This window comes from Hirundo rustica, chromosome 2, assembly GCF_015227805.2.
Source record: "Hirundo rustica isolate bHirRus1 chromosome 2, bHirRus1.pri.v3, whole genome shotgun sequence".
NCBI classification, from domain to species: domain Eukaryota; kingdom Metazoa; phylum Chordata; class Aves; order Passeriformes; family Hirundinidae; genus Hirundo; species Hirundo rustica.
Window position 1 is genome coordinate 44,384,742 of NC_053451.1, and position 72,089 is coordinate 44,456,830.

The 72,089-nt window shown below is 43.4% G+C and overlaps 1 protein-coding gene across 1 annotated transcript; it reads right to left on the reverse strand.

Annotated features, from left to right (window-relative positions):
* Nucleotides 1–1,776: 1,776 nt before the first annotated feature.
* Nucleotides 1,777–59,919, reverse strand: ARHGAP20 (Rho GTPase activating protein 20). Its single transcript, XM_040055454.2, is given in 16 exon segments — nt 1,777–3,663; nt 3,666–4,667; nt 6,132–6,243; nt 6,693–6,882; nt 7,124–7,233; nt 8,255–8,416; nt 11,395–11,573; nt 15,752–15,934; nt 17,862–17,928; nt 21,412–21,489; nt 24,161–24,245; nt 25,193–25,234; nt 27,095–27,244; nt 32,320–32,490; nt 49,676–49,761; nt 59,818–59,919. Coding segments are annotated over 16 exon segments (2,769 nt in total). The 5' UTR covers nt 59,917–59,919; the 3' UTR covers nt 1,777–3,610.
* Nucleotides 59,920–72,089: the final 12,170 nt, after the last annotated feature.

A 72,089-nucleotide genomic window follows, 5' to 3' on the forward strand; every position in this document is an offset into this window, starting at 1 on the left:
CCCCACCCCACCACCTTCTCACAGAACGTATTGCATTTACATGGCAGGGGTTTGGTAGCAGGGGGCTACAGAAGAATGTGAGAGTGTGTGAGTGTGTGTGCGTGTGTGTGTGAGTGTGTGTGTGTGTGTGTGTGTGTGTGTGTGTGTGTGTGTGTGTGTGTGTGAGTGTGTGTGTGTGTGTGTGTGTGTGTGTGTGTGTGTGTGTGTGAGTGTGTGTGTATGTGTGTGAAATGCTGCCAGAAGCCTCCCTGTGTCCAACACAGCCAATACCAGCCCGCCCCAAGGTGGCAAGGTGGTCCCACTGCTGGTCATGGCTGAGCCCAGCAGCTGGGATAACAGAGTTATGAAAGGTGAAAAAATGCAAAAAGGCAGTTGGAGAGAGGAGAGAGAACATGTGAGACAGCTCTGCAGACACCCAGCTCGGTGCAGGAAGGGCAGGAGGTGCTCCAGGCACCGGAGCTGAGATTCCCCTGCGGCCCCTGGTGCAGTCTGTGGTGGAGCAGCTGTGACCCTGCAGCCCATGGGCATCCACAGGGGTGCAGAGATCCACCCGGGGCCCTTGGAGGAGACGCACAGCAGAGCCAGGGGGATGCTCACTGCGGTGCTCAGAGTTGCCTCTGACATTCTAAAAAGGTTCAGTACAATCCATCTCGGATCTTACCAGCATTTAATTTCCTCACTGTGTGCTCAGAGCCCAGAGGTGTTGCAGGCAGTGATTTTCCCCCTTAGTGCTCTTTTTTGTGATTGTCACAGAACATGCCTTGTGCAGCAGCAGGGTGTACATCTTGTAAGACAGAAGTGCGTTTCAAATTGTACCAGGTCTACATCCAGCTTGTCTGCCATGCATTTAAAGCTGAAAGCACTCTAGCATTAGCTACAGCTCAAAAGCAGACACATAACTCACTTCACATCGAAGCACACTTTGATAAACTCTTTCTTCAGACCGCAGAGATAAACGACTTGTAGGAAGATACCATTCGTAGGACAGAAATTTATGTTGCAGAGACTAGAGATTTTCTAAAGCTTTATTATTGATGCAATGAATCAGTATTTGCTGCTTGATGTAATCTTGTCAATATGGTTTTTACTGTTTTGGAAAGAAATGGAAATGCAGAGTAGCTCTTTTATTTCAAAATAGCAACATGTCAATGAGTCTTTTTGTTAGTTTGTTTTGAAGGAGGTGTATATGTAGGGCTGTTCGATGACAGGTCTCAAAATGCATACAAAGTATTTTACTTTTGGAGGGTAACTGTTACAGATCAGATTCTGCATACTACTGTTTTCATTAAAATTGCTATTTTAATTTCATTAAAATTTCCTTAAAATAGAACCTGCTAATATCAAAGAATAAACCTTGCTCTCATTCATTGCTTTATTCCTTTCCTTCCAATCCTTCTGGGTTTTATCTCACAAAATCTCTCTTCACCTCCATATTGTTGACTGAATCCCATTAGCTGAAAACATCCTCCTACCACAAGATGAAGAGAAAAATGGTAGGAATTCTTGCTTCAGAATTACTAGAATTTACAAAAGTCAACAGGATGATGGCATGCTGTAGGAATGATGTCACCCAAAGTGGAACAAAAATGCTTCAGTCCTTTCTCACACATTTGCAGTGGTATCATTGGGACTTCTGCTGCAGCAATAGCTTGCAGAACTGACACATTAAAAAATTCCACAGAATATAAACTGAATTTTTGACATAACAAATAATATTTAATATATAGCATTGAATGCATACACATCAATACCAGTGCCATAACAACAAAACAGAACTTGTAAAATTAGCAGCAGTTTTTTGCAAGTACAAAAATACACATTTTTTTTTTCAGAACATATATAATAGCAAAATTTAACAGGATATATTATACAAACTCAAAGCATTTAGATAATGCATTACTTTAATATATTATATGATGTATGACACAGACAGTGAGCCCGAGTGTACCCTCGGCAGGTTGGTAGGTGCCAGGATGCTGAGAGGTGCACTTGACACAACAGAAGGATGGGATGCCACCCAGAGGGGCCTGGATAAACTTGAGAAGTGGGCCCATGAGAACCTCAGGAGGTTCAACAAGTCTAAGTGCAGGGTGTTGCACCTTGCCCCGGGTGGGGGCAGCCCAGATACAGGTACAGACTGGGAGAAGAACTCACTGAGAGCAGCCCTGCGGGAAGAACTTGGGGGTGCTGGTGGGTGAGAGGCTGGACACGAGCTGTCAGTGTGCACTCACAGCCCAGAGAGCCAAACGTGTCCTGGGCTGCATCCGATGGTGGGCAGCAGGGCCAGGGAGGGGATTCTGCCCCTCTGCTCTGCTCTGCTCTGCTCTGCTCTGCTGAGACCCCAGCTGCAGTGCTGCAGCCAGCCCTGGGCTCCCAGCACAGGAGGGACAGGGACCTGCTGGAGCGAGTCCAGAGAAGGACCATAAAGAACATGAGAGGAATGGAAAAACTCTTCTGTGAGGAAATGCTGAGAGAGTGGGGATTGTTAAGCCTGGAAAAGAGGAGGCTTCAGGAAGACTTGACTTAGGCCTTCCAGTACCTTAAGGGCGGTTATAAAAAGCATATAAAATGACTTTTTATATGGGCAGATAGTGGCAGGGCAAGGGGTAAGATTTTAAACTAAAAGAGAGCGGGATAAGATTAGGAAGAAATTCTACTCAGAGAGTGGTGAAGCACTAGAACGAGTTGCCCCAAGAACTTATGGATGCCCTAGGCCTGGAAGTGCTCACGGCTGGGTTGGATGCGGCTCTGAGCAACCTGGTCTAGTGGAAGGTGTCCCTGTCTCTATGGCAGGGGGCTGGAACTTGATGATCTCTAAGATCCTTTCCAACCCAATCCATTCTGTGGTTTTGTTTGGATGTTGCATAATAAAATTACATGTGTTCTGCTTGCAATAATACATAATGCCATTTACAGCAATGTTAAGAAACTATTCACAACTTAAACATGAACAGAACAGCCAACAAAGCACAATAAATGAAACACAGAGTTGCAGGATGTTAGTTACAAGATTCAGCATTTCCCTTTATGTATTTCTGGGCTTATTTTTTCTTTTTTTTGCAGTGTGAAAGGAATAACTACACCTATCGAACATACCGTATAAACATACAGAAAACAACACACTTACTCCCCGGAGGACAATGAAGGTAATATTTATCAGTTTCAAAACAGTAGTATAATACCACAGTTATGGAAGCTATGCTGACTTTGCACACTACATCAAAAGCACAAAGGACTGGGACTCACATCTGCAAGGTTTAACACTCGAGTGGTCAAGGAGAGAGGCCCAGCAGGCAGCCTGCTGCCCTGGCAGGGTCAGGGAACAGGACACTGGCCTTAGTTACCTCCTGGGTCCCTTCCAGATTTTCAGGAGATTTCTGTTTGCTTGCTTTTCAGCATTTTTTATTATTCCTACAATGTTCTTTCAAAGCTTTATATTGGAACATTACTCAGTTTCCTAAAAAAAAAGAAAACCCGTGAGTCCGGGGACCGCTCAATTCAATTTGAACAATCTGGATGTTAAACTTAAAATGAACACACATCAACACCAAAGGCATTTTCTTTATGGTGTTTATTTTAAGCATTAAGATTCCTCTGCAAAAAGCTTTGGTCAGTCTCTTCGAACTTTGGATTGCTGTAATGCTTTTCTAGACCTCCTCTTTGATCATGAAGTCTGTCTCTCCCGGTGACTTTCAGAGGCAAGGGCTGAAGGTCAGGCTTAATGAAACAGCCACCAACTCCACCAGCAGGTTTTAGGGGCGCTGACCTGCTGCTGGGCCCCACCAAGCCCCCCTCAGCCCCGGAGTCAGTAGGTTGTGGAGATGGTGGCACCGTGGTGGGTGGAAACAAACAGTCACCAGCCACAGCAGCAGCAGCAGCGTCTTCGTGTTTCTTTAGGGACTGGAAAGTGCTATCCAAAGGGCAGGAGGTTTCACTTAAGGTAAGCAGAGCCTGGTCTGAAAACTGGGAGAAAACACTGTCCAGGGAGCAAATTGACGACACAGATGGAGAAGTCCCAGAAGACGACTGGCTAAAAGAGCTAAATCCTGAGCAAATATTCAATCCCTCTGGTGTTGGAGGCAGGAGACAATGGGACAGGTCTTTCCTTTCAACGTTTTGGTTCGTGTTGTCACTTTTACCAACGTTAATCCCTATAAGCAAGCCCTGATTGCCGAGCTTTTGCCTTTCCACCTGCAACGACTGGCGCTGGCAGAGACACTCTTCATCTTCATGAGACAGGACAACGTCACAGCTGGCTTTGCGCGTTGCCTTCTCCCGCCCAGCACCGGCGCGGGCGGAGCCGGAGCTCTGGAGGCCAACCGCAGGCTCGGAGGAGCGCCGGTGCCTCCTCACAGTCTTGGGAGCACCCGAGGTAGCTGCTGAGGGAAAACCACTGGAGTAGGGAGACTTATTTGAGTTTTCTTGCGAGGAAAACTTCAGGTGCACGTCGGCAGAAATTGCCAACTGCTTCAGTTTGGTTTGGCTTTGGATTTCATCCACCTCCGTCTGCTCCGAATCGCCGTCGCTCAGAGTGAAGACAGACTCCCTGCTTCTGTTATCCTGATCGTGGGTTTTCATCCAGTCACTGGAGGAAGAGTCAGCCTCATCATTTGCCTCATTTTCCAGGCTGTCATAGGAAGAGTCGTTCTGATGGAGAGAAGCAACATCTGCAAGGACAAACCAAGTGTTAGCACATCAGTGATTGAACCGCCCTCTTGACAAGCAGCTTTTTTTTTTTTTTTTTTTTTTTTTTTTTTTTTTTCTGGCAAGTATCCTTTACTTTCAGGAGCATTTGCCCTTTAAATATTTTTCAAGCAAAAGTACTAATAATTTAATAAAAAATTAATGTCTTTATTTTGAACTGGAGAAGCTGAAGTGAGTACTAAGCTACAGTTCAGTCAAGAAATACAGGATAGTGGAACAAATAAGGGTTAGGGGGGTTTTGCTGTGGTTTTGCTTTGGTTTGATTTTTTAAAGTGGATAGTAGCTAAACCAGCTGTAAACAATAATTTACATACATACATATATTGAATTGGTAATTTATATATTTTTTTCTTTTCATTATTGGATACTGAGCATTAGCTGAATTACTGATAAATTAGCACTGAGCAATGCACACCTGGGCCCTATCCTGTATCTGCAGTAATTGGAATGACATTAAATCTCTTTTGCTCTGGGTTAGACTAAGCTGCCTTATCTCACATTTGCAGCAGACACAGTTCATGCATGGGCAGCCACCATGCCTCAGTGCCTGCCTGAAAGCTCATTCAGCTGCTGTACCCTGTTGAGACCCGAGCTCTCACTGCCAGCACATCCCAGCACAGCAGAGCCCATGTGCTTCACTCCTGGGGAGAGAGAGGGCAGCCAGATTTCACTCCATCTCGCTGGAGGCAGAGCATGAGGAGTTTGAAACAGCCACACTGTCAGACATGCTGACACAAATGACATTGCCACTTTCAGTACAGGCCATCTGTGATAAAATTTGTTTTACAAAAACACTGCTTTAGAAATACTTTAAGGAGAAATACAAAAGTCCAGTCAAAATCAGAGGGCTGAAGAGAAAAAAAGCATTAATGATATCTGGAAAGATCTGTCAACTAGTCTGCCATACACTTTCAGTGAACAGTTCCATGATTTTTCTGCGCTAGCAGCAAAATCTGGATGTCCCATGGAAACTCTGGAGATCTCTCTCTCTCTTGATAGTGAATAGACACTTTCAACCCTAATGTAATGGTGTGACAGCTGTATTATGACCATTGTTGATCACTGACTCTTGATATTTTGGGAAAACACAGGCTGATGCAAAAATTCTAGATTTGAGACGAAACCTTCTCCAGATTTTTTCTTTTTTATTTTCTTTGTTTCCCCTTCCTCCTTTTTTAACTAAAGTGGTTCAGATGACCGGTATAGGAGCAAGAGTACTTGTGAAAACATTTTGTGATACGATCCAGGTCTATGGTAAGTTGAATCAGTGATTATGACCAATTCTTTGGGGAATTGAATGGAAAGAGAACAGCAACATCTGGGAACACCACGTGAAGAAGGAACAGCATTCTTCCATGGAAGATACCAATCTTTTGCCTGGCTGAGTTTAGCTGTCTTAATGGGATCAAACCATCAATCTGCATTACCTGAGCTGTTCTCTCTCTTGCATGTCATCAGTATTTCTCCAAAGAGGGAGGTAATTTCATCTCCAAAAATCCTGCAGCAATTCTCAATGAGGAACTGTACCAGACTAGTAATCTGCAACAAAGCAATGGGAGAGAGATGCCATATCTTTTATTATTCAACTCAGGACAAGCTCACCATACAGATGAGGAACAGGAACAAACTGTCATCCATGAAGGCAGCCATTAACTACTCTCTCAGTCTCCTGGCCCAATAAATTGTCCTGGTATACATCCTTGTAAACATCTTTTCCATTCTACTCTGTCCTGTTTGGAGGTCACCACAACCAGAGATCCTCTTGATGAGACAAGCATTTTGCTGATACACTGAGCATTGCTTTATGACCTCTCTCCCCTTCTTCCAGGAAGATTATGAGAATGGATTGATGAATGTTGCTGGAGCCCTGATGAGAGGAAAAGTCCTGATCTGAAGAGGTGCTGGGTGTTCTCATGTCTGTAACCAACAGCCTGGTTGAACGGGATGAAGGCTGGTTTAGTTTTCTGCTACACCGAAGTGTTTCTTACCTTTTTGATAAATTCACTTTCTATATCAGGAGTGGAGGAAACAGGAGGCCAGAGCAGGCTAGGTGCAATGCAGACAGCCAGATTAAAGGCATTCATCTGGTTCTCTTCAGATCGCATTTCTATCCCATGCAGAACTCCAAAGATGTAACGTAAGAGAACAACATTAGCTCTGGGGAGATGCTCTATTAACCTGAAAACAGATTAAAAACAGTAGTCTTCACATTAGTGACCACTTTCTATAGATACACACAAGTCAAGGTAATGGAAATGCAGAAACAGGGTAACATGGTCCACTAATTAAACCAGGGAGGGTGTCAAAGAGATGTTCTTGTTCTTGTTAAAAACCCCATAATTGTAAGTTGAATATTTGTGATTCTGCATTCTGGGATACACATTTATAGGAAAAGAATGTAGAGAATATAAATAACTACCTTTGGATGCTTTTTATCTTCTCTTCATTATTTCCTTGATCCAGCACAGACACCCACTTATCACACAGCTGGGATGATAAAATGCTGTCTGGGATGTTGCGAAGAAAATCCTTATCAAGAGAAAAGCAGAACAAAACACGTGAGCAGCTGTTCTGCGGCATGTGAGGGAGCAGGAATAAGATACACAGATACAAGAGGATGCATCCATGGGACAGCACTCGCTGGCAAGTATACTGTTACACATAATCACCAAAACCAAAAGAAAATCATCTGAGATAGAGGCACTTTAGATTATGCTTGAAGTAAATATTTTCCAGCCTTTGCCTACCCCTTCCTGTCAAAGTAGAGGTATTTGAATGTTTCTTCTGATATTGCTGAACTAAAAAATCCGCAGCGAGACCAGTTATTTTGATGTTGCATAATGTCTGTCTTTACTTATCACTTAACTTCACCTGTAGTCCCTGTTTCTTCCCCTCAGCTGACAAGACTCAGCTCCAGACCATAAGCACTCCAAGGCATTTCTACCTTTCTTCCCCTAATCAATGGAGCTCTTAAACTAGTCATTGATAGTCTTGCTAGTCCTCTTTACTAACACCTCAACCACAGGCATGGACACTGCTGCAGTTTAGGAAGAAGGGCCAAATCCTAGCTTCCAAAAAAAGTTAGGGTGAGGGAAGCTGTGATGGTTTTTTTGCACAAGGAACTTTGGTTTTGACATATAAGACTGTAACAAAAGATAATGCATGGAAAAAATAATCCAAATATTTATGGCAACACTCTAAACCCACCAGGATCTGCAGTGTAGGGTATACTGAAGTGTAAGGAGACAGGTCTGCCAACATGCCTTTTAGTATTTCATATGCAGAGATAAAGAGAGTAACAGGACTAGCCTGTAGTAGAGAGCTCAGGAAAGCTGTCAGCAAAACAAGCTGGCTACTCCACTTCCTCATCCTAAGTCAGTGGTAGCATCCTTTGGAAATCCTCACAAGGTTAATGTGCCAGCCCATTCTTGTTGATTCAGTCCACCAATTCCTCTTTGGGCCTTTTCCCTGGAGAAAAGCTCTCCCTGGTTGGGCACAGGATCTGTGCTGCTCTCACCCAAAAAGGGAGAAAGGAACATTCTGCACATACCTTAAACAAAGATGCTGTTACAAATATGGATTCACGGGCCAGGTCCACTTCAGTGCCTGAATCAAGTTTCTCCTTTAGCTCTTTGAATGTTTTTGCACTTCCAGAACGTCTGAAAATACCCTTGGTGGAAGGCCCTTCTTGGTAAAGGAGGGAAAGCATGTCCTAAAAAAAATTAAAAAGGCAAAGACGATTTTTCATAAATATATTTTATTGTCCAGCACCACTACAATGTAGTTTTGTCGGTTTTGCCACAGCTGAAAACCTTTTAGTCCTAAAAAGTATGAGAAATCAAACACAAGTCAAGGCTCACCCTCCAAACCATGCCAAACTGCACAGCAAAGCTGTGATTTGGGGCTCTCATTTTGGAAAACATCCCCTCAGAATGTGCAGCCACTGCTGAGCACTTTCTGCATGACCTTCCAGGATCCGTGCAACTTTCAGCCAAGTCATTTAAATATATAAATGCCGTGGTATGGGAAAAGGAGAGTGGTCTATATAATTCTATATAATTATATATTCTATATAATGGGAAAAGGAGAGTGGTCTAAATAATTCAAAGCTTTGCATTTGACAGTGGCCTCAGCCACTTCTTGCAGGAAGATATGAGACGCTCACTGCTCATCATTGCAGTTAATATTATCACCAACCACAGACAGAATTCTGTTTCACTGTTGATATCCGAAAAAAAAGAGATTTTTTAATCTAAACTAGAAAGTGTTTTGTTTGTTAATATATATCTGCACTTCTACACCAGATCAGAGTCAGGTTTTTACCCCCTTTGCTGTTTGTGAGTGGTATCAGACTCTGCAAGCAGCTCAGGGCTGTCAGCAGGACCAACTCTGAGGCAAGGGTGCTCCTGCTTGGGAGGTCACTCCAAGGGGAATAAAGCTCAGCTTGTGGCTCCCCAAAGCCAGTGAGGCTGCACAGGATTAAACAAGTAGGCAGCTTATTACAGGGAAGGGAAAACAAGCAGATTCCTGCCTAGCTTGTAAAGTAACAGGAGGGACTGATTTTTGCCATTAAACAATAGAGGAAAACAAGGAGAAAAGGAAATGCTGAAACTTCTCCTAAGATAATATGTTCAGGATATTTGCCAGATGCTTAGTTCTCTGCAGTCTCCTCTGGGCCATCTCTCAGATATGCAGGTCAACTCTTGCAGACCTGCTCCAGGCAATGCAGAATTTGTCCTGCTTATCTCTTTGAAAGGGGAAACATGTGCAGACAGTCTGTGGGATTATGTGTATACACACAGTGGCCTGAGGACCAAGTTATCAAAAATGATGGCAAGAAAAGGGACATGGGGGCAGTCCTGGGACAGTGGTCCATCACTATTAAGCTGAATTAGTGAACAGTAATGGATAAGGAATTTGGGGACTTCCCTAGTCTGGGCTGTAAGGTAGGTCTTCCTGCCACACAGCGGTGCAGATAAGTGCAATAGAAGCTATTACTTTTGCATTTATTCTTTATTGTTTCTTTCTCGCTCTTGCAGAAGTCCAAGATCAAGAATCCATGTAAGTGCAGATGCTTTGGAGGAGCACCTTCGTGGCAGCAGGACTCATGTCAGCATTTTCATTCTCCTTGCAGAGATTTAGAGCTCTCCCATCAAAACAGGCTGAGTCCCACAGCACAGGATGTTAGCACATGAACAAACCCTCTGAAAACACATTTTGAACAAAATATTCACAAGATAAAAATAGGAAGCCCCTACTGAACTAACAAACCCAGATGAAATTACATGAATGAAGCTATGCTGCCAGACAGTGTGGCAATGGCTAAAAGAGAGCCCTTCAGCTGTGAAAGCAAGCTGGAAGCTCTGAAGCAGTTATCCAGCATGCCTGCAGCACTCATCCCTGATATTTTCTTTTCCTTGCAGATAAATCCCATTAAGTCCCCCAGTATTCTATTCTCTAGAGATGCTGCATGAATTCAGAAGTAAGTTGTATTTTGTGGCATAAACACAATGTTTAAAATTCAAAGCATGAATTCTACCAAGCTGTGATTCTATGCTTAGCAACTCTGGGGATTTTTTCAAATAAAAATTTACTAATATTTATGTTTTGGAGAAATTTCTGAAATGCAGCATTGGCTCATCTCTTAAACAGAGAAAAGGAGGGATCAGGTGATCACAGTCATACAGAGTCCATCTCTGGAGGGCTTATTTAAATAACCTAAATAATGAAAATGCACATTTCTCCTTCAAAAGAAAACATTACTAAAAGACCTGGAAAATCCTGGTATGATTCACTATTCAGGCAGCGATAAAGCAGCACATCAAGCACCAGCTTAGGAGACAATACATCTCTTCCTGTCAACTGGTGTGACCCCACTGATTGCAGTGGGGTTCTGGCAATTTCTTCCAGCCAGAAGTCAGGCTGTCAGGATGAAGGGCCCAATCCTGCAGGGCCCATTCCCACTCTGCAAATACTTCATCTGCTGTGCTGACAACAGGGCATTCCAATCACCAAAAATGCCACATACATGCCTAAACTATGCCGAGGAGTGGGCTCTACGACAACCTTTTTCATGGTCCTAAGCTGGTTTTGAGAGCATCCACAGCACCAGAGCTGCCTCAAGACAGGATGAAAAGATGCTAGTGTAGCCTCCACATTCCCACATTCCCTATTGCAGTGGTGCTGTTGGACCAAAAATGAGGACTCAAGAGTGTTTGCCTGCCCTGGAATAACTCCAAGAGAGGCTCTGAAATTGCCTAGCTATGGGCAGGTGGCATTTTTATGCGTGCGTGGGCTGCCTATATGGGACAGTAGATGAGACATTTATGGATGTGGGGATTTCACAGAGATCTTGGGAGTGGTTTAAAAAGTATGTGTGAAGGTGGCATTTATTTACACTGTGTAAGTGAGGATTAGGAAACCAGCCTCATAGCATGGGCTATAAAAGAGAACTAGCCCAGAGCAGCAGACTGATCACATACATTTCTCAAGCTGTTATTGACTGGGCCTGACCACAGTATATGTTAAATACCCAAGTTCTTGCTGGGAACCACAAATGAGGTTTCCCTATGGAAACCTTTCTGGTTCCTTTGCTTGGGTGATTTCAATGTCCCATTTACAAACATATCCTCATTTACTACACAGAGAAATTCCACCACTCTAAGACCCAACCCTGAGCCTGGGACTCACCAAGAGGGGTTTGGGCAGGTTGTCATCCTCACAGATGGTTGTTAGGAAGAGGCCAAAGAGCTTCCCAGGAGCAGCAGTTGTTGAGGAGAGGGGTGCATTGTCCAAGTGAGTGCCTGGGCCACGCCAAAAAGCCCAATTTATGATAGATCTTTTCCTTTTAAATGACTTTTGGCTTAAGTCTGGGGAAAGAGAAAGGTGTTTATTACGAGAAATGCATTTCAATTCTAGTTCCAGTATTTGGGTTGGTGGTTGCTATGGTTTCAAAGGAAAAAACGTCATGAACTCAACCAACTCCTTGCATCCAGCCAAGCCTAATCCACCATGTACATACCTCTGTGTGTGTGTGTAGAATGTGTTGCCTTACTCATGCCCTGAAGAGGAGTACCAGGATCTGCCCTGCACTGCTGGAGCAGTGTCAGCACTCTCCACCAAGCGCGGGATGCCAAACCTCAGCCTGCTGATTTCACACAGAGCTGCACTCTGCTAAATAACTCATCTTCTACCCACAGGTGCAAATCCACTGCCCTCACCTCAGCATGCTGTCCAGGGCCATCCTAGCTCTCCTGACAACGTGGGAGACCCTCCCCACAAGTAACACCACAGAATCAACTAATGGGGTGAGGCATTTCCAGACCAGGAAAAGCCACTGCCTTTGTTCTCTTCTCCACAACGCAGGAGTATCATCAGTGTCCTCACTCCAAGCATTTGCCAACCATGGCCCAGGGATGGTGCCTGCCCTTTAATCAAGGCCTTCCAGATGGCATTTCAGCATGCTGCCAGCACACTGATGGGCTCTGCTTGTCTGCATCGTAACATATTTCACCAGATATCAATGGAGGCACACCAACTGAAACTCTTGTTTGGAGTGTGGAGAAATGAAAATACTGCTATTGGGACACATAAAGGGTTTTTTTAATGACCTTTCTCAACATCAGCCAGTGCGAAGTCTTCTTAACAGCATGGATTACTGCTAAAGAGAAAAGGAGTGCGGACTGTTTATGACAGAATTGGTAACTGAGAAAAACTTACTCTGATATATTTTGCCCTTCTGAGGTGTTTTCAAAGCCAATCAGTATTGATTTAGTTGCTTGCCTACTCCATACACATTTTAATTAGCTGGTTCTTCCAAACATTTTACTTTCTGCTGTTGTGAAGGCAAGAAGCAAGGCTTGCAGAATTAAGGATTGTGGTACAATACCAGATTTTTCTCTCCAATACTTTATTCTCTCCTATACTTTATTAGAACTGGGTTTTAGCTCAGAGTGATTTTCATTATATGTCACTCCATTCCAGATCATGCTCCCTTAGGGAATGGGTGGAAGCCTTTTCATTAGATGCTTATAGGATGAAAAGTTACAGTTTAACTCAAAACGTGAACATACGAATGGAGAAGCCTGAAGAAAAATGCTTTTCATAAAAAATAATGGGGATATACATTTTAAGCAGTCCAAAGCTTCAAGAAATGTAAGTCTGGCAGCGTCTAAGGCTTTACTTGACACATCATGTTTTGGGAGAACATAACTAACCTGTAACTTTTAAAATTACTTTTTTTTTTTTTCCTTCAGATGAGCTGGATATTAGCACCTGGATGGGGTTTGCTTCACAAACTAAGGTTTGCCAGCGTTCTAGTGACACAACGGCGAAGACATACCAGTGTTTTTTTTCTGTAAACCCTGTAGATCCCAGTGGAAGCAAAAATTAAGATGCTATTTTGGAGAACAAGGAACAGCAGAAGTGAATAAAAAAAATAGTCTTAAAATAAGGAACTCTTCTCAGTCTCTTACTGATTGTTCCCCTCTTAACAGCCATGTCTCACACTGAAAATGTGAACAAGGAGTCATTGCAACTAACTGCAGTTCTCCCCTGGGACAGGAAGGAAATCTTAGCCAATGTCCTTCAGCACACCAGGGCAGAAACCAACAACTGGTGTGTGGCAATGAATGCCCTGTCACTCACAAACTAACATTCACTGAAAACCAGGAAAACTCATCCTTTTCATACTCCCTTTTTAAGGGTGTTGAGAAGTCGTAAGCTGAAGAGGAGATGAGAAGGGGTGGATGTAGACTTTCTTTCCTTGAACCTGTGCAAAGTTATAACACTAGGAGAAGGCCAGACTCCTCTCAGCTAAGACAGATGCCAATTATTGTTCTGCAGAAGTACTTCCACACAAAAACCACATAGCCTTGTTCTGGTGGATTATTCTAAGCCAGAATCAGAAAAAAAGTAATACCAGTTTGCTGGAAAATCTTGGTCAGAACTCACAGGAGCCACCTCCTCTGCTCATATTTTACATGAAGGGAATGTCTATTCATAGTTAGTGTCTTAGCCATGGAAATGGCATTTCCTCTCCTTGAAACTAATCAGAAATTTGTAAATAAATCTTCAGCTCTATTTATCAACGTACTCATGAGCATAATTTAATGGCTATGTTTAACTGATAGGTGACCATTCCTGTTACATGCTGAAAGGCTACAGCAGAGGCAACTGAAACACTCCATTTCTTCCACGTGGAAAATTCTCCTGTACATTTTAACCATCTTGCCAGGACAGTTGATGCAATTACACCAGCACATTTGGTGTCCAAAGAGTTACTTACTTGCCATGAGGGCCAGCTGTCAGCCATGCCTGTCAGCACCTACGCTGCTGCCTAGCCATGGTGCACACTGGTGGAGCTGGGCAGCTGCTCCTTGCTGCCTCCAGAAGGGACAGCATGTCCAGCACAGTGGCATCCCACTGCAGGGAAGTGATGGGAGCGAGGACAGCACAGCATGTGGCAGTGAAGTGTGGGGTTACAGATACTGCTCTCTGTAAATTCACCCTCTGTGTGGCAGTGTGCCCAGTGGGAACCCAACACAGATCTTGGCTTGCTGATTCCAAGATCAAAAGCCAGATCATAGCCTTGGCTTGCATGCAGGTAATTTTTGCCATTTTCCAAACCCAAAACAGTTAGGAAAAGCACAAGGAACAGTGCTGTAAGTGAGAAAACCTGCTTTGCAAGCAGTTACACCTAGACATCACTTGAACAGGTTTTGTCTGACGAAAGAGGGAAAGGTGAATGGACCAAAAGCCTCCTTCTCCCATTTAGCACAGTCCCTGTGCATGACCTGCAGGCTGCCCCAGGCTTCTGGTGCCCCAAGCCAGGCTCACTCCACTCCTGCAGCCTGCACAGCACCGATGATAACACATCTGCATTAGAACTCTACAGGCCTGATTTGCATTTCTATTTTCTTTTGCCAGTCAACATCAGCTGCCAAAGCAGAGCCTGTAAACCTAATTACACCCCTTTGCTAGATTGCCTCATTCTTAAAACATGCCATGAGGTAATATATGATACAAATTACTGGGAAGGGGGTGGATGAATGCATGAGGAAAGGAAATTAATTTATATAAAATGTAATCAATTTCCAGAATAATTTGCAATGGACTCTGGTATAGCTTCAGTGTATTTAATTTCTAAAAACATTACAAATGGATTCTATTCATATTCATATATTGTGGGAGATCTTATGTATTGAGGAGTGCCCAAGATAACAGTGTGGATGTTAATTTTTCTATGATGCAGTTATTAATGGTGAAGTAGGGCAGAGTTCCTAATTGAGCTGAGTATGCTGGTGTGTTAAGAACAACAAAAACACACCATGGGATGTATCCTTGCCCTAAGTCTAACTCCCCAATCCTGTCACTATCTCCTTATCTGTTTTCTCACGAGCAGAGCGCAGTCATTGTGTCATTGACAACAGAGTGCAAAATGGAGAGCAGGCATTCGTATTTTTGCATCATCAAGGCCAAAGGCAGAGGAAAATACTACTTTCTTTATTTTACCCAAAGAGCACTGAAATAAAGTTCTATTTGGTCACCTTATCTAGGTGCCCAAGTGCCTGCCTAGCCTTTGCCCCTTGAGGGTCCCAGTGAGGTAGGTGTGGAGTCCTAAGTACCTTCTTGAGACGAAGGATTCTGCCAAATGTTGCATGGGAACTCCGTGCCAAAGTCAAGCCTTGACTCTTGAACCGTGAAACCACCCTGCCTTGTTACAGAGCACAGCAAGGGCTGCAGAGAGAAGCTCAGCCAACAGACTCACAAAAATTGCAGGGGAGAGATTCTGTCTTTCCTTCGCTGATTTTAGAACAATCACTCGACGGGCAGCTTGTCAAAATGTAACTCACGAAGATGACACATACACAACAGCACGCTCCGATCACTGAGAGCTACGGTGCAAAATCCCCCGAGCAGCTGGAAGACACACCTGCCCGCCCCTCTGCGCTTCCCCCTGCGCCCCCAGCCCGGCACATTTGCCTTCTGCAAGAGAGCCAGGTGGCCGGGCTGTGGGGAGAGACGCCGGGGCGAGAGGACAACGTACCGTTCAGCTGCTGGCACACGGCCACCTGGCTGGGCTTCAGCACAAACTGGCACTGCAGCTCCTGGGGCAGCTGCTCCATCAAGAAAGGGCCCTGAAGCTGCCTGGGGCAGGCGCAGTGCTTTGATCCGTGGGGCATGGCGTCACGAATGTGGCTCATTTTAATTCCGAAGGGATATTCATGTCCTGTTCAAAGAGAAATCGTAATAATCTCCGTTGGATTGACTGGAGACTTGCAAAACTCCATCTGCCCTGGAGAAAAAGCAGATTTTGCTTGCTGGCCCGCAGCACTTTCTCAGTAATCTAAGAATTGTTGCTTTTCTCCATGTTCGCACGGGCATAAATCATACGCTGGCAGATAGGGAGTTTGGTGTAGTTAAACAGATGTAAAAGTAAAATCAGATCTATTACAGCTGTATCACATAAAAGCCGGTCAGAAAAAAATAAAAGTGACTATTTCTCAATTCAGTGTTTACTCTTTCCACTGCTTTTATTGTGGCACTGAAAGTTCAGGTACTGCTTGCTCATATCCTTCTGGAGAGAAATGAGCTTTTCGGATCAGTCACGTCAAATTTTTGCTGAGCACGCAAAACCAAAAAATTTCAGTGTGGAAGTGATCTTCCCTCCCTTATCATGCAAAGTCCAACAGCCATCAGCTCAGTCAAATGAGACACAATTATGGTTCCTGTCTGAGGCTGAAACAGGAAGGAAACGTTAATCACAGAGCTGATGCAAATGAGCTGTGCTTGGCTTTAACCAGCATCTTCGGAGACTACACAGAGGCAATTCTTTTCTGCAGGAGCTGTCACAAATGCCACCGGAAAGATGCTTTTCAGACTTGTCTAAAGACCTGGTGGATTCAAGATATTAAATGTGGATGCAATGCTAAGATGTTTTAGTTAGCTTGCAGATAGACTTGAACACTAAGAGAGTGGAAGAGATGTTAAGTGAGATTTTAGGTAGTATGAAGCTATGGCACAGTCAAACTCTGCTTCTGATGTGCACCTAGGATAAAAGTTGGGCTTATCTAATAAACCTTTGCATAAGTATCAAGAATAGCATCACTTTCATGTCAGGTTCCTCTTTTCCAAGAACTGCAACTTGAATTTGCAGTGAGAGTCAGTCAATTAGAAAGGCCTTTTCCATTGCTGAATTCTCTGGTTCTATGTTTAAAGCCATGGATGTGATCTGATCTGAAGAAGATACATGATAATGGTGAGATACCCGAAGTCTGGTATGTTTCAAGAGCAAAACAGTTTGCACACTCTGTAAGGTGCACAAATTAGACATTTTATAAATATTAAACCTGTCTGACTCAGTGAAGCATTTGTAGCTACGGCTGCTTTGAGAAGGAATGCTGAGATTTACTGGGATCAGATTTGCAGGAGAAAAAAACAGAAAATCCACAAGTTTTTCTTGTTCTAATCATCTGCAAACTCATACAGCATAAGTAATACTGGGCTTCTACAGGGAAATGTTCTTACTAATGGAAAGGGATTTGCTCTTAGTGAATCATGGGCCAAAAGCAAATTGCTCCATCCAATCACTTCTGAGATTTGTGCTGATTCCTGGTCCTGTAATGTTTTGAAAAGCATTTTAGAAAGTGAATAAGCACTAATTTGCTCCTAATCAGAGGGGAGCTGTCAACCAGAATGAGAAATACAGGATTGGAAAGGACCCCTTGAATCAGTTGAGCTGTGGAAGGAAAGATCATTTCTCAAAACTCTGCTGAGTTTTGCTGAGAAGGGGAGTAAACAACGCTATGGAGGTGTAGGAAGAAATATGGGAAAGCTGGACAACCTCCAGAAGAGGAGGTGACTGGAGAGGCCAACTCTGCAGAAACACTGGGGCTCATGCAGCTAAACTGGGGCAGAAATAAATGAACTTCTTCAAGCTCTTAGTGACACAAGCAGACAATTGCTCTTCAAAACAAAGGATCAGCGTTTCACTAACTCCCCACATAGGCAAACTTGCGTGACAGGGAAGTAAGAGACAAAACAGGAAAAACAAAACAAAAGAGGAAACTGAATTTCAGACTTCTCTATATTTCTTGTTTCCTACAACAGTAGTAACTGAGTGAATACTGAAAAACAAACCAATGTCAACAACTTACCAATAAGAGGGTAAGGAGCATGTTCTCTTCCTGAAATCACCCATAGCTTGTAGTCTTTTTCAGAGCCCTTTAAAACCAAAATTAGGAATCAATTTGTCAGCCATTAAGGACAGGTGCTCACATAAAGTTTCTCACAATATAAAGATAATCTGCACCTTGCCAGCAGGGTCAAAGGAATTCCCTTTACTTTTGCAGTGCCCAAGTCTGCCACCGGCAAAATTCCTGCAGCGTGTCCATCATGTGCAATGTGGTTTATTTGACCTGGGCTCAGCTCTGAGCAGTGAGAGATGCTGGAGCCCATCGTATCTGAAGAGAAAGGGGGAGATTTGCCCCCAGTTCTTTCCCTCTGGCTGGAGTGCCTCCTGGCAGCAGAGGGATGGATGTCAGAGCTCACTTCATTACTCTGCTCCACCCTCTCCCCAGCTTTTCTGCATGTCTAAGCAGGAGGAGCTCAGGCTGGTGAGCCAAGAGCATCCTGTGACTGACACTGCAGCGCAGGGCAGGAGCACCTTCACCTGAGACCTGAGCCCACCCTAGCGATGCCAATGTAAGGATGGCAGCCCCAGGCTCCTGGCACTCAGTGCTGCTCCAAAATCTCATTGTAGGGCTGCTGTTTGCCTTTCTGTGCAGCCCTTATGCGTGGAAGGGCTTGGGACTGCTGGATGGTGTTTTAAGACTACTGAGCCCTCTTTGAAGTGTACAGCAGAGAGGTAAATTTCCATTAAAAGAAACAATTTTCAAAAGACTGGGGAACGTGATCATTTTTGGGAAAAGCTGTGAAAACCTCTGATTTAAATCAACTCAAACTAAAGCAAATTCTAAATATCGCCTTTAGCATAACTGTACATTAAAAAAATAGAAAATGGATGAATACACTGCATTAAAAGTGATCTATTTTACCTTACATCCCTTTTCGGTGACACTACTGAATCAGGATAATGAAAATCTAAAAGTCTTCTGGCTATAAAATGTGATAAATACCTCATGACAGCATTTATTTAAATCCAAAGTTAATTCCTACCTCCTTTTAAACAGACTTGCCTACTATCCTGCCTTTTCTGGGCCTTCACCCAGCGTTCCTAAGGCTTTTGAGATTTTTCCTGCTTGTATGCACCTGATGTAATGCTGATACACCCAGTGAAGCCTTTGCAGTTTGCTCTCTGACTGCCAGAGCTTTCTGGCCCATATTAGCACTGCTGTTAAATCAGCTAGCAGGGGGCAGAAGGAAAATAAATAGGCTTTGGAGACATCTCTGATGCCTCGGGGCAAGCAGCCAGGAGCAAATAAATACAGCTGAAGAGCAAGAAAGGGTATTTGCTTTTCCTTTCACATACATATATGAAAGGATTCTTTGCTGTGAAGGGGAAGCAGGGGAAGGGAAGAGCCAGTAAGCGTGGTTCCAGGAGGCAGGCTGCTCATCCCCGACTGCAAATACTGTCTTTTATGGCTTTATGAGGCCATTTGTCAGGATAAATGTGACTGTCCCAGAAAAGTCAGCAAGTGTACTTACAAAGCTGGGAAACCCGAGGCCCTTCCTTCTGCCCCACTTGATAATTTGGAACAGATGATCAATGCCATTTTGCACGAGCTAGCTGTCATTTTATCAGAGAAACCACAGAGGAAAAAACCCTGATGTGTTAAACCAGAGTGAACTCAGCCAAAGTAATAGCCCCATTAATCACACAATATGTGAAATGTAGTTTTTGTAATTGCCATTGAAAAGTCATGGAGCTCCTTTCAAGTGGTTCTTTGTAGACAGAAATAAAAAAACCTTGATACAGCGCGTAAGGCAGAGCTTCCTTACAGCCAGAACAATCCTACCAGGGGGCTGGGTGTTTGATTGATATGCAGGCTACAGCTTAATTTATTTAGCTTGTTTGATTTTATTGCTAATCTTATGATATGCCTCTAATGAAAAGAAGAGGCTTTCTGCTATAAAGAAGCAGTGAAAAAATGTAGTATGTTACAAATAATTCTGCAGGCAAGATTCTACATCTTTCAGATGGCTTTCATTCTTTTTCCACTTGAAATAAAAATGCAAAGAGGAGGAAAAGGTTGATTGTGATACATACAAAAGAACACAATGCTGAAACCCAACCAGCTCCTCCTCCTGCTAATCTCAAACAAAGTATTCTCATTAAATACTACCATTTTCCTGTTTTTTTCTGTACGTAAAGTGAGGAAGCGCAAATGACACTCATGAAGTGGATAAAAATGAAGCACATCACAATAAAGACTTGCAGTTGTAATAGCACCTAGTCTCTTGATTTTTGGTGCAGAGCAGGGGAGACAATCTGCAATTAAAATCCTAATTTTAATTCACCTTTTATCCTTTTCACCTTGCAATCCCTCTATTGACTCCAGAGATTCCTTAATTAAATGGACTACTGGATTCTGAGCCAGGGCCCCAGCCCTGGTGTAAATGAGATGTCTGAGCCATAACAAGATGGGCAGACACAAATTGCTGTGCCTGGGAAATGCCAAGCTAGCAGAATAGACTCCTGCATTAAAAGCATGTATGAATTAGGGATAATGGATGCTGGGGAAGGCAAACTCTGAGGTTACTCCAGCTTTTGCTGTGAGTCTCCAAAAGCCCCAGGGAAGCATAACAGTGAGTATTTTGCTCATCATATTTGACTCTTCACACTCAGTGCTGTGGTAAGGAAAGACTGTCAGATTCCATGCAATGAAACCAACAAATGCATCACAAGTAAAACATTTTAAAAAACCCTGTTGCCCAAACAGCAAGCTGTTAGACCAGTTAAAAACCTGTCACCCAGAAGCTTCTCTGTGATCGCTGGTATTGGCTGGAGCCACGCTGTGAAACACAGTGAGAGAGGCAGAATTCTTGTCCCCGGCACTGATCCTCTACTACACCCCAGGCACTACATGGTCTGGTTTAGGGCAAAGGAAGCCAGTTGAAGCAGTACTCGATCTAGCAGGGATCACAGCATCTATCTGGTACACTACCCTGCATTATCATAAGTTCTGTAAAAGCCTTTCTCCGAAACAGTTTCAGGATACTGTTTAAACTGGGTGCATTCAGATTCCACGCAATCACTTCGTTACATTATTATCTCACATAACTCCAAAGGTCCACGGATATTTAGAGTACCTGACTGGCACACTTGAGAGCAGTGCAATCTGAGGACACAGCTGACCATGCATGCTTGCACACTTTGAAACCAATTAACAGGCAGGCCAGCAGGCTTCTTGTTCACACTGAAGCATCCAAAAGGAGCTCTATCAAATTCTCACTTCTTGTGTCAAGATATCTCCTCTTAGGCATCAGCAAGAGATTTAAAAGCAACTTGAAACATGAACCCTTAGAGGGATGAGAGGCTTGCTCAAAACTTTTAAGGCACTTGATAATCTCTGGAGGTCTATATGTTAACAAGGCACTCCTGCTGCATTTCAACAACTCTGAAATACCATGTTAAAGGATTTAATTAATGTTCATATCCTAAAACTTGGAAAAAATGCAAGGGAAGATCTGATTGTTAAAACTAACTACAAAGAAAGACTCATTAAAATTGGTGCAAGGACTTACATTAATTCCCAGCTGCTGCAGGGCCATCAGAATTACATCATTTGCTGTATCAACATTGGTTACACTTAGGGTTTTTGACTGTGAACAGAAGAAAGGAGAAGGGGAAAGTGACATTAAAAGTCTGGAATTGCAAAGAGTTTCTGAAGTGCAGTAGCTCTGCATAATTCATTGTTAGAAAAAAAATAGAATATCCTGTTAAAATTTTACTTGATGAATAAGTTATACTACATAGATAAAGGTCCAGCTGTCTGAGACCAAGGTTTGATTCCTCTGCTTTGTCACATACTTTCCGTATTTGCTTCCTCCTTCCCCAACAGCTCAATCAGAAGAGAGACTATTACAATTACTGGGACATGACTTCCACATTAAAATATGCAAGAAGTCAGAACCACTAACTGCACTTTTAGACCCTGCATAAGGGAAACATAATGGTTTGATTAATTTAAAAGCATGGAAGTTTCCTTTGAAAAATGAAGCATTTCAGGGAGTTTTTTTTCAGTGAAATATCAATTGTTAATTTCTGTCCTTTTCAACCGAAGATCTCCGTGGTAAGAAAGTATTGTACACAGGCTGTTCATCCCCATAACCTTTCCCAGATTCTATATAGATTTCTCAAAGCTAGATTTGGCTTAGTACCAGAAGCACTTCCTCTTGGTAATGTTCCATCCATTTAAAACACGACCTTTCCAGCATCCTCCAGAATCTGCTGATAGGCAGTTCGGAAGAGCGTGGAGCAGCAGAGACCCCGCTTTGTGTCAGCCGAGGTGCCACTCTCCATGGGCAGTGTTTCCAGAGGGAGATCTCAGCACCTGCTGCCTGGCACCAGAGCTGCTCCTGCACTGCTGGGCAGCGCTCCTTAGCTCAGCTCCGTGGGTTGCTCCAACGCTTGCAGCGCTGCAGCCGTGCCCGCCTCGCTTCCCGGCAACTCCCACTCGCCAAGCACAGGTCACTGAGCCCCTGTCAGAGGCTGGCTTGGCTCTGCCACCAGCACTACACAGCTTGTGGATTGCAGCTGGTTCCCAGCCAGACCAAAGCCTTGGCAGAACAAAGGCAAGCCCGCTGCAACAAACCAGGCAAGCCCACCGATGGCCCGAAGAAGGGAAGGCAGCAGGGCTGTGATGTGGATGTTTACTGCCAGTCTCAAGACAGTTTGCAATAACCTGATCCCTGGTGTAGCACGTCCGTTTTGTGCTGGCCATAAGATGTTCAGGTGAAACAAAACCCTGACACTTTGCATTCAAAAACTATCTGAGCTGCACCTTTGTGTAAGACCCTGACAGTAACAAGCTGCCACGGCAGTGAAAGGAAAGTTTTGAGAATACTGTGTATCTTGCTTCAGGTCAGATCTGAATGCTCATACCATAAAAAATTTAACATTTGCCTGAAGCAATGACATCTGGCTCTCAGGAGTAGGTCAGCACATTTGCATAAGTTTTGCTCTTGGCTAGAATATAGTTTGTGCCTTGTGTTCAGCCTTCCCTACTGTCCAAAAATTAAATAATTCTTAGGCATCTCCAGCTGCTGTAGCACAGGAACCACAGCACCATAAGAACTATGTGCATCACAAAATTTCCATCTGTTCCTCCTCTGCTTTATTACTGATAATATCTAGACTACGACATGCCGTTCCTAGGACTGTCATTATGAAGAGACCATATATGGCACAAGAGCTAATTATAGCTAAGGAGAAAAGACGCTGCAGAAAGCCCCAACAAACCCTGGTACAAGACTGCAACACCTGAGTGCATGTATGATTTATAGACTTTTACACCTGAGCAGACCTTGATTTGCAGTCCTGCATTTGAACGGTCACAATAATTAGTATTATTTATTATCTTTTGTCTTAGCAACCTGGCAATTCTATCATTGTTTACCTCAATAATGATTTTCTAGGGGAGAAAAAGAAAAAGGCAGACTCCTTTATGCATACATTTATGCAAATATAGAATTCTAAGTGGAGAGTCATTGTCGGGCAAAGACTTACAGTGAAATCTAACTTCTGTGAAAATTTCTTATGCCCTTGCCCATGCTCCTTAGGATTCTGAGCTTGAAATACAGATGTCACAAGCACAGTTAGAATGAAAAGACAAAAAGCAGAGGAAGAATGGATTGACTATCACTGAATGTTAGGGTAGCTCTATGGAACTGGCTACGTACAAGAATTTAGCTTAAATTGGTTAAAAATTATATAGTAAAAAAGGTAAAAATCACACTATGGATGACCTTCCTTTGCCATCTACTCTTTGCCTATAAATTCATCAACATCAATTATTTTATGATTAACATGCTTAAGGCAATTTCAGGGTGTTCTTATACACTGCTTTACTGACTTAAGATCATTATAAACAATAAAACAACTGAAACTTTGCATAATTTAATGAAGGAAGCTGTGGGGTTAGATAAGTTTTACAAGCCAAAAAAAAAAATGGAATATTGTACTGACATTTCTGGAGATGTTTATGCATAAATTCTGCTAGGGGTGTTTCTTGGGATTTCACACTGTACAGTCTTTAGTTCATGTGCCAGAGCCGGTATTTCTTACCAAGCACCCTGCCTTTAAAACGGAAATAATGCATTAAAGACAGAGAACAAATATTTCAGGGCTGAAATGCCAAGCCTTTTCAAGGGGCTGAATCCTTAAGGGAGATTGCAAACCAAAGGAAACCTCTCAATATCCAAAGGATTTGCAGGTGAATAGCACTCATAGGTGATGTGGATTGAGACCCCTGTTTAGCCCAAGAGCACTTACGTATGCACAAGTTCCCACGTCCTTCGCAATTATCGTCAGAGGAATGCTTTTGGGATTGTCTTTTTCCTTCTCTTCTCTTATTCGACTGACAAAGCAAGGGCAAAACAAGTAAATTTTTAATATTGCACACATAAATAGCAAGACATAGATTCATACAGCAATCAAGCAGTAACTTGGTAAGGAGGAGATTGCTTGCAAATGTACTGCAGTGGAAAGATCCCTGAGGACAAGCAAGAGTCCAGCAGTATCTGGAAGGGATGCTGACTGTGGCCCCCAGTAATGCCCTCTTGTACTGAAGTTCATTGCAGAAATCAGAGTAAGCAGCAGGGAAAGAGAATAGAAAAAAACTCAAGCTAAAACTACCCATCATTGTGCTGCCTCAGTCTGCACTACAGACTCCTGCCGGAATCAGTTACGACAGTACAGACTAGTTCAAAGAATTGAACAGGAGAACAGTGAACTGGAAATCATCACTAGCAGGGATGATTTAAACAACCCAGGTACTCTGAAGAATCAGGTAAAGATACAAGCCTCAACCAGGAGAACTGGGTGACCAGAAAACAGAGCCATCACTAGCAGTTTTCTGAATGACGTAATAAGACAACTCTATTTATGCAAACCCTTCCACCCAATCCTCCAGCTTTGAGGGTACAGCTGGCCTTGAGCAGCAGACAGGTTAGAGCAGAGGTTTCTGAGCTGGGCTTGCTTGAATGCCACCACCATGGAAAGAGCTCCAGGCTCAACTCAAGCCATGGTGGCAGAGGCTCCTGCTGCTGTGTTGGGAAGGAACAACGTGTGATAGGAATTGCTCCAGTTTTCTGCTGAGCACAGAGAAGCAATTCCCTCCTTGCATAGGGGTTGTTACGTGAAAGCACAAAACATCTTCTGAGGGAGAAGACATGGGATTTTTTTTTTCTTAATATCACTTTGAAAGAGCTTATCTATCATGATGGCATAGGCACCACAGCTTGGGAATCACTGGTCTAGACCGGGACTCTTGCCAGTGTCTTTAAAGACCATATAATAAAGTACCTTTGCAAAAAAGACAGCCACGTTTCCTTTTGTTCTGCAGACCTGAAAGAATGAAAACAGGACAAATAAGCCATTATTCTAATACCAAAATAGTCCTTCTACAAGCCACAATGGAGTGGACTGTTTCTTGGTTGCAATTTCAAAAATACCTACAAAAAAGAAAAGGTTTATCCATATTTGAATGAAAAGTCTGCTTCCCTACAAAGTCAAAGCCTGAATGAAAATGAAAAGCCTGCCAGGGAGATCAAAAGCCCCAGTTACCAGTTTTTGACACAGAAGGTAAAGCTTCACCAGTGAATTTGGTGGGAAATGTGTTGAGTTCTTAAAGTAATGTCCAAGTAGAAGAGGAGGACACTATAAAAAAAAGAGCTTAAATCAAAAGTTTGAAGGTATTTCCTCAGGTATACAGATTTCTTTCCACTTTCACTATTCTAATTATCTTATTTATTACTTCTTTTATTAGCACATCACAAAGTACATATAAAGCCCACTGTAGTTAGTAGGGTTTAACTTTGTACATTTTGAGGCTTATCTCATTTATCTTTATCTCATGTGTATGCCTGGAAGGATACAAAGCTGTCCAGTAAAACACAGCCAATAATATGACAGTTCAAGCAATCTAACCTAATTTTGCTTCAACTTTCTTGATATAAATCCTGTCCCAGATCTAGCTGCTATTCCCACTGCTGCTTTTGCAAATCAAGTTTTTTCAAACTTCCACAGCAGGCATTGAGGGAACCACAAACCTACTCAATGATGCTGCAAGGGAAATGCACTTTATAAATGTTACAAATGTGATTCTGATTTGGTTGTTTCAGTTCTGCTGGACACTCATTTATGCACTCACACATGGCACTTGAGATTTTTCTGTGTCCCTCCAAACATCAAATCACTTCTGTAGAATCTCTGGCTCTTTTTGACTGAAGCCATTGCTTTCCTATTCCTACCTTCAGTTATCTACAAAGGATGACATACTGTCCGTAGATCAAAGCTCCTGTTTATTGGCAAGATTTCAATTGAAAGTCAACAGAAAATTTCATCTCTGCTTCAGGACTATTAAGTATGAAAAACATAAACAGCACAACCAGCTCAAGAGAGTGCAGTTTGTAGACAACATTGTCCTTTGGTACAGACAATGGGACACAGAAATTAAGCCAGATACTTCAGCATTTGCTCTGTGTTGATAAAGGAGAAAATGCATTTTCCAAGACTCGGGCAAATTAACGTGGCTAAGCAGCTGGCATTTCAGGGGGATGGTGCCCTCCCTCATCCAAAGTGACGAAAGAGCCCTCCTGCTGAGACTAAAATTATCCTAATCACTGAAATTACCTCTACACCCCTTCTGTGTCTTACAGTCAATGCTGCAAAGACAGATCAAAATTTTTTTTCTCTCTATTAAAATTCAGAGGTTCTGCTTTAAGAGGGATTTTGACATTTTCTCTGGCACAATTAAATTGAAAAGAGAAATAGGACAAGGTCAGTATTTCACTGCATATTTCCTGCTACTTCCAATACATGGCCGTCTGTTTAAAACTGTCTTACGAGTGTCCCTTTGATCCTTTCATTAGCTTGGCTGTTTAATATTTGTAGCTCATCTTATTAATTAGCCAAGGTGTTTGTCAAGTTACACAAAAAACAGGTAATTTTCACTGAGCAAGTTTGCAGCACAGAAAGTCCTTTGCCAAATCCCATATTGTCTCAATTTTTAAAATGATAAGCAAGATGGAAAATGAGGTATGGGGGTGCAACTTGCTCGGAGCAGTAGAAGGAACTTGTTTAAAAATCAGCAAGTTCCTGCTCCCCACATTCACTGGTGCTGAAATTAATCTCTGATAGTCTCATTACCCGTCAGCCTAGAAACATTTACCTAACTTGTTAAATAAAATACACCTCAATTCTTACCTGAAATTTGCCACACAGTTTGTGGTGGGCCAGCCCAAAACAAAGGACCGGTCTGGGTCTGTGCTACCTTCACAGACTTCTTCTGTACAAAATGCTGTCCACATCTCACAGAGACGTGCTTGGCACTTCAGCTTGAAATGAGAGTGTGACCTGCAGGTGGAAATTCACAGGTGTGTCACACACATGAAAACACAGAAGAAAGATTTAACAACTAGAGGGGTTTTTTTCCTTCAGCACATGCGAGGCTTGCACTGGAGCTGATAGAAAAATCACTTCTGCTTCAGTTAAGAAAATGGTTTTTTGGTTGCATATAGAAACAGACCAATTTTTCATTTAAATGGGATCAACAAATCTCTTATTTGTGGGATAAACAGATTGATTGTGGCATCCCTGGACATCCCCCCTTCTAGGGGAAAGCTGTCCATGTCTAGAGTTGCCCTCCAATCTTGCTATGAGGCAAAGGTTGCCACTTGTATTTGACTCTCCTTTCAGTGATTTTAATGCCATTGAGGAGTTCACAATACAGTTCTATTGCCTAGTCTAAGGGTCAAAAATGATGATGAGTTTAAGTAGTGACAACTAGGCCATGGCAAATGAAGGAAACCTGAAGAAAGAACAAGCAGGAAATTGCCATTTGTCTTAACTACAGCACGGGTCACCACAGAGCCTTCAAAAACTTTCTACATGGTAACTTTAGGACCACATCACTGCGAGAATGAGCCAAGACCTTGCACGTTCTCAAAATATTTACTCATCTACAAAGAAGAGACATAATTTTCCCAAATTTAAAAAAGTTGGCCCTTCCTATCTTTTTGCTACTAAACAACTGAGTAAAGGTCAAATTTACAGAATTTCACATTTTAACTTCAACTCCTTTTTTCCCAATAGATTTCTCCTTACGAGGGTCTTTCCTTTGTAGGATTGGTGAGCACAAATGCTACGTGAGAACTCCCAAAGTCAATCCAGCTCTGTGGCATTGCTACAGCCACTCACTTCAAGCCTTGCAGAATTACCTGAGCTACGTTCTCCTGGGCCAGCAGGGAAAGGCTGGAGGAAAAGCGTCCCCTCCCTGAAACCAAAAGCATGTCAGCTCACCACTGTGTTGCAAATGTGGATGGGGACAGTGCTGGACACCGTGGTGATTAGTGCTCTATAAATAAATATGCCAGGTAAGCAGCTTCTTAGAGCTTTGGTACACATGGACCTTCTCTGAGATTAGCCTCATTTACACGGTATTTGATTTGGGACAGGCTGAACTGATACAGTCTGAAACACAAAAGCACTTGAAACTTGTGGCTTTGAAGAGGACATAGATGAACCTGGCTGGTCTGAGTTTTCCAGCTGACATTGTGCTAACAGGAGGGGTGGGACAGTGCAGAGGAAGTGCACATTCAGAGGAAGGCCAAGAAAGAACCATCAGTACATATCAAACCTAAGGCTACGGTGTCTCCTGATCAGCTGAACGTTTCACTTCTCTTTATTACATTTTGCTACCCAATCGAAGAGAAACTTATAGTACAGGAGCACACTTCAACATGCTTGTTAGCAAATCAGTTTATGAAGCAACAAGTAAGGTCAGTCAAGAATACAAAAATAACTGTATTCTGACTGACCATAGAATGAATTGTGAAAATGTAGATTTACAAAAAATACAGCTGTGAATTCTAATGTAGATGTTAGTAAGTGGATGTCTGGTCTGACTCCACCAAATCAATCTGTTGACCCTCCTTTTCGCCTCAACTTCTTTTTGCCATTACCCAGTACACTGAACACTCTACATGCCGTTTTATTTTTTAAGCATTTACAGTCCATAAATCCAGATCCCTGCAATGCCAGTAGCAGGTGTCAGCAGGGTGTTGGCAGAAACACAAGGATGTTCTCCAGTCTATATTCTTACCCTCTTTGCCATGCCTAGCCACAGCTTTCAGCTATTATCAGTATTCAAGTGACCTGGTTTCCAGAGGTGCTGAAACAGTAGCCTCCACTAACATCTAAAGAGCCTGAAGTATCATTTTATCCTGATCTGCCATGTCCTTTATGCAATCTATGGCATCTCAGCATTTGTGAAACATGGCTCTTATATTTAAATGTCAAAGCATTACCTTTAGAAATTAATATATTGCTGACTAAAGAAGAACATTTAAAAAATGGGCACAGTAACAATCTAATGAGTATTGTTTATTTTTAAGGAAGTCCCCTAGCAAATGTTACTGTAAATATCAGGCAGATCCCAAATCGACTGAAATCAACAAAAAATCATGAAGACCAATGCTGTAGATATTGACACACCCCAAGTTATGCCACCTCTGCAGAGTGCAGAGTTTTGCTTATAATTGGATACCTTGCAACCAATAACAGATGGAAGATTAATTTCTCTCTAGATTTGCTAATCTCCTTAACTGAACCCTCTGACAAAAGCATTTATGGATCTACTGTGAGACTGCCACCATAATTCCATGTATGCACTCAGCCATTCCTGTGTCCAGCCACTTTGGGAAAATACCCTTAAAAGGCACGTGTATGTACACAGCTGCACATCACAAAGAGGGAGAAGGAAACCATTTTTGTGTGTCTCCCACACAAAAACTTACGTGAGACACCTTCATCACTGAACTCACAGATCCTTGAAATATTTACTCTGCCAAATAAAAGCATACACTCTCTGCAAGAAATCTGATCAATATATTAAAAAAGAGTATAACATTTTACATACTTGACTTTGGTTTAGTTAGAAAAACTCTTCTAATAAATACATTTGTGACTTAACCCTCACATAAAGGTAGCGAAGGCCAGGGCAGCAGAGAAGCACAGCGTGTGAGTAACATTCTTACATTTTATAAACTGGTATAATTCATCATAGGAAACCATAGGAGTTTGTATTTCAAAAATTATTAGAAAGTACCAAAAACCGAACCTACAGGCCCCTTGTCATACATGGATCAGTTATGGAGATGACTTACTTACCCCTCACAAATTCCAATGGGAGCAATGTCAATTTGTTGCCTTTGAGCAGGAGCTCAGTGCTGTACAAGCAGTTTACTCAGCAAGCTCAGAGGACACAAGATACTTGTTCTCTTTAGGAAAAACTTGTACTCATTTGCTGTTCCTACAAAGCCTGATTGTACATGAGCTCCATTTGTACCGTGAGTCCAGCTGAGCTCACACCTGCATGGGGATCAGCTGGACTGAAGATACCTTAGGGGTTCATTTGCCCCAAGCTGAAAAACTACTGAAGACAGAACTATTCACAAGGAATAATTCTGAAGTTAAGCCAGATTCAACTGTATCATTAATTCTGCCCTAGTCTTATTGCTCTGACTCTGTACCATCCATTAAAAAGTCAATAGCAATCAACAATCACAGCCACACAGCAGTACACACGCTCGGGTTTTCCTTCTAGGAATCAGCATTGGCATTTTAGTGTGAGACAGCTTTAAAAATGCTGATTTTTAAGTAGTATTCATTAGTGGCAGCTCTGATGCTTTAATTGCTGACATGGCAGCTGTGGAGAGAACATCCCAATTAGTTCTTCAAAATACATGAAGTAAAACCATTCAAAATACTATTTTTACCATTTCTAGCAAAGACTTGCTCCCCCCCACCCCACCTTTTTTCACATGCAAAAGCACAAATTGTTCTCTTCCACCTTTTTTAAACATTGTATCTCTTCACCACATTAAATCACACGCTGTAGGAGCTGTTATTACTCCCTGGGGACCAGATTTTTGTGTGGTTACACCAACTAGTGCTTTCCTATGCAAATAGTCCCACTGGGACCCAGCCAAACCTGCAGTAATCTGCAGCTCAGCCTGGGGCTGTAGCACAGATTGTGCTCGGCAGGCTGACCAGGGAGGGGAGCTTTACCCCTCCTGACTGTACTCTTCTAAAATTTAGGAGCTAAGCTAGCGGACCATGCCCACTGAATAGCCAGTGGACAGACAGAGAGACCCCCAAGAGCAGGACTCCCCTCACCCACTATCAATGCTCATTCAGCACAGGTGAGTTTGCCACAGTAAGGAGCTGGTTTTTCCTCAGTGACTGTAAGAGGAACACAGAAACCTATGTAAATTGCAAGTATTTCACTTTACAGCTGAAATTAGGTGAGATGAATTCCACTCTAAACCAGCAACAAATGAAAATCAATACAGTAACAATGCTGTTACTGTTAGTGCTGGTAGAATACCAAGATTTCCCCTAAATACCCTTATGTTCTCCACCCACCCATAGCAGAACATGTCTTGTGTAAAATATCCTCTGTGTTGTCACACCACATCAAGTGAGGGAGTTCAGCTGGGGGGGTTATGTTTACCATGTGTGATTCAAACAGACACAGCTCGGATTTCTACAGAAAACAGAGATTTCTCCTGGCTTTTCCCAGAAGCCCCTGAAACAATTGCTTAAGCAAAACAGCACGTTGCAAAAGCCCAGGATTCACATTGAGATTGCCCACCCTGTGAAACCACAACACAGTGCCTAACAGAGAGTGAAGCTACATCAGGATTTTTTATTATTATTTCTCCATAACCCATAACAACGAGTGAAAGCGCCCTCTAAAATTGCCTTAAACCACAAATGCCGCACGAAGTTGGCATGCTAGACACAGCTTGTAAATGTGATTTAATTGTGAATGGTAGAGTGAATAATCAGAGCTCAACAGCAAGCCTGATTACACATGAACACTACCCAGACTGCTCAGCATGGCTTCCCCTTCCTCATGCTCCTTCTGGCACAGGACAACCAACAGAGACAGGCACTGCAGTGCTGCCTGCACATCTCTGTCTTTATACAGCTGCTCATCCCTGGCGTGCATCAAAGCTGCTTCCAGGTAAGGGTTAAAACCTCTAACCCCTCTACAACACAACCACTGGTGTTATTCAAACCCCACAGGACTGAAGATGACCTGTCTAAAACAAGAAGTGGAAGGTAGCACACAGGACGTAGCTGAGCACCAATGAGGCTTTCGTGACGCTGCAGTCCCAAAGTGGAGAAGATGACAGAAAACAAGAAATGCATCAAAGAATATCTGATACTTCCATAAAATGTTGCATCCTGAAATTCCTCTAAGGCTAAGAAGTTTTCAAAGGTCCCTGGAGAGGTCAAAATAAAACATTTCCTTATGGTTTAGGAAAGATTTGCTACTAAAAAAGCATTCTGGAAATCCATGCTTTGTTCCACTGAAGAGAAGGTTTGCTCTGCAGGAGCAGTGTCTGACAGGCCATACTTACTTGGACTTGGCAACAACCAGAAGGTCTGTGAAGAGGAAAAGGTGTCGCTCCTGGGTTTGCAGACTCGTCTTCAGCTGCACGTGGCCGTCCAGGATGAACGTTCGGTTGTGGCATATGAAAGACTGCACAAGGGGCCATGCCTCCGGGCTGATGGGGGACAAGCAGCCTTCCCTGCAAAAGGACATCAAATAAATGGAATAAAGGAAAGCAGATCAGCCACTTGCCTGTGAGGGAGAACCAGGCAGTGACTTCCCATACCTGCTGCCAAAAAGTAATTTATTTGACTACATTTCAGTGACAGGTGAGAGGCACTTACAGGATAATTCAGCAGTCAGATTCTGACACAAAATCTGTTAGGGACTGTCCTCCCTGAACCTTTACAGCCCAAGCTATAAAAGCTGTATCATTTAGCATGAGTTGCATTTAGCAAAGGACAATAAAATAGACACAGCCCTCCCCATTTTTGCTATTCGTATTTGTTTCCCTTTGTATTGAAGTGTTAGAGAAAATATTTCATCTCCTGAAGCCACATATGCATGATGGACAGATAACTGCACACCCACCTTGATGAGAACAGGACTCATACTCAGGGTTAAAAGCCATTTATAGAAATTATCCAGAAACAACGACAGATATAAGGTGTTATTGAACCTTGCTAGAGACACACCATGTACTAGATGCAACAAAAGAAGGCTGCTCAGCCTTTCTCTCTCCCGGCACACAACTCACAAGCATTGAAGTAAGCTCCTGCTGCAGGGTTTGGTTGTGTGGCTGGAGCACAGCTCTGCTCATTTGAGGCCACTGGGCAATCCAAACCCAAGTCTGTGGGGGAAAGGAAATAGCAGGCTCTCTCCTAGGAGACACAGATCTTTTCTAAGGAGGTATTGAATAAGTTGCAGCCCAAGGTGGAGACATGATTCTCTCAAACTCTCCTTATCTAACTGCTCTACATAAAACAGCTGAACAGTTATTGAAGCAGAAATAAGTTTTCTCTAGATGATGGTCAGCTTACTTACCCAGACAGGATATCCCTACCTTCTGAGCCTTGCTCTAACAAATGACCCTTTATATGGAGCCAAACCAAATGAATGCGAGGGTCTGAGATGAGGACACTCCTTCAGGGTTCCCTAGAAGCTTGTAGCAGGTCAGGCTCTCCCTTGGAAAGTCAGACACATGGCCTCAAGTTCTCACACAAACCTGAGAGAACTGAACCTGCGTCTCCTACACTCTGGCGTACCTTAAATAATGAATTTCTGGATTAAATCCAGGAACCATCAGTATCTTTACTCATCATTTTAAAATCCAACTTTTCAATTATTTGCTTTCCCAAAAGATGCCTCCAAATGAACCATTTCCCTCTGGCAAAACAAATCAGTTCATTTTTTATTAAAATGTATTTACTTATTTTTTTCTTGTTAAAAAAATTAAGCTAACGCTTATCAGGCAGAATCAGCTTGGCAAGGGCAAGCTGAAGGGAACAGCTCTGCAATTCCAGTTTATTCCTGATTCCACTGGAATGGATGACAAACACCGAATGACTTTTCTGGGAGAAGACATGGAGCTTACATGGTGAAAACAACACAAAACAAATGCGGAAGGAATGAAAGAAAACAAGAGCAAGCACAGGAAACCTTCAAAGTAGGTCATAAACCTTCTGTATCTCTTAAAGCCTGGATGACTCATGACCCTCCTCTCCTTGATACTTGTGGCTGGATTATGCAGCAAGTTATTTAGGAAATCCTGACAGCTGGGAGAGAAAGGATAAGCTCTAAGAGTGGCCCACACTAGCAGGACACACTTTCACTGATGTATAAGGAGCTGGCAAGGATCTCCTTGGGATCAAGGACCTGCTGGGAAGGGCCTTGGATTTGGCCTTGGATTCCCCTTTCTGGCTTGGAGTGTTCGGTTTTTTAAAGAATTCCTCAACTTGTTTTGTCTTAAACTCTGTCTTAATCTTGTCTTTCATTACCTACACCTTCAGGTAAGAGAGAAAGAAGAGGAATGACTTACAGAATGAATAATGTTATTTGATCATTCCTATGCAGAAGGGGTGTCCAGGAGTACGGAGGTTAAAGCAGAGGGAGGAGCTTTGGTCCAGCATAGAAGGGTTACACACTGTGTGTCCAGCAACAGGAGCCAGGGGAACAACAAGCACCTCTCCTACCCTGCCACACCCATGGGACTAGAAACTGCCACCTCACCAGCTCACCAATGTGTGTTAGGTAACTGGGACTCCATTTCATTAACTCCCTCCCTCCACTTGGCACAGAAACTCAAGCAGAATTCAGGAATGCTGATGAGACCACCTGTGTGAAAGCCAGGCATGGCCTTTACCTCAAGGATTAAATCAGGGATATGCTCACCTGTACCTGAACCAAGTAACAACAATTAGAGGAAAACATTTTTCATGTTACACTGCTGTCGGCATTCTTACAATCATAAGGTCCGGCTTTTATGTCTCCATATAGGCAATTCTGTTTGATTATTCCCGCTTGTACGTTTTCTACATCAGGATTCACAAGCCCAGGAGCCTCTCAAATTAAACTAAGCAAAATCTTTGCCATGTTGGTACAAAAATGAAGGTGCAGGAGGTTTAATAATGCCAGCAGGGTCAAGCAAATTGAACTGGCTTGTGAGCCAGTGCCTTTCAAACACACCTGTCAGCTGAACTCTAGTAAGCACTCTTATATACACTAATATTAGACCTTACCTGATAAGCCTTATTAAGAAAATAAAGAAAAAAAAAAGAAAAAAAAAAAAAAGTGCCAATATTTTCTTCAAAGTGGAAAATTAAAATCAAAGCCATTAATTTAGCCAGAATCTTCTAATGCCCCAGGAACAAGGAACATGGAGGAAATTCATGTCAGCAGTGACAAAAAAGTCTTTTGGAAAGCAGGCTTTTGATCCTCTCAATTAATGTTCCTTTGTTACAAGATATGAATGAAACCCAAGTGTTGTTACATTGAAGAAAATGCAGATCAGCAATATCCTCAGGTATAGGGATTTATATGACAGATATTTTTGCAATTCGGTTTTTAATGGCTCAATGATTTTTCTGGCCATTAGATGGGTCTAATTTTGAAAAAGTGCTAAGTATGTAAATACTGATTCTTTGAAAATTCCTTTCAATAAAATAGGCAAAACTCAGGTCAACATGATTTCTGATATAAATAAAAAATTAAAGTCAGTGATGTAGGGCTCTCTCTGCCTTTCCTGTGTTTCCCTAAAAATCACTTTATGATTAGCACATGTAAAAATCCCACACGGTAACATCTCTCCATTTTGGCAGGAAAAAAAAGCTGTCATCCAGGTTTGTTTAGAAGGAACTGTGAACTGATGCCTGAAAGATGGGGTTAGCTGAGGATCTATAGAGCCAGCAATCAGTCATGTTCCATTTTGTGAGGAAGCAAGGCTGACACTGATGTTTTGATGGCATTGCCATTATAAAACTCTAGTCTTAGGTGGACTTTTTTTTTTTTTTAAGTACTATTTTGGGGGTCTGAAATTTCCATGTGGGATTTTAACTAAGCAGAAGATTTTGTAATCTGAGGGTATCTACAGAAGTATTCTTGAGCTCTTCAGGAAAAGACTAAAATCACTGAGTTGGATTGAAATTAGTAGAAAGATAATTGAAGATTTTTCACTGGGTGTTTCCAGAACATTAATTTTTATACCTCTTATTTTTCAAATTAATCAAAATAGTCATTCTGTGCCTATTCAAAAGACACCATGATTTAAAAGACCACTTCAATTTTGTGGGTGAAATCTACAGCAGTCAGCCAAATACTGAAAAACACATCTTGGCTGCATTCAGTGGGAAAGCTAACATCAGAGCTCACTTCATTGATCCTGTATTTACCAGAAACCACAGAAACACAAAAAATACTTCTCCTCCCTGAAGAGCTTCCTTGGGATTTTCAACAAAGCTGATACCTGAATGGCATTACTCACAAAATGCTTATTCTCAGTGTTAATGGAGACGTCAGCTTTATTCTATGTTTATAATGAAAACAATGAAAGAAAATATACTTTTTAAAGGAAAAATTAACAATCCATGCTAAGTGGTTACTAAACCCATGATCCAAGTGTCATTTATTCCAACAGGGAGCTTTCCCCTGATTTAAGTTGATGATGACTTCAGCCTATCATTGGTTTAGATTAAGCTCTAAGATGCCTTAGGGGAACAACCTGTTCCAAGGTAGCTAAGCTGGAATTAGCTTCAGCTATATGACAACCCTCTCACAGACTGCTCATGCTTCATCCTAAACCTCACTCCATTGTTTTGGTTATTGCTTTCTGCCAGAACTTTTCTCCACTGATGATCTCTCTGCAGCCACAGAAGTTGATTTCCTCTTACGATGCAGCACCAGTGCCCTCCACATGACCAAAACCTATTGAAATAAAATGCCATTTCTCTTTTTAACCTCTGAAGTCCTATCCAAGATGTAGGTGAGAAATTCACCTTTTCATCAGCAGAACAGTGAAATGATAGCTATTCAAAAGGCTGAAACCTGAACCAGCACAGCCAGAGGCTGCAATTGGTCTGTCAAACTCACACATAATACCTATCCAAATTCCTCTTACAGTGAATAACTTGGCCTACACTCCTTTCACAAATATGTACTGTAGGTATAAATCCTGCACACCTCCACTAGTGCCAAAGCTCAAGTAAGGACCAGAGGCTCTTTCCAGTTTTCATACAATCAATCATATCATTCAATCCCAGAGTCACAGAATAGCCTGGGCTGGAAGGGACTCTCAAAGGCCATCTAGTCCAACATCCCTGCGAAGAGCAGGGACACCTTTCTCTACATTAGCTTGCTCCAAGCCCTGACCAACACGACTTTGAATCTCTCCAGGCAGGGGGTATCTTAACACCCCTCAAGGAAACCTCTCTTATAGGCCACCTTTAGGTACTGGAAGAGTGCTCCAAGGTCTCCAGAGAGCTCTTCTCCAGGCTGAACAGTTCCAGTTCTGTCATCCTTCCCTCTTAGGAAGGACTACATCCTTCTAGTAATCTTCACGGCTTTCCTCTCCCGGCTCCAATAGTTTCATGTTCTTTCTGTGCTGGGGACCCCAGAACTGGACACAGAACTCCAGGTGGGGTCTCATCAGAGTGGAGTGGAGGGGGAGAATCCCCTTCCTCGACCTGCTGCCCACACTGCTCTTGATGAGGACACACTTGGCCCTCCTGGCTGCCAGGGCACTGCTGACTCACGCTCATCTTGTCAGTGACCAGGACTTCCAGATCCATTTCCCCTGAGCTAGTTTCCAGCGTCTCACTCCCAAGTCAGTCTGTACATCCACGGTTGCCCCACCCCAGGCACAGAATCCAGTGCTTGCCCTGGTTAAACTTCATGCAGCTGGTGATTGCCCATGTTTTTAATTTGCCTACATCTCTCTGCAGGTCCTCTCTGCCTTCCAGGGAGTCAACAGTTCCTCCCAGTATGGTGTCATCAGCAAACTGATGTAAATGTACCTTCAAGTCCTGTGCCCAAGTCATTTATTTAGACAGTGAAGAGGCTCTAACTACAGTCATAGAGCTTGCAGCTTGCAGCACAGATCTAACCTTGTTTTGGCTACAGGCTAGAGAGGCCACCAAGCAGAGCACCTGCTAACCTTCCTCACAGTGCTCACAGACATCAGACTTATTTTGTATATCTCAAAGGCCAGTTTTGGATGGCTTTAAAGAATTAGCAATTTATCTTTTAGGAATAATAAAGCCAATGAACTTCCAACTTCAGCGTCTCTCAGTAAAGCATTTACTGAATCACAGTTTTGGGCTAGAGCAGCCCACTGAGAGAAGCAGGAGCTACTCACATCCTTTCAAGGCTAGTGAAAACAGCAGCTATCTGCACCATAAGAAACATCTACAGTTCAGCCCACATTATGGATTTTTGCCAAAATGGATTATCAGTCAGGGAAAACATGTCATTTGTCACCAGCAGAGATACCTCCAAAAGCAAACAAGGTCTAGAAGGTAAGTTCCTCCACTTACTTAATAGAGCTTATATTGGAAATCAGGTAACAATACTTGCACTTTTTTCTGTGCCTCCTACTCTCAACCTTCAACTCCTAAAGAGTCCTGTGAGAAGGAACTTCAATAGGAGCTTAATAGATGGTTTCCTTGTTTTTTTGCTAATGAGGCAGGACCTGCTAACTGGAGCTTGGAAGACAAGATGGTTTACTGCTGGAAATCCGTTAGCACTCAGACATATTACCCATGCTGTGGCTGGAGGGTGTTTTGCATTCAAGATAATTAACTTAATAAGGTAGTGAGAACCATTCTTTAACCAAAAGAAAATTTCTCCAATTTGGTATGCAAGAGCTTGCCAAATAAGGTAAAATAAGGTGGAACAAAAAACCCAACCAAATCTGTAACTCAGCAGTGAGTACTGACTCACCTTGCAACACTCCTTATAGTGCACCAAAGGGCAATGTTAAGGTTTTAGGACTTCAACACACATTGAATTCCATCATTAATGGTAATCTGGATGTGACTTGTTCTGTATTTTAGCCAACTTGACAAAATCATCCCTGACTTTGCCAAAATAATCACAAAACAGATCACTGGGTTCTGTACACTAAAGGAGAAGAATGAAAAACTAAATGAAAGAAGAGCTTTTCTTGTACACTGGAAACAACTGCCCATGCTTGGGCCTGAACACAGGACAATGGAGATAGTCCTGTTCATGCTCCTGATTAATTTAGTTTCTATCATGCTGGCAGCTTATTAAAGCATGTGGCTTGAATGGCCATGAAGAAAAAGGAGGTTACAACTGCACTACATTCACAGACCTGCCTCCAAAATCTGATAGCAAGGGGCTTTGTCTTTGAAAAAACAGGAACAAGCAAAGCCCTGTGTAAGTTCTTGATCATTCCCTCAAACCTCTATCAAAGCTGTAGATGGAAAGGGGAAGAGACAGGGAGATACAACATGGTACTCCTCAATAACGCTATCAATCTGAAGATGTCCTTGTGACGGCTTCTGGCTTGGCACAAACTATCTATAGATGGAGTAAGGAGCTGAAAACAGGGATGCCAACAGCCATGCCTATTTCTCATGATATGCTCAGTCCAGCCTGCTCCATCTCCACTGCCTGCTCAGCACCACCACACAAAGCCCTGCTGGCCTCAGGGACGAGCATTCACAGCTCCCATTGCCATGAACAAGGTAACACAGACAAGGCTCACCCACACGGAGCAATCTGCAGCTCAGAGCCCTACTTAGACGGGCAGATATATATAGCTATAGATATATATAGAGATAGAGATATAAAATCCTCTGCATTTTTAAAGGTGCTAACTGCTCCTTTCTGTCACTGCCTCCAAACCACAACCAAGTGCCCTCGGCAAGTCACCCACATGCTCAGAATCTGCCCACTTCAAATCTTTGTGATCCTCAATATGCACTTCATCTACATTTGTGCAGCACTTTATTGTAATAAATAATCATTATACTTGCAAGGCGAAAGAAAGCACAAAAAGGATGAGCTTGAAGGTAGGAGTGTTTTCCAGGAAGGTGGTAGGTAAGACGTGGGCCAGCACAAAGTCAGTATGCAGTTGTAAACTTACACGGACTATTTATAGAAGAGACTTTAATAAACAAGAATAAAACTCCCTTAATCACATGGGCTGCCAACCCATTTCTGAAAATCTGCTGTCAATTGATCCCGGCTATGCCAAAGGAGCTTCGTTCTGAGGATGCTGGGCATGTTTGCATGCTGTTATCTTTGGCAAATCTTATGCAGTTGAAGCAGTCCTTTGTGAAAACAGTGCAGCATTCCAGAAATAGCAAGTCTATTTTCTGCAGCACTCCTTTAAAGTCCCCTAGGCCATCACCGTTGCGGGTACAGTAGCCTTTGTACCACGAAACAAGTGAGATCTGCTTGGTTTTTCAAAGAGCATTAGTTACTAAGTTTTATGATGCCTGATTCTATTTTACAAGTGTTCTTTACTGGCTGCAACTTCTTTTTTTGAAGTAGTATGTTTGAACAAATAGGGGGCAGTCACCTCTTACCCCCGCATTTTCTCTTATGGACTATGCCTCTGGATCTCACAGGGAGTACTCTGACCTGGAGCACGTATCAGCCTCAGTTCGCAGCCTCCAGCACAGGGCTGTCCTCACTCTACCCAGGCAAGCAGCTGGACCTCAGAAAATTATACCCAAGATCAAGTGAGTCCCAACAGGGTCACAAAAACCTCAGACCAAAATGTGCCACAACCCACTCTCCAGCACTGGCAGGGCAAGCACAAGCCTGGAAGGGAGATGTATATTAATTGAGATGGGGAGCAAGTTCTACTCAGGTAAATAGACAAATTTACATTTTAGGGCAAAAATCAAGGCTAAAACTTATATTTATGAAATTGGATATCACTCCTCTGCTTCTAAAACTCAGTGTGCACATTTTAATGCAATATATATTGAGAAAAATATTCCAACTTAAACTGTAATAGGACTCTAAAAATTGTCTTGTATCATCTCTGCATGGTGTCAAAAACCTTAAGAGACATGATAAAAATTATTCTGAAGAATAAGGTGGTTTGCACTAAATGTTTCAGGTGCTAAGGCACATAACAGACTACTTTTCTGTAGTCTGGCAGTAAAATATCACATAGCTGTAGGGTAAAATGCATCATTAAAACAAAGTCCTCACACTTTCCAGGATGGAAGCTTGGCAGCTTAAATGTAAACAAAGCCGCACTTAAGTAATTTTTACATTGCCGAAAGGACAATATTGTCTGCAGAGCAAGAATGCACTACAGCATGGAGGCTGGAGACAGGAAACATGCTTGTGGTTTGGTTTGCTTCCAAAGCTTTTTGTTTTATTTTAACAAACAGCTGCAAGGTGTTTCTCTGAAAATTTAACACAAGGGCAAAATTCTCTATTGGTATAAATTAGCACCACACGTTTCGGTCATATTTTGCCTATATCCACCAGAAAACAATTTGGGGCAAGTTATTTAAATCCTACTGAAAAGCACTTGCAGTGTGGGTGCTTTCCAGTCAGTCAACAAGTTCAAGTGGTTTTGGTCTGAGGCCCCCTGAGTAAGGGAGACGTTTGGGAGAGGACATATTCACATGCAGAAGTCAATAAAAGCCTTTTAGCCTTTGGAAGAATCAGTCCTCTGTTCACCACTGCAGTTCCCACTCACTTTTATGAATTGACATAGCAGCACCACCCTGAGTTACTCTCTCTTCACAGCTGCACCAGGGAAATGCCATTCCAGGTACCCAAACAGAGATTTCATTGTTCAGATTAAAAAGAGGAAAAAAAAAAAAAAAAAAAAAGAAAAGAAAGGTCACCAAAAAAGTGACCCCTTGGGGGGGAGGAAAAAGAAAGACAATGAAGAAAAACAATAGAAAAAAAGTAGGATGAACTGAGAGGAAAGAAAAGCCCAAAATGTAACACTCCAGCTCTGCAGCTCTGCACCACGGTTGTCTGGGCTTTTTGGAGCTTCTTGTGGCCTACAAGAAGCCTGGATGCACAGGCTACCCTTGCTACTACCAACCAAGCTTCTCCCTACACGTTCTGAGAAGGCATACAGAGGAGTACTCTGGGATCTCAGTCCCACTAAGCGGTCCAGCATTATTTTAGTCTCCTGAAGGAATAAGGTTTTTGTCCTACCTTAACTTTTTTGAGAAGCAGCAGTTGCAATTAGGAGAATTAATCCCATTTAATCACAACTGAAACTTTTAAAAGCCTGGCTCAGATCCATTGGCTTTGACTTACTTCATGGATGAAATTGACCTTTTATTCAAAAGGGGTTTTCATGTATCTTCTTGTAAAGTTTATTACAAGAGTTCAGCACAGGTCATATAACAGCCATGAATTCTGGGTTACCAAAAATAGCTAGGACACTCTGCAGATCTCCATAGAAGCAGGTAATTTAAAGCTGATGCGCACGTCAGGTTAAAAGGCTGGTGTGGACATCTTTAGAAATCCCTTCTGGACCACCATGAATGGCTGTCAGTGAGCCTACATGTTTCTGCTGACCCTAACATCTCCAGCTATGTGTCACACAGGCTCGCACGTAGACATGCAAGAGTAAGGCACTTGTGTGACCCTGTCCTTTCAACAGGGAAATGGCATTATCAAGTCGACTGCCTGGGTTTACTGCCTGTCAGCCACCCCACTCAATTATTGGGTAATACCAGTGGGGCTGCTCATGGTCTCTCAAAGTTTCACTGCTCAGTAGTCCTTCCCCTTTTGGCTCTATTTTCACATTATTGAAGAGGCAATTCAGATAGGTAGGTTTAGATTAGATCTTAGGAAGAATTCTGTACTGTGATTGTGGTTAGACACTGGCACAGATTGTCCAGAGAAGCTGCAGATACCCCATGCCTGGAAGTGTTCAAGGCCAGGTTGGATGGGGCCCTGAGCAACCTGATCTACTGGAAGGTGTCCGTGTCCATGGCAGGGAGCTCAGAACTAGATGATTTCAAGGTCTCTTCCAACACAAGCCATCCTATGATTCTAGGAACTGCGGGACACAGTGGGCTAAACTCCACAAAGCCCCCCACAGCCATGAAGAGAGGATCTGTTCAGCCCCTGTATTGGCTTCTGTTTGTAAGGACCACTTCTATAAGAGGGATGACCACTACGGGTGCCAACATGGAAGACAGGACTGTCACTTCACATGTCCAGCTGTAACAGGAACAAATCTGGCTTTGCTTTACCTCCAGGGCTTTGAATTATATTTTGATACTTGTACTACAGCGCTGTTCCTATTACAGTGAAGAGATTACTTGATATGTCTGCTGCCGCCAGCCAGAGCAAGCGTAGTGACTCAGATTCCTTATGAACATGCATGGAGCCACATGCACCTGTTTGCTCTCCCATAACTAACTGCCCACATATTTATTCAACGAGTTTTTCACATAGCTGCTTGGGCAGGTTAGTCAGAGGTTCCTACTCCACTAGTGATCTGAGCTAGGGAAAAAAGCTGTTGGAGGATCGCCTACATCTCTATGCCTTATGATGATAATTACCTGTTCAGTGCTGCCAACAGTTACGCTGTTACTGGGATGTGCAAAAGCAAAACTCCAGGTGTTTGGTAAGCTCTCTGGTCAGCAGGAGAGTGTCTAAACAACAGAGGCACTTGAGAGGTCAGGAAGCCTCTGAGATGATGTCTTCCTGTCATGGGTTTAGAGTCTTGCCCTTGAGGCTAATTATCCTTTATTGGCTCTAGCCCCCAGTACACAAACACTGAAGAATGGGCACAGATGTTACTCCCACAGTGTGATTAAAGCTCCTCACCAGCAGCTTTGTGCACCACGAGGATGCAGCTGGACGAGGAGAAGAAACACCATATCAGCTCAAAGGAGAGTCCAATGGATATTTAACACTGGGCCTCGTCAGAGGTGAGAGCACCAGAGGCTGCACATCAGCCTGCACATCATTAGAGCCTTTCTGCTTGTTTACACACGATAAATGATCACAAAGCAGACTGAGCAAGTTGGTCTGTGATTTCCTCAGGTATGCAGTTGCCCAAACTGCTTGGCCAGACTGTCACTTGGCAGAGATTTTATTGTCTAAAACCAGCGATACACAATGGCTGGACAACAGCTGCATTCTGCCAGACCTCAAGGCCTAATCCAAAAAGTCCTTTAAATGGGCTGCAGCCAAAAGCATATGTGGACACCGAGACATCTGGACAAGCAGAGCCCTGCACTCATCCTGATGAGCACTGCCCCTCACTGTCTTCATAATGACACAACTCTTTCCAGAAGGGAATCGGCTTAAGGCGCTGGTGTTAAACTATCAGTCATTTATTGTAAAATTAATCTCTTATTTAAACTCCAATCCCTCCAAAACCCTGCTTCCAAGTCTGCCTTCTTCTTACCTCTAGTTCTTTCCTTTTAATAAAAAAGCAGCATATCTCCAAAAGCCGCAGCTCATTTCGATCTCCAGATGTACAAACATCGCTAAAAGCCAGTTTGTAGGTCGTAAATGAAGAACTGAGGAGTTTTATCAAAAACAAACATATGCACACATACACTCACACAAAACAAAATAGAGAAAACGCAGCAGAGGGGCAGGATTGCCAATCTCTGAGTTAAAAGGCCATCTGAGGCCTCAGAAAGTTCACCTTGTTAACAGTTAATAAAATTTTATCCTCAGCTATTATTATGTAAAAGTAACTTTTGTGCTCAAACACATGGTTTAAGGAAGCAATACTCCAGCATTATAATTAGCTTTAATCAAGCATGAAGCAGATATACTAGAAACTGACAACTTGTAGAACATCATCACAAGCTGTTTAAATTATGTGTAATTCCATTAAAAAGGAACGGCATTAAATACAAAATAGCAATTTTTTTTAAAAATTACTATTTTCTACAAATTCATATATGCTTACCTTACATAGGGAAACATGACATATTGAGGGGACAAATCCAGGGCAGTTCTCATACAGAGATTTCTGCCCATTCCGATTAAACATAAAATGTTAAAACATCAAAACCTTCTCATGAAAGAAAAAAAATCTCAGAAAAAGTCCCAATCTAAGAATTAGACCCAGAAGCAAAGAAACCTTCATTTGCTTTGGTGACTGAGTCTCTAGGAATAGGACTTCCCCTCCTTTTTGATGACTAGCGGGGCTGGTACGTGTCCATGCCAACTCCCGCTCTGGTTCTGTGTCCCTCTCTCCCCGCCGGCAGCGTGCGGCTGCTCCGGAGGCAAATTCTCACTGACCACACGTGGAAGACACACCTGGAAACTGGCACATACAACACACAGCACGGCCTCTGCCCCTCACAGCCCTGCAAACTCACGGGCGAGGCGCTGCCTGTCCCGTGCCACCCCAGGGCTGACCCTAAGCCGCGCTCCCACCGGCGATGGCACCATCTCCGGCCAGGCCGTGGCGGCCCTGGCCCAGGGCGCCGCTCCTCTGCCTGGCAGGGGTGGCCTCTGCCATCAGGGAGGTGCCATCCACGGTGCACGCTCCAGCAAATGCTGCCCCGGTGCCTGGGGCTGTGCAGGAGCAGCAGCCAGCTCCGCACGGGCAGGGAGGAGAGCAGGCAGGACAGCCTCTGCGTCAGGGCCTCGTCCGGAGCCAGCAGGGGAAACCGGCCCAGGGGCCCGCGCTCCCTCGCCATCGCCTCACCAGCCCAGTGCACCTCACAGAGATTACACTGTGAAGCAAGATTATTCACTAGCACGGATAGGACTGTGGAACGAGCAAAATTATCACAGCTGGAATACCTATCTAACAAGCTGGTTACTTGTAATGGGCTTCTATCCCCTTCCTCCCTGCCATCGGTTTTGCCCGAAACGCCAACTACTCATCTTCCCTGCGAAAAAGAGACAGTTAAGGCCATCTGGCAATTTGCATTTATTAAAAGTCCCTATTTTTGTCTTCCTCTAGTCACACAGCTTGGATCATCCACATATCTTCTGACTAAAACCCTGAAAACGCAATGTCCAAGACTCTGGGAACAGTCTGTATTTGACTCGCGCCAAGTGGAATGTATTACTAGATTACACATATGATCTTCGTTATCTGGGATATTTAGCCTTTGGCACAGGAATCCCAGAAGATGACATGCCAGAATCACTGTGCACTGGAAGAAGGAAAAACAGCCTCTCTGTGAATGGCATAACATTACTTCTGTGCAAAAAAGGGGAGAAAACACCTTGGAAACTTGGGAAATCTTCAGTTTTTACCTTCCACTTCTTCAACCGTTAAAGCCACACAACAAAATTGGGTAGGGATAACATTTTAGGAACTTCCTTTTCAGGTTCTTTAGGGATTTATTAATAAAACTTTCTAAAAAATATCCTTTGGGATTTCTTTTTAAAACAGCCTGTGCTTCCAGCTTACACCAAAATAACATCATAAACACTCTTCATACTCTAAAAAGAGTTGTTACATTTTCAGTATTTTAACACCTTTAATGTGTGGACACACAGATCTATAAATAGTCTTCCAGACTCAGAAATTTTGAGATTATATTACTTGGTTTCAGCATGTAAAAATATCACTTTCAAAGATCTGTTGAGGTGTGCAATAGAAAAGGAGAAGCTGCTGGCGACTGCAGCACAGAGTTTAGCTGTCCCTGTGAAATATTAGAGATGCAAGCAGAAGACCACCAGTGCAGAGCAACAACTTGGGTTTTGTCACGTGTGAAAATCGTTTTGAGGGACAGCAGAACAAAAGTTGAAAATTTGACTTGAAAGAAGTCTTTATTATTCTGTATCAGTTATTTGAGATGACAAGACTTGATGCTTTAAATCCAGGCCTCAAACATTTCTATTTCAAGCATGTAATTTGTATTGCACTGAACTGTATCATTAAGTTGTGCAGGTTTCACTAAAAGACACCAAGAAAAAGTAAGAGGAAAATTACAACTGTGGAACAAGTCCGGGAACAAATACAACTAACCCAAATCCTTTCCTGATTTCATACACATTAATGGAGTTAACAATCTTTTTTTTTTTTTTTCCATACCTGAATATGAGCCAAGAAAAACACCAAAAGCTTACTTCCCCAATGTATTTCTACAATAAACTTAATCAAAGTGCTTCTGGAGAGTACATTTGATGGTGTGGAACAGTCTTCATCTGGCTATTCACCACAATCTTGTGATGAAAAAGAAGTTGTACAGAAAAGAGAAAAAAAGAAGAGAAACAAAAATGGGTAACAATGACGGTCTACATATTTTAATTTCTTGTATGTAAGGGCCCAAATTCCACTATAGTATCTATACTATTTACTATGTTTCTCTTCTGCCTGCAGGTACAAGTCAAGTGAGGCATGGATTACAGCACAGTTTCCCTTCTGTGCACCACCATGCCATACAGCCATCCCAGAATTCTCCTATAGGCCAAATATCATGCAACTCCTTCTTCATGACTGACAAGGCAAGGCAAGATTTGTAAAAAAAAGCTGAATAATCATTAAACCAAATTATATAGCTGGAGAAAAAGACTACAAGCTTTTAAGCACACAAGACAATGGCACAAACAAGCATCTGTTTTGTCCAGCTAGATCATCTTGTCTTGCTCACATCCGTGTGTCATCACAGCTAACACCACCATTGAAAACCTTAGTCCTCTGAAAGCTAAATAGCCATCTCCAGACATCACCATGGTTTCTTTAAATAAATAGCATTAATAAACTTTAAAATGCCCCAGAGTAAGTCTGTCCAAAGTGCCACTACGTTTTATGAAAGAGCCCTGTATATAAACCAGGGACACCTGACATATAAAGTGTTATAAAAATACAAACTGACTTGGCTTCTAAGTATTTCCTGCCCTTTTAAACTTTGCACTTGTTCATTAATTTCAACAAATATTGAGGTGAGCCAGCTGCTGAGGTGAGAGTATTCAAATAAATCCCTCCCAGATGTTTGTTAACTTCAGATAGGAGCTTTATTATCTACAACTCATTAATCAACCATTAACAAGTAAGTGTTATGGAGTCCCAGTATTAAGGTTCACTGCCAGAGAAGAATAATAGATTTTGCAGATTGGCTGTGTCTATAAGAATTAAGAGCAGAGGCAGGTCTGAGGTAAAACATTTGGAGGAGATTAGAAAACATGAGAAGTCATTTTGTTGCTCTTCAGCTCTCCTTCAGAGAAAGCACTTCACCAGAGTTAAGCATTTACACAGCAAACCGAGTGGAAAGTTCAAACTCATCCATCAGTTTGGTGATGAAGAGGAATGTGCTTTGCACAGCCAAACAAGGAAGTCAGGCACAGGTGAGAATTGCTGCTCCTGTGAACAATAATAAACACCACCCAAAGTGTCACCCTCTAAACTGGAAGACTCTGAAGCTACAAAATCACCTGCTCTAACTTCAGCATCCTCAGACTTCACCCAATACCTCTCACAAAGGCCACAGACTTCAGCTCAAAACAACAGAAGCAGCTAAATTTTGCATGCCACAGGCAGAGGACAGACATGACTGAGGCAGCATTCATCAGTTGCGAAAACAGCATCATTTGCCGTGTAGGATAAGCACTGCTTACTGCAGAACAAGGAAACTCATTCCCCTCTTCGGTCCTCTCCACCAGACAGTTTCTGCCAACTGGCCTTACAAAAGAATCCTTTCACACACTAGATTTGGAAATCATTCTGATCTGGGCTCTACAAGCAAGACACTGAAGAAAGCATGAAATTCTTAGGTGAAAATGTAGTGTGTATTACACTCGGTGTCCCTCCAGCTATTTCTGATTTCTGATACTTATGGAGCAGGCAATAAAGTAAATTGAAAAAGCAGAATTGAAGAAAAATATTCATGTCTGAATACCAGCAGGTAAATGAATTTTGACTTTCCTATTTTGCAACTCTGATTTTTTCACAGAATACCTTCACAAGTTTCTGAAATACTGTGGAATTCTGCATGATGTCAAACCAGGTATTAACTAGATCAAAGACAAAAAACTTTCCAAAGCTCACGTACTGATTACTTAACACGCTACAGAGTAGGAAAAAAAACCCTTACAAAGCCATACTTTTATTTCCCTCAATAACATTTCTTCATAAAAAGCAATACACAGCTGGAAGCATTAACAGCCTACCAGATGGTTTACTTCTCGATAAACACGTTTTCTAAGTTTAAAGTCCAATGAACTGTAGTGCAGGCAGAAAAAAGTTATGTATGCAGAGCAGTTCAAATGGCAGGTCAGGGCTGGGGCTGGACAGGGAGCTAGCTCCACAGAAACTTCCATTTCTATAGCAGCTTTACATTGGAGAAAGGAGAGAGAGGGAGGGAGGATGGCTGATTCTGGTAGAAGACAAGGACAAAAAAGGCTGAATGTTTAACACCCACATATTCAGCCCCACAAGAGCTAATACTGGGCAGGGGAAAGCTGTGATCATGAGATCCTGGCCCACAGCATTGTCCTAAATCAGCAGGGGCTTCCAGAGCCCTGGAGAGCCTGTACCATGCAGCAGGCAATGATGGAAGAATCTTAGCTTAAATTAAATTGTGCAATTCTACAACGAACAATGCTGAGTTACGCCTGACACTGTGGAAGTGTCCCAGGCAACAAGCATCCATCTTCTGCCCATGGTGTCTCCGCAACAGGCAGCCACAGCCAGTCACAAACTGGTCACAGCTGAGCAGCCAAATGTCACTTGCCTGGTTACAAATTGCAGAGCAGCCCTGCCCACCCAGTCAGGTAAAAACAGCTCAGTGTGGCAGCACCAGGGAAACCCCCTCTGGGAGCTCAGCCCTGTGCCTGGGCTGGGTCTGTCAGGTCTTTCAGCAAGCTTTATGGCCGTGCAGCTACCAAGGAGCCTGAATTGTGTTCAACAAACTGATGTGGACAATAGTTGGAAAACATTTCGAGTTTTGGGCTGAGAAACTGTCAAACAGTACAGCCAGCAAAACTCAGGCACTCACCTTGAGGCCGATCTAGATCTGCTGAGCGCTTTGACAAAGATCAAAGATGGTGCAGACTGGCGTCTTTGGGCCAAACTCTTCATTTTCTGATTGGAAAGAGAAACAAAATGAAATCACGGGTGAGATTCAGAACAGTAACTGCATGCGTACGGACTGGTCACAGCCAGACTCCAATTTCAGTCCATGGGTAAAAGGCAAAGCTACTGCCCTCAGCAGCCCTGGAGGGGGAAGATATCACATGGTAAGAAAAGCAAGAACATTACCAGGAAAAGCTGAAAATTAGTGCCTATACAAAGATACTTGAGGTACCCTGCACACATGAAACAAACACCTAGAGCTGGTCCTCAACCACTTTTTTGTCCCTTAGTAATTTATTGTACTTTAAATTTATCAGATATCCAGGTGGTGGTTTAAATTTCAAATGCTTCATAAATTTCTGTGTCAGATCTGACATCTACCATAAATTAAGGTTTGGATTCTACCCACCTGACCTTACATGCTACATTAGGCTACGCTTTTTAACAAATCTTTAGATATGAGAGCATTTTCCTTCCCTACTAATCTATCTGGAGCATTGTATCTTGCCCCTCAGTAGTCAATAATCAACAATGGCATTTTTTCCATTCCTGATTATGTATGAGAAAAATAAAATAGGGATAGGCAGGACAGTTGTTAGCACAGAACTAGGAAGAGAATGAGAAAAAAGAGACACTCAAAGACAGAGAACACCGCAGGGGAAAAAAAAGCACAAGGAAGAGATTAAAATGTCAGTAGCTAACAAGGGAGCATGGATTTCCAGTCAGTGAAGTTGAAGACTACAATAAAAATACCGAGTAAATAAATACCACTGTTTTCCCCAGAGGTCGAAATTTTCAAAAGCACCCACAGGAGACAAAAACACACATTTCCCTGAACGCAAATGTATTCACCACGATGCATTCAGTCTTCCTCCTGCAGCCAGAAGCAGGACTGAGTAGTCCTGGCCCTAACCCTGGAGGGCTGTCTTGAACCGGTTGTGCAGCCTGCTGCCAAGGTGCATGACCTCTCCTCTCACTGACCCTCCACCAGATGGGTGACTGTTACCTTTTTTAGCTCAAATACTTTTTAGAATAAACTCCTGAACAAAAGAACCAGGGTCAAACTCTTCCTGCGACCCTGACAGGAGAATATGGGAGGATGCAGTGGTACCTTACACCGCCCTGGCCACCACTGAGAGCCCACTAACAGGCGAACCTCTGACAGTGCTGAAGTCTCTGTTGTCAGCTAATCACAAAGCGTGACTGCCTTCCTTCGTACCAAAAATAACCACTGACTACCAGGACAAATATGTCAGGACAGTCGGAACAAGTGATTCTTCTGCCAGTGTATGTGCTGGACGTGGCATACATACATTTTGTTTGGGCAGGTGCACAGGGTGCTCCCCTCGGAGAAACTGCACCCTGCGTATTTTACTCGCTTGTGACAAATGCATTTCTTTTATTCACTGCAGTCCATCTGTTATTCTGTCACTTTTTTAGTTCTCTCTTTATTGATGTGGAGCATGCTTGTTTGTTTCGTCACTCAGCTTACAGCTATTGTGCAGCAATTGTTACAAACTCAACTGCGCAATCTCAATTCACCTTTAAAAATTATCCCCTCCTCCCTATTTTATCAAAAAATAACCTTCTCAAAAGTAATGAATTAAGTCTGGGAACATTTAGCTGTCTCCAATTGGACTATAACTGGATAAAATATTACTAATAAAAGAGATGCCTAATTTTAAGACATTATTTTAATAAATAAATAAGAGAAATTGTTCTAGTGAATTAAATCTCTGTCTTACTGCTAGCAAATCTGAAAAGCTGTTAGAGGTTTAAAAAGTAGCATACCTGCAAACACGAAGACAAAAAGAGATCTCTGTAACAATGCAGTGTAACATGCTACAGAAGATCAGCCACGTATGTCACATGATTTTAGGAGTTTATATAAAGCATCAACTCCCAGTGGGAAATTTACTGCAATTTACTCATTACTGGGCAGGTGGCTTTTGGAGGGGTAAAAACTGGAGCATCTCAGCTCCTGCAAATGCAGTGGAAGTTTGGTTACATTTCCAAAGAGATCATTAGGTCTGAAAAGAAAGCCACTGGGAAACAAACAAACAACCCACCAAACCTGCAGTATTTTAAAACCTATGGCAATTACAGTGGTTTTTTTCATGCTTGAGTTAGCAGTGCTGACTAGCACCTGTGCCAGCGAGATTCTAGTCTTGACTCAAATGTCTGAAGACCAAAGTAGAGTCTAGACTACAGCAAGTTTAGTAAGAGCTCAAATAACTGGCAGAGATAATCCTGGTTGGAGGGGATCCCAGCAGGTCTGAGATTCAGCCTCTCTGAACCTGCTGGCCCATTCAAGCAGGCCACCTCCAGCGCAGGTCTGTGATACCTCCAAGGATGAGATTCCACAGCCTCTCTGGGCAAACTCCTAGCACAGCTACTAAGCAAATCTTAACAGAAAAAAAAATGCCTAAAAACATAAAAAGTTCACTGATGAGAAAAGGAAAATTTTCACAGCACTCGAGTGAGTCAGGTCAGCTGTATGCAAATAAACACATTACACAGAAACATTGATTAGAGACAGAAAGGGGTGTTTTATTTTTATTTTGCTATGTACAGAGCTTGGGAAGAGAAAATAAGTGACCATCATGACAACTTAAATTGATTCACTTTGAGAAGGGAGAGGATAAATTCATTTAAGCTGGATCCAGTCGCCTGCTATCCTCATTTTTATTGCTTTTATTATGTGCAAGGACGGCAATGTGGAGAAGAGGAGATATATCTTGAACAGCTGTAGTGAGAGCAGATGTTTGGGAGGAAAAGGAGATGCACTGACCAACAATCTAAGCATGGAACACATAGAAGCATTTCTCAACATGTGTCCCACATCATTACCTCCTATTTTTTTCATGTAAATATTAGAAAGGTCATCACAGACAGAAATTCTCATACTTGCTGGCTGAGTCACACCCATGTGAAACATATCATAAAATCAGTATCTATAACGAATGTTTACAGTGTGCCAGACGCAAAGATGATAATCTTGCATCAGTCAGGACAAACTGGAGTTATTTCTGTCTTCCTCACATTCAATAGCTTGAGTTCCTGTCCCCTCCCCTCCGATTCAGGTTTAACTTCATACTTTCTGCATTTCTGGTTGTGGTTGTCTTGACTTTTTAACAGAAACAAAAAGGTCTTGCATTTTCAGTTGTTGTCCTGGTGGTAGTATTTGGCCAGCTTCTCATCCGGTATAAAAAAGTCATAGGCCTGTAGACTGGAAAAGAATGAATGTACACCAGGTATCGATCAGACCTACAATCTGACACACTGCTTTGCAAACTGTGATAGTAGGTGGTTTATGAGCAGACCAGCCCACCATGCTGAGGACAGAAAGCTTGCAAACCATCGCTGAAAATATGCTGTCTCTTCTCGGGAATCAGAGCCCTATGGACTACTGCAACACTTGCACAAGTATCTCACAAGTCATCAGCTGGAGGAAAAAATCTATTCCTGGATGCCAGTATTCAACTAATTTTGCCTCGCAGTTGAAGTGGATGATGGTACTATATGAAACTTACATAAATCAATATATCGCCCAGTTACAATATTGTGTTCCACTGTGGAAAAGATAACATGTGATAAGATCAAAGAAACTGGAACTGTTCCTGCACTTTATGTGTCTCACTTTACTATATCGCGCCTCTAAAGAGAATGGCAGAGCGTGAACTAAATAAAGAACGAATGAAAAGAGTTGAATGGTACTTACTATTTATTTTGTGATGACAAGTAACTGAAGTAATGCATACAGAGTGTTTATAATATTTTCAAGTATCTAGAGAAGTTAAAAATCCATGCAGGGAGTGGACACCCTGCTGCAGCTATTGCAGACGTGCTGGAGGTCAGAGCAGGTGGGCTAAGACAGGGACTGTGTGCGGTGATTCCATGGGAGCACACTGCCCATGTTGCCAGGCTGTGCTGCCTGACCCATGCCATGGTCAGACACACGCAGGAGGATTCTTCTCCCCCAGCCTCTGACTCACACACCTGAGCTGTTTGCCCTGTGCTCCTTTTATAGCAGTTAGTGAGAAAAAGTCAATTTAGGGCACAGTTCATCTTGTCTGAAGAAGTTTTCCTCCACTGACTGTAAAAGAAAAGGTGACCAAGAAAATAGAGTTAATCATCATCAATCCTCTCTCTCCTTGCTCTCTGAGCAAAGGACAGGGAACAGAAAAATGTATGCGCTCTATAACACAGGGAATAATTGTCTTCTTGCAGTGGTTTGAGTGTAGGATAAGGAAACAATGTTATTTGATGCCTGTTTAAGAAACTCATATGAAACAGTTGAAAATTTTATTTAGTTCCCGAGTGACAGGTAAACACAGCAGAAATGCCTCCTCAGCAATGCGCAGATAACCTTGTTAAAGCTTCCTCAGACACTGAAGGATTTCAGGCTCCTGATTTACAGGCTCACTCCAGAAATGGGTCAAGGCTGGGACATCTGCCTGGGTCATTTAACTGGGTGACAGGGACAACCCTCAGATGTGCCAATGCCTCGAGCTGAGGATTGCTTTCAAGTGGCTAAGCTCTCCCTTTCACTGCTTTATTTTTCTAATGAAAGGAAGTCTGATTTTAACAAATCCTACTCTCAAAATGTATTTAAGTTAATAACTATGAGGGATTTCACCCATGCAAACTCTGCTCTTGTTGTCTGAGCAACAAAACATATCTGTGGCACACACTCCTGGTTTAGCTAGATATGAAGCAAAGCACAGGCAACAAATCCTTACCAAAACTGGGAGGCAAAGTTCAGCTAACTGCCTGACAATCAAAGAATCCAAACAACCCTCAGCATATAGCAGTTAATCTTCCAGGACAACTGAGCATCACCCCTACCCCTGTATCACTGGGCCACTTACAAGAGGCAACAGGTTTTATTTCCCTACATGCTATAATCCAGTATTTGTTAGACTTACAGACTAGGGTTGTCAAAAAGCACCAAAGAATAACAATAATCTCTCATACTTTGTTAAAGCAAGAAATTGACCTATGCTGACCTATAACATTCTTGAGCCCTCATAAACAGGGTGAGAAGATGACTGCATTTGAACTGCTGGCTCAAGCAGCAGGGATGTAGGTCCCACAGAGCGACCATTTACCATACAGGCAGAGCAGGTGACAAAACTATGTGCTTTTGTTTATGCTGGCAGAATACTTTTACTTACAAAGACCTTCCTAGAAAGAAAGCCATTTTTGGATGGGTAATCGTGGAGAAAACAATCGCAGGGGCACAAGAGAGAAGAGCTATCAACACAGTGGAACCGAAACCACATCATCACGGAACAGCAGCTGCTAGAGAGCTCAGCAAAGCCTGAAGGCCATCTCAGAGTAGCAAGCAAAATGGATAAAAGAAGCTAAGAGCAAAACATGTTGCACCAATTACTTCCCGAAGGATACAAATCCTTGGAAGCACTGATACGGATGTCTTCAAAAGATTCCACTCATCTACACCACAAGATGAAGATGTGAAAGATTAGTAAGAACACCATAGAGGAGCGGAACATCAAATATGTTGCTTGTGGGTCCTACCATGAGTCAGGGCACTGCTCAGACCAGTGACTCCTTGTGTGGTGGTCTCGCTGAAGCCCAGTGTTTCCTTTCAAGCCTGCCACAAAGCAGGCAGGTTAATACATGGACAAAATTCTGCCCCAGTTTCTGTACATAAAGACTTTCTCAGGAGCAGTTTACAGATGACAGAGAGGAGATTCCCCCTGTTCCACATCTTCAAGCAAGATTAAGTAGAGAGGCAATAATTTGTTATGTGCAGCTCTTGGGTATTAGATCCCGCATGACCTACCGTGCCCCTCTCTTTCCTACTGCCACCAGGAGGGGCAAACAAAAATCCCAGGAGTAGGAAACACTAGCACTAGAACACGTTGTTTTCTGCATCATTTTCAGTTTCTCTCCTGGACAGAGAAATGAAGGATTGCTGACACAAGTTGGTAATTACAGCAGCACCAGGAGGCACATCACAAGAGTAAGTTCCCATAAGCCAGCAGAGCCTGCCAAGGTGATTTTAACCTAAGGACCCACTTCGCGGGTGATTTCATTAAAGCAGGGGCTTTTTCAGCCCTCATCAGAGACAAAATGGCTACAGGATATGTCTGCAGGATGATAGGAATTGTACATCACTTCACTAAATAGTGCCAGAAGGGTTCCTATGTGTCTGAAATTTCCAGCACTACCGGGTGTGATTTTAGAAACAACCCACCAGCTCCTCAGCCAGGACCACAGTAAACAGGACAGACAGATTCTTGCAGGAAGAAGAAATTTCTGCTTAAGGAGATTTATATTGAAAAAAACATACATATATTGGCATGAGATCAAGGTATCATAAAATATAATGGCAAATACATATTTGATTCATCTTTTCAGAGTAAAACAAGGGATGAAGATTATGTATGATAACTCTTTCAATGCCATTAACTTCCTTGAATTTATCCATTTAATACCCTGTTGAGGAACACTGTAACTCCCTTTTCCCTGCCAGTAAACTGTTGCTGCATTTGTGGTCAGAATCATAAAGAAACACATACTTATGGTGATGGAATTGCCAGATTTCAAGTCTCAAACCATAAATGCTACTTTGATTAGTATTCAAAATGGTTACATTTTTGCACACTTTGCAGGTGTAAATACTAAAAATGGCTGAGCCTCTAAAACATTTTAAGCAGTTACTCAAAATCTTTAAGGAGGCAGCAAAAATCCTGGGAGTGACTCCTTATGCTACCAGATATTGTTTTGTGTAAAATATTCAGGGTAGGTTGGAATCTAGCCCCTCTGGAAAGAGAGAAGTGAAACACCAGGAACTTATAAATATGCTTAAATGACCCAGCTGCTACTGCTGACAGAGTCACATTGGCATAAAAGACATCTCTGCTGCTTAGTTTGTTTTGACAAATTTGTAGAGATAAGCTCTATCAGTATAATCACTTTTACTCATGCTACTTCAACCCACTTCAGAGTTGCATCAATTTACTGGTATTGGTTACTAAGCTAACAGTCAATACTAAACTTCTCTGTAAGTCAATCACACATAAGGAGTCCAGTGACTCCAGTACATCCAGTAACGGAGGGAAACTAGCCCAGAATTTTCCAAAAGTGTTAACTAAAACACTGCACTTCAATGTCACCTTTTAGCAGAGTGTCTTGAGTGCCTTGTAAGCTTTTAATAGAGAGAACCTCCCACAGACTGTGAGGTAGGTTAGCAGTGCAAATTATTTTGCATGCCAAGAATAGGAAAAGAAACGTTTCCAGGATATTAGTTTAATTTTTTTTTTTCATGTAAAATACATGAAAAAAGCCCCAGACATTTTCTGTCCATATTCTGGTTCTGTGCTGTGATCAAGCATGTGATCCTTCAGCTTCGTTTTGACAGCCAAGCAGACGATGAAGTAGGAGTTCAGAAAACCACAGAACAATGCAGAAAATCTCAGCTAATTTGAGAAAATACAGTCAAATTAATAAAAAGGGAGAAAGGTTCATGGTCACCTAGCGTCACATATTTAGGGGTAGCTTTTGCCAGAAAGTGAGACAGTTGATGTTAAATATGTATTTGCAACAAAACTGTTTAACTTGACATGCTGCGTCACCAGTATCAAAACTGATTTCTTGCCAACACATTCTTCCATTTCAGTGCATGTCACCAATACAGACAAGGTAATCTCCCTGGATCCAAAGAAGTTTTTCTGTATTGTGAAAAAAATGATGCTTTGGCACTGAAAGACATCACCGAGGTATATATAGAGTCCAAAGGACCCAAATAGTAAAAGAAATATTTGAACTGTCGCTGAGATCCAGCTTCAGGCAAAATTAGGAATACTCTTTTCTTGTACATGGATGAGGTTAGGGATCTTCTTCCTCAGAGAGGCATAAAGAGGTGGCACGCTAGTAGTCTCAAGGAAGCACCACAGCCATGGACAAGCAGCTAAGCTGTTGGCTGGATGTTGGTGGCTGCCTATGTTGGCTGTGCATGGTGTACAAAGCTGCCATATGCTGCAGGGCCCTGCCAGGGTCTCAAGCTGCTTCTCCACAGGAGGATCTCCATCTGTACCCCCGCTGCATGTGCCTCCACGCTGAGGAATTCCAAAAGGGCTGCCAAGATCCGTAAAAAGTAATATCCCTGCTCCCTTGTCAGCGTTGGCAAAAACAAGGCCCGCATTCCTTTGACTGTGGGCTCTTTGGAGCAGGAATAGGAAACACAAGTGCTACCATTAATATTTGTCCTCAGAATGCTGAATAATGAAGCGGAACTTGCACGATAAAAACGTTCATCTTCGCAGGAATTGAACATAACTTCTCATTTCAGGTGGGTACCTAGCATCAGGGCTCTGCCAGGTTAGAAGGTACATGGTATTCTGTCTTCAGCAAAAATGAAATAAATGTTTGATAAAAATCAAAGCAGCACATGTAGCCATCTCAAATTAGATCACAGTACTTGGAGAGGGTGTCTACTCCAACATTTTGCCCAGCTGGGCAGCAGAAGGTACTCCACTGCCTTGTGTAGGTGTATCACATGCCCAATTCAGAAACCAATCAGGTATTAACTGAAGCAAAGTGTAGTAGAAATATTGGCCAAACTCTCTCCAGGCAACCATTCCACCACTGACAGCAGCTGTCATAAGAAGAGGTCCCCAGGGCTGCAGTCAGGCTGGGGCACTATGTAGCTTGGTGGGACACAAAGACACAACCCGTGAGAACACACAGCATCACCTCCCAGCCTGACACACCAGCAGGACTTCTCTCTGCACTGCTGTGCCATGGCCAGCAAAATCCCAGTGACTGCTTAGCCACAGGATTGCACACAAGCTCAGACTCTACTGCCGTCCTAAATTGTCACCAGGAGGGCAGATTTACTTATGGACACTGAAACCTGGCCAGTCATTCTAATCCTGACAGCCTATTTGGCAGTCGCCTGAAGTGCACCTCTAAAGACAAGGCAGTGGATAGATTTAAATGTCACTGTGAAGCAAAATCTGCAAGGCAGCAAGGTACCAGCTCTACTTTGGATAGAAAAACACTACAGCACTTGCTAAACCCAAGAGAAAAAAAGAATTCCTGTTTCATACAGCAGGAAGAATCTGGTTATTACAGTTCGCTTGTTACAGCTAACTACAAGGCAGAAACAAGCGCTTGGCTGTATGCAGAAGAGAGCATTTTGCACTTGATTGTGTCAGATGCTGAACAGCAATTTGACACCGAACAGATTTTACAGCCAGTTCTGAAGATGGGATGAGACTCTTCTGCTATCAGTTGTATACACCTCGCACAAGGTGCTTCTTCAGGAAGCTTCTTATATTTATCTTGCACAAAGCACGTGCGAGAGCAGCCACCAAATATCCTCATCTCCACCAAACCCTTCCCTCGCTCTCTCCGGGCACACATGCAGCAGATCCCTCTTTGATCCCCCCCGGGATAAACACTCTGCAAACCTTTCCCCAGCTCTCTCTGATACCCACCGAGCAAAACCTCCAGAAATCCACCCAGCAAAACGTCCTTTAGGTTTCCCCACGAAATCCATGTAGCAAACCCCCTTATCGCTCCAGCACATCCATGCAGCAACACCCTCCGCGGCAGATGACCGGGAAATCCATGCAGCAAAGCTCTGTGACTCCAGCGAACAGCATCCAGCGAACAGCATCCAGCAAACCCTTCCCTAGCTCCCCGGGACCGCTGTGCAGCGGCGCTCCTTACCTACCCTGGACATGCAGGCAGCAGCCTCCCTGCGCTCCCGGGACATGCGTGCGGCCACCTCCCGAGGTCCTCGGGTTATCCACCCGTCAGAAGCCCCTCGGCCACGCTGGGCACCGCCGCACTCCCAGCTCCCGGGGGAGCCAGTTCACGAACCCTTCCCGTCGACAGCCCCGGCTCTGCCAGCGGCTCCCCCGACCCCGGTTCCGACGGCGGCGCGCAGGACCCAGGACCCAGGGGGATAGCGCGGCGGAGCGCGCGATGGGGCCGCGCCGACCTGCGGGAAGCTCCCGCAGGGAAGCTCCGGGACAGGGGCGAGGGCCGGGGAGCGCTTTCCCGTGCGGTCTCCGGGGGCGGCCTCACCTTCTTACTGTCGGCGGCGGCGAAGCCCCTGCTCTCGCCGCTCACCGAGGACGAGCGGCCCGGGCCGAGGTGCTCCTGTTGCGGGGACATGACGTCCATACAGCCCCGCACCGCCGCGCTCCCGCCGCGGCGACACCCGCGCCGCCGCCCGCACCATGGACAGGGCGCGCCGCGCCGCGCCACGCCCCCCGCCGGCGGGACACGCCCCCGAGGGACACGCCCTCTGATGCCACGCCCCCTCGGCCGCGCCGGGCCCCTCTCCGCGCGGGGGGCTCCGGCTGCGGGAGGGCGGTGGCGCGCATGCGCGGCTCCGGGGGGGCGCGGGGGGCCGGGGACGGCGGTGGGCGGCGATGCGCGCGCCCGCGGCCCGCGCCTGCGCGCGCTGCGGGGTCGGGGGCGCGCGGGGGCGGCGGGGTCCCGGGAACGGCGCGGGCGTGAGAGGGGCAGAGCGCTGAGGAGCGTGTGGCAGGGTCAGAGCGATGGGGAGCTGCTGTAGGGTCCCGGGAGCGGGGCGGGTGTTGCAGTGTCACAGCACTGTGGCCCCCCGTGTGTCCCTGCTGCGGCCAGTTCAGCACGAGGCCTGGCTCTCCCCAGATCCCTCCCGCGGGGGGACCCGTCTGAGGAGCGGGGTGCAGGTGCGGGGGTCCCTAGTGCCGAGGAGAAGCGAGCGTGGCACCACGGGCTCCCGGTGCGCTGCGGGACGCCGGGGATGCCATCGTGCTCCAGAAAGCCGTGAGCACTGGGGAGGAGGAACCACTAGTTCCTCTGATGGATGGTGTTGGCTCAAGAACAAATGGTTGTAAGTAGGCTATAAATAAATCTCAGCTGGAGAAGGGAAGAAAGCGTACTGATCGTACTGATCCTAGGAGGAAGAGGTTGTGGAGGATCCCTGCCGGCCAGGAGCAGAAGGTGTAGCTCTCTGAACGGTGGTGATTTGATACGGCTGTCATGTTGGGCCATTATTGTATACCCTCGTTAAACGTGCTGTCTTCAGCGGTGAGGGGCTACTCCTGATCACCGAGGAGGTTCCTTCTAACCCTTCCTACACTTCGTGAGGGATATTTTTATCTCCAGCCTTTTTAGCTGTTACAGACTCTACATGCATTTTCTCCCACGTTGATCACAAAAAGCAGGAAAAGAGAGATGCTACCATCTCACGTGCAGCTTTTCAAAACCACTGCTTTCCTTCTGCAAGAAGAGTTTTTACATCCCTGTGGTGAATTGGATTGGGAATAGATTCAGCTTTTAACAAGGTTACTTTTCACCTGGAGAACCCAAGCTGGTTCTCCTGGAAGCACAAATGGATGTGCTGCTTCCACAGCTTGGTGGCGGTGGCTCTTGCCGTATATGACTAAAATAGTAGCAAATGATGAATTTGGTTCCATGTTACGTAGCTACCCTGGATGCATTATTTAGGCTCAGCATATCCATGTAATAATGCTTCAGTGATCTCCTTGTTGAGATTGATGTGGACATCTGCCCTCTCCTTGTACCCTCATTTTTGCAAGTCGGTGGAATCATGTAAGTGAGGAAAGATTAAATATTTAAGTCTGGAATACAGTATGAGTTCTTCTGCCTCCTCAGAAGCTGTGGGGTTTTGTGGATCTGACCTGACTTTTTTCTCCCTACTGTATGGCTGACCAATAAAAAGGAAATCATAGATATATGTGCCCATTAGGAAATAGTTTTTGGATGACACTGATTTCAGAAAGCCCAGCAGGCTGCCGTTGATGTCTTTGGGAAAGCAGTGGATGGTTAGGGCAGAGGTTTGTATTGCAGTGTGTGTGTTAATGTGTCATGAGTTGTGCCATTTCCTCTTCCTTGCATGTGTACGGTCTTTCAGCTGAAGTGTAAAACCTTGAAATGATGCATTCTTGGTATCTATACTAATTTACAGACAGATGGCCATTCATCACTGAGGCAAAATAGTATATAAAAAAACCTTCTGAATTTTTAAAGCATGAGTCTCTGAAAACCATGATGTCAGCTGATTTCTGCACATCTGGGCCTTGGTGCAGGCCAGGCATCAGGCCAGCTGTGAGCACCCATCCCCACATGCAGTGCATAACTCGTGCTGGTGCTCTCACAGCTTCTCCCATCCTTCCACTCCCACCCCTTTGGTCATGTCCCCGTTTCTCCTCCTTCATCCTCTTCCACCATACCAGTCCTGCAAGGGGATGGCAGCAAGGGGGGAACAAGCAGGGCCACAGGATTCCCCTGGCACAGCACCCAGCTCTATAACATGGGGACAAGCACCGGAACCCAGTGGGATGCTATCTCCATGCAGGTCTTTGAGTTTCTGTGGGAGGGCTAAGAAAAGATTTATCAGGGTAGAAAGGAAACAGCACAAAATGCCTATTCAAAGCCCAATATATTTAGCAATTTGGCAACCTCCTTTACAAAACATTTGCAAGTGATATTCTCAGTGACATTTTGGAAACAAGGCTGTACATATACATTTATTTGAAAAGAAAATGTTGCATAAGCTTTCCGAAATGCTTGGATGTGCATAGAGGTATTCTTTTATCTACTACCATGAGTGCATTTCCTATACTCTTCATTGAATTCTGACCCTTTCAGTTACTCACAGAGGCAAATAGACCTAAATCTTGCTGTTTTGTGGCCAAGATGGAGAAGCTTTCTTCTCTTTGAAGCACAAGTATGTTTACATAGGCAAACATACAGCCAACATGTTTTTGTTAGCTTCAGCTCATGCCTGGAGTCAACGTTTCCATACCTTTCCTTAACCTCCTCTGCCGGAAAAGTGGACAGGAAGTTTAGTGCAGGAGGTGTGAACTGGCAGGAGTGTCTGGGAGGGAGTAGGGTTTTACAAGGTCCCTTCCCCTTGCTGGGGCACAAATGACCAGGCAGAAGCATGCAGAGTACAGAAGCAATCTGCAGGCAGCCTGGAGCACCTTGCCTGGTGTGGCATGAGCAGCAAGTGGGTCTCATGCCTTCCCATGATTAATCTCAAAGGGAAAAAAATAAATGAACGCACTAAACTTCCAGAAATGGGAGAAATAGGGTTTCCCAAAAGACTGTTCAGAGTTTAAGCAACAGTTTCTTTCTGGCAGATCAGGACTTTTTTGGTTTTCATTTGGATTTTGAGAGAACCTTGGAAGTTGTGGGTGTGATCAAGGCTAGGAACAGGATGCGATTGCAGCTCGTGCAGAATTCCCAGAAGTACCACTGCTTGATGGTTAACCTGCCTGTGTGCAGAGATTCCCAGTGAGAAAATCACCAGCCCTCCCTCAGTGTTTGTCCAAGGATGAAGAAAATCTCGCATGGGCTGGTGTGAGGCCAGGCATGAGGACAGGGCTGTTGCTGCCGAGGCCACCCCAGTCCCTGCCATCCCATAGCACAAAGCAGGCCCACTGTGACATTGCCCAGGCTTTGACGCACCTAACGGGTGCTGCTTCCCATGCTGTCAGGGTTTTAGCATCAGCCTGGGTATTTCTTGCCTATGTTGGTCTGAACAATGAAAGGACAAGGTGTATAATTGCACCAAATCATCCTTAAACTGCACCAATATCACCACCAGCTAAAGTCCTGCTTGAGCCCTACCCCCCTCAAAAAACACATCGATGGCTCAGAAAATAACATGCATGTTCATAGAAAGATTTTCTTTCTGTTGCCTTGACCACGGTATGGTGTGAAGAAAAATACTAGAGAGACAGGGAGAACTGGGACAGCAAAATATATGGGTGTTGTAGGAAAATCACATTTGTACACAAGATGGGAGAATTATTCATGGGCAAACCCATCCAGGTGGAAATATGACCCCTATAAATCTGCCACATCAGAGAAACCCACAGTGAACTGTTAGCAAAAGCAAGATACACAGGCTGCTGCTACCTCTGGGGTTTATGAGCTTTCCAAGCACATTAGCACTAGCAGACATTCCCTTCCAAGAAAATTATGATATCTGAGGAATTATGTGAGGCTATAAATGAATGAACAGTACTTAACCTGCTCTAAAACCCCATGGTTCTATCAAATCTGCCCCAAAAGGGCACAGTTGCCTGAACACTAATTTTATGAATCTCACAAATGCCCCACGCAATTAAAGACATGGAGTTGATCTGAACTGGAAACTCCAGGGGCAGTTGTATTTCCATGAGATCTGATGCATTGACTTTCTATTTTAATATCCCAGTACCCCTAGAATCTTGTGCTGCTCGTGAATTGTGAACAGCTAAAAATAATACCATATCCTGGACAGATTGGAGCTACTCAGATGGAGAAAAGCTGAACTGGAATGAAAGCTTGGAGAAGGAACCAGGATGAATGGAATGGATGCTGGAACTCAGCACAGGAGATTTTAGAGGCAGGTATTTAGCCTACATTGTGAATTCTTCATTGCTCACCATCATGGTGTTTACTGCTGCTCCTTTCCCAATCGGTTGTGGTAAGCTGAGAGCATCCTCTCTGCTCTGGTCGAAGAGGGTTTGGATAGAGGGTGGCCCAGGTACCAAGTCCTGCCCTTCTGTTTGGATAGCAAGCTGCTAATAAAACTGCTAAATGCTATGTGAGTAGCTGCTAAGTGGAATTCATGAACATCCTGGGATTCAGGCCACAACAGTTATTAATGTTTTGTGCAGATAGTATCACATTAACAGGAAGCACCCCATTCTGTCCCTCCCCAAGCAATAAAGTTTGCAGGGCTTTTTTGCGCCAGGTACTCTGCCTTGGAGGCTCCTTAAGGGCTGGGAAACACCTCACTTGGGCTGTTTTGCCAAAGCTTGTCAAATAAACAGAGACCTACCCTCTTCCTCTACCCCAGAAATACAGGTGGTCCCACGTGAAAGTGGAGTCCAAGTCTGCAGCACGTGGCGTGCTTCCAGCAGCAGGGATAAGTGTGCATGCTGGATGGGGAGCCCAGCTGACAGCTCAGCTGTAGAAACAGGCACAACATAGTGCACGGAGAGTCTGAGCGCTGGGTGCTCCACATGGGATCACCGCTGTGGCCATCCAGAGCCATCCTCCCATGGCTACACCTGCTGCCCAGATATGAGGAAAGACTTTTATGTCCCAGCTTTTTTGGATGAACCAGCCAATGATTCTACCAATTCTTAATATCCCCTTCAGCCTTATTACATATGCTCTGTGAAATTCAGTCCAGCACATCAAAGGCAAGTTTGCCTTTGAAGGGCTGCATGCTTCCTGCATGCAAACATTGCTCTGATTTAATTAAGTTTGATTTTTTTAATCAGTGTAGTTAAACCAGTACTATGCTTGTGAGCGAATATGGCTGGCATAAGTATCTCGATGTGTATATGGCCCAATATCAATGCCTCCCAGAAGCAGGTGACATTTGAATTTTCCTACCATGCACATTTTCCCTGTTTTTCCTCTATCTTCTTTCTCATTTTTATGCCTTATTTCTTTCGTTCACACTAATATGCTCATAAGATTGTTTATTACTGGTTTCTCTGCACTGAAAATTTTCTTACGGTCCTTGTCCAGAGTTCAGTCTTTCAATTGCAAATTGAGAGGTAAAGTTGAAAGTCAGTAACCGGATATTCGTTCACAAGGACCTCACAGAGGAGCTAAGTATTACACGTGAAAGGATAGCATTTCATTTAAAATAAAGTCTAATCTTTTCCTTTTCTGCGTAACATTTCCGAACTTAATCTGAGCACTTGTGCCTGGAGCAGTTTAACTTTGCTCTCGGGTAGGTGGGTAGCGGGTGGGAACACACAGAACTAAAACTGCAGCTTAATCCTGAGTACAAAAGGTAGGTGCCATTAAGACAAAGGAGACTGGCCTTAGGAAACATCTACTAAGTGTTCAAATATGGGCAGAGCACATATCTCTTCAGTATAAGCTTGAACTTTGTTGGATCTCAGTGCACCCATCACACTACCCGAGTCCTGGAAAACCCACGGTCCTCAGCACCCACAGTGATACTCAGCATCAGGGGTTGTTTCTATTCATATTCAACATATTGTTGAGAAAGGCATTCTATCACCTAAACTTTGGGGGGTGTGGGGGGTGTGTGTGGGGGGGGGGCTGTCTTCAGGTGCTTGTCTCAAAATTACAGTTGAGAAGCAGGGTTATCAGCATACAGATCATAAATAACCTGCACTGTTTTTTGTGTTACAGCCAGGTGTTGCCAACAGACTCCCTGGAGCTCCACAAAGCACTGGCCACATAGACAGCCAAATCCCCACTTCAGTGGTTTGAGGCACAGAGTGATAAATTAGGTAACATGAGTCAGGCTGGCATACAAGAGACTGGTGAGGGTTATACATTCATAGCAGAAACGTTTATAGTAACTAGAATGGGAAGTTATTGAGGTTGAACTAAGAATAGGGCATCTTTGTTTTATGGTTGATGTGACTTAAATTTACTGCAAGCAGAAAGTGGACTGTTGATATTGGCTCTTTAGGAAACATGAAAGAAGCTCCCATGAACAGAGGACCCTTTCCAGTGTAACATACACTCATCCATAAAAGTTGTCACATTATCTTCCTTGCTCTGTATCCATTTCAGGCATCACTTTCTCTGTCTCTCTAATTCACAAACCAGACAGTTTTTACTGTGAGTGTGTTTAAGAACCCTGAGGGCAGTATTTTTTGTCAGTTTGTGTTTTCAACATGCTGATGGATTGTATTGTGCTTCTGATCTCACCCTGGTTTTACTATTTTCCATTCACCGTAGAGGACTCCCTTTTCCTAATAGCTGGTGAGACTGTCAAGCTGTGAATGACAGACATTAAAAAAAAATGATGGACAAGATTTTTAGTTGTCCTTTCATAACACACTGCAAAATTTTTCACTGCAAGACGATGGGATGCTTTCAAAAGTGATTCAGACAAATAAAAAATGAAGTAGACATCCTCCCACTCACTTGGGATCCAAAAGGAAACAGCTCTATTTTTCTTAAAGAGTGTTGAATTACTCCATATAACCTGATGTACATATCTTCAGCCTCTGTAAGCCAAGGTCGGAGCCCAGATTTCACTGCATTCCATTGAGCAGGGTCTTGGCTCTTCTGCCTGTCTCGGCCATAGCAGCACCCCCAGCATTTTAGAGATTCATTGGTCTGTTACACGAGTGTGATGGGGTGACCCAGGCTGGATGCTAAGTGCTTACAAAGCCGCTCCATTGCTCTTGTCTCTCACTGATGGGCTTGTCCTTGGCCAGTGGTGGGTCTGTCTTGGAGATGGCTGCCACTGATTCTGTTGGAAATGGGGGAAGCTTCTGGCAGCTTCTCACAGTGGCCACCCCTGTAGCCTCCACACACACGCTACCAAAACCTTGCCACAGTAACAAAATACCGTGAGAGCTGGAATTCCTGGATCTTCTGTCTCATGTGGATGATGAGGACTGTCGACCTCCAAATGGAGTTTGGCTTTTACCGCAGTGTAAGAGAATGTAATTTATAGAAAGGGAGGCCAGCAGGAGCAAGGCAGAGGAGTGCTCCAAGTCTCTGCCAGACTTCTACCGCAGTCACTCTGCCTCACAACTGCTACTGAGAGCATCCTAATGTTTTAAGGAAAAAAACAATGGTTTGGGAGTGTGTCCAAGCTGTTCCTGACTCCAACAGAGTAATTGTAAGAAGCAAACTTAGGAAGGCCTTAAGAAGGTCACCTAACCTCATCATCAGGCAGCTTTCCCTCAGTCTTTCCTCGGTTACTACTTCTTAGAAATGAGGGGTGATGGGGATGTGCAGCCTCCCTCATGAGCCTGTCTCTTCGTTGTCACCTCAGCTGGGAACTGTTTTCCCTGATGAAACCATCTCCTCCTCAGTTAAGCCTATGACAACATATCCTAACCCCAGGGGATATGAACAGAGTTTATTCTTTACTCCTTAGAGCTACCTTCTACATATTTGGACACTATGTCCCCACAACCCTTATTTCTAGACTAAACAATACCAAATCCTTCAGCTTTCCTTGCAGTCCATGATTCCTGATCCTCCGATCCATCTTGTTTTCTGAATTCTTTCCATTTTGGTACATTTCCTTTCTAAATCATCATTTCCAAAGCAGGATATGTTTTGTTTGTAAGAATGATGTGCACATGCTTCTCTTCCTTTCACACCCCGCTTCCAACCCAAATGTTTCCCTGCTTTTTTATTAACTGAAGACAGGTGTAGCTGTGGGGAGAGGTATGGGGAGGTTGGCAGTCCATCCTTAATATTAAAAAAAAAATTGTTATTTTCTGTAATATAGAAAGCCATTTAGCAAAGTAACATACATTCATTTTACATTTCCTAAGTGACATTGTAACTGTTGAACTCAGAAAATATACACAGAGCTATTAAAATATTTGGATAGTTGAAGTTTAAATGAGATTCCAGCAGATCTATCACACTTATTTCTCAATATGAAAGCTGTGACCCAGCATTTCTCCTGAATCAGCGGGATATGGGCCCTGGTTATCAAGCAAAGCTAATTGGTTATTGCTTTTAAATTGTGTTAATTTAATTTACAGAAAGGTTATCGCTACTGAGGTGTACACGTTTGGGTGGAAAACTAAGCCATGGGACAACAGTGGGCTTGAATTATTTTAGGATTCAAGCTTGAGGGGAAAAAAGGGTTGTTACTGTAATCATAGAACCATAGAATGGTATGGATTAGGGGAGACCCTAAAGGTCATTAGATTTCCATGTCTTCACCATAAATGCCAGATCCTTCAAAACAAAAGTCTGTTTCCTAAACTTAGTTATAATTTAAACTTTTTAGATCACAAAGTAGGAAAAGCAACACATGAAAAAATGGTTGACACAGTGTGGAAGAAAGATTCCTTCAGACAGCTGGAAGAATAAAATTGTTCATTGCTGTGAATGCAGAGGATTTGGGCCAGAGTAACAGCAGAGAGGACTGGAAGGGGTGGAAGTAGATGGGGAGGAAGAAGAGGCTCAGAGTTGGCAGCCACGGAGCTGCTGAGTCAAGAAATGCCTCATACAGCGAGAGGGGACACAGAACCGTCAGGGACATTGCATTTTCAAATTACTTCTCTGAAAGCCATGATTTTTCTTAAAGGAGCATGACTTTTTTTTTCCCCATGACTTTCTAAAAATGTTGCACTTAGATGATCCAGTTCTCACAGGGGGTTTTCTCCCAAGGGAGCTCTCTGACATGCGTTTGGGCAGCATCAGTCACACAGCAGTGCCACACATTACAACATTTTGCACACAACTTCAATACAGAAACACCTTACAGTTATTTTAATGTGACTGGGATATAAGCTAATGTCATTCCTGAGAAATAAAGCATGTAGCATAGATAATCACTGTTAATGCTCCTGGACCATCTTCATGGAACTTGGGCGACATGGCAAACCTTCCAGCTTCACATCTTATGTATTTGCAGTTGTCAAAACATAGTTACCTTGTAGGGATGTGTACTTGGTCATGAAAAGAAAAAATTAACAAAAACAAACGAAAGAAAACAACAACAAAAAAAAACAGCTTAAAATTATTGTCAAGGGGAATACTGGAATTTATTAAAAGGAAATCTGAAATAGTTATCACAGGACTATAATTGTGATTCTACTGCTGTTCAAGGTTCACAGAATAATTTCTGCACTGAAGAGATTTGTTCTTGGCTTGAAGACTTACAGGTCAGTGGAAACTGTTGATCCTGAGAGGCCTGTCAAGAAAAATGAGTGAATTATGGGGTTTGGCTAAGTCTTGTGCTTACCAGGCCAATTTCAGTAACCAAGGCAGCAAAAAATTTGTTTCAACTGAACTGAAATTAAAATGTGTAAAAGTGTACACCTAGGTTTTGCAGGATTTCCAGTGTTTTGCAGTAGGACATAATGACACATATTTTTATGTTCCCAGGACAATTCTGCTGGTTTCGAAATACTCAGCTGACACTGATGTCATGTGATCCACTTATTCTGCAATATATTCTGGCTTTGTGCTTTATTGAATGCTTTGCAATTTTCTTTGGATGCCCTAATTTTACTGTTACCTTACTGGATCGATGAGGAAAAGTAAAAAGCTGCTAGGGGAAGCTTATCTCACCCACAAATTCATTAGCAATTCCTAGCTTACTTTTCCTTCTCTGCACTTGAATGCAAACCCATTAAAGGTCCAGGAAATCTCCACCTCTGCATTCACACTCAAGATGGTCGTAAATCATATTTCTTTAACAGGGGTTTATAATCTGATGTTGATGAAACCTCTAGGTCAGCACCAAGTCTGAGAAGGAGCTGGTGCCGAAAAGGAGGCTGATACATGGTTACAAATCTTCAGTGTTATCAGTGGAAACCCTTGGAATTACATCAGTGCAAGAGCCCTCCCTTTCTCTTTATTTCAGAAGTTTCTATAGGCAGAATAATAAAAATCCTGCATAGCACCTCATGCATAGTTTACACTGCAAATTCCAGAGCCCCGGCTGCTCCACCACAGGGGTCACATAGCACCACAGCCCTGCTGCTTCCCTTCTGCTGCCAGCCCCTCCCAACCACTCCAGTAGCGTGAAAGGCTCTGTACTCCCCCCAAAAGATGCCTTTCATTTAAGATCCCTGCCCAGAGCTGGGCCAGTGGGAGGAAGCCAGCACTCAGGTGCAAAACTGTGCTACAGCCTTGCAGGACTTGGCTGGGAAATGTGGTGGGTGCTTTGCAAAGTGGTGGGGTGGCACACAGGTCATAGGAGCTGCCCCTGTGTCTCCTAAGTCTGGACCTGAAGGTGTGATGTCAGCTCTTTAAGCTGTGACATAAAAACTAGACTCTTAAACCACAGCTCCTCACACTGTCCAGCAGATTGATGCCATTTGCAGGCTCATTAACCTGCTAAATGACAGAGATATTCCAGAATATTGCAGCTGCCTGCCTCTTCCTCTTTCAAACCCTCTGAAAACAGAGCACTGCTGGTGGTGTTTCAGCAGCAGTGCTGGCCATCCCACAACAGCAGCATGCTCCATCCTTGTCTCCCCTTGCATCCATCCCCTCTATCCCGCGTTTCTTGCTATAGGCCGAAAGGCACTCAGCAAAGAGGATGGGTGTTTTCAGCTCTGCCTCCTGCTGCTGCCTACCCCAACCCAAATATGGGCAATTTGCCTGTATTTCTTCAAGCTCCATGTCTTAAAGACTGCAGGAAATAAGATGAGCTTGACTGTGGCTTTGGCTGCTTTATTGCCTAGTGGGCGTGCATGGATTGAAGTGTAATTGTCATAAGAGCGTTAGATAATGAGCTGTGAGCATGGCAATGGGGATAACAAATGATTTGCTCTTCCAGAGGGTCACACCAGAAAGCTAACAATCATCACTGAGAGCTCCTTCTTTTACTCAGGGCTTTGAAGACTATAAAATCTGTCTCTGAAATAAATACCATGTTAGGGAATAGTAATACCCTGCTGCTAAATTAATATCTAAATGACATTATGGAAGGATTTTCATTATAAAACTTATTTTCTTTGTGGCCTATGTATTGAGCAATGTGGAGTGAGTATCATTTTGTCTACTAGTTGTTGCTGTTCTCAAGTGGGAATTAATCTGAACCAGGAGATCTCTTAGCTCACAAGCCACTCAGCTCTCTGCATAAAGCACTGTAATTTTACACAGTCCTTGTAAACTGGAGCATTATATCAGCTGTGGTGAGCATTTTCATATGATGCTTACCAGTAAAGTTGTAATGTTAATTTATGACTGAGACCATAGAGTTACTGAAGCAAAATACTCCCACAATACTGTAGAAAATTTCACAAAATTGCAATAAACGTAAAATCACAATTGAAGTGCAGCTCAGTACTTCTCAGCTCAGTACTACTGTGGCTGATAAAAAGTCACTGGTGTTTTAGCTGCCCTGAATGAGGGATGACAAAGAAGGCGGTAACCAAAAACCTCCAAGAACTCTTAATTTGCCTGATCTCAAAGCTAAAATTTTCTTGCCACAATATCCTTTCTCCCCCTTTGCTTTCTACAGTTACCTACAGCAAGGGATATTTTCCCAGGCATAAACCAAATTGTTTTCCCTTGTTTCACCCGTATTTGTTGTTTGTTCGTCTTTCTGAATAACTGCTAGCATTAGTCATTTGTTCTCAGTGGTGTTCACATGCTGCCTGTGCCTGGAGGACTTTGAGGCTAGCAGGCAGCAGAAAGCAGGCTGTAGGCCAGACACATTGTTGTGAACGGTACATTGCCCTGACCTGCAGGTTGGCTACCACTGGTCCTGGCTGTCAGACCCAGCTTTTCTGCAAAATGCATTGAAGAGCGGCTGATGATGAGGCTTCTCTACTAAATGTCTTGTTACACTTCATAGCTCTGTGTTTGTAGCTTTCCAGCCAGTTTTTAATCCATGTGACAGTGTTCAT